At 46.0% G+C, this 72,089-nt stretch overlaps 1 protein-coding gene across 2 annotated transcripts; it reads right to left on the reverse strand.

The window, feature by feature from the left end:
* Nucleotides 1-23,293: 23,293 nt before the first annotated feature.
* Nucleotides 23,294-44,437, reverse strand: LHX8 (LIM homeobox 8; the record flags this gene model as incomplete). Of its 2 annotated transcripts, none has more annotated exons than XM_080916456.1 (9): nucleotides 23,294-23,366; nucleotides 26,968-27,155; nucleotides 31,362-31,457; nucleotides 35,851-35,954; nucleotides 36,421-36,641; nucleotides 38,649-38,770; nucleotides 42,036-42,197; nucleotides 42,425-42,511; nucleotides 44,357-44,437. In XM_080916456.1, 9 exons carry the CDS (start codon nucleotides 44,435-44,437, stop codon nucleotides 23,294-23,296), a joined length of 1,134 nt encoding a protein of 377 aa, XP_080772582.1. The 2 variants fall into 2 exon arrangements, with proteins under 2 accessions (XP_080772582.1, XP_080772583.1); XM_080916457.1 differs by having other exon boundaries at nucleotides 23,320-23,366; nucleotides 26,972-27,155.
* Between the last annotated feature and the right edge of the window lie 27,652 nt (nucleotides 44,438-72,089).

The raw sequence follows: 72,089 nt of genomic DNA on the forward strand, positions 1-72,089 counted from the left end.
GGAGTCTTGCTATGAAGCCCAGGCTGGCTCCAAATCTGAGCTCTCCTCCACCTCCCCAGAGCCGAGACTATGGGCAGGGCCAAAATGCCGGACTTTAATGACCATCTCTCCTGTGCCCTTTGCATCTTGGCATATTTCCCTACAGAAGGCAGGAAAGGACATCGCCGATGCTGTTTCCCAAGGAAAAAGTCTTCCTAACTGGATTTTCTTATAAGGGTTAGAGCTGAGATTTCTGTCCAGTGGAATTGGGTTCATGGCACGACTGTGCCCGGCTCCCAGTCTTCATGCTGGGCACGGCCTGCACTACTGCTCGAGATACACTCCAGCTGTCGTTCCCCAGGAAGGTGCTGGCACGCACCCTCCACAATAACTCCTCTGGGCTGGAGGCAGCAGGCCTTGCAAGGGTGGGGAGAGGGGGCAGGGCTGCAGTATGGAGACCCGTGGGCGGGGCTGCGGTATGGAGACCGCGTGTGGGGACCTGCATTAACGGCCATGCGGACTGCCTTGGTTTTCCACACATCTGACCAAGTCAATTTCCTGTGTTGGACCTCTTTCCATCCTCTGAAATCCAGAATTTTCTGCTCTTCAATCCTGGCCTGGCTCAGTGGGTGATGGATTTTAATTTTTCTGCTTGAAAGGTACCAAGTGTTTGACTGCGGGAAAGAGTCCAGAGCGGTGTCAAGGGAGAGACATAAAGTTTAATTCTTTCCAAATGATAAAATTGGGTCGATTTTTTTTCTTCTCTACCCTCTCTTTTTTTTTCATTCATTTATTAAAACTTTAAATACACGTCACAAAACCAACAGTTTAAACATAAAATTTTATGATGTTTAGCAAATGAAACCACTGCCATAATTAATTCTTGTAATCCCTTTGAATAAAACATTAAACAACTGTGTTAACACTTCCACTAACATCACAGAGCTGCTATTAGCCCAAGATTGGATGATTTTTTTCCTGCTCAGAAAGGATTATGTTACTCATTAAGACATTTTAAACATTGTAATGTTCTGTTTAGACCTAAAAGAAACTTCCAGTTCCTGAATACGCTAATATAAATAAGCAAGATCAACATTTCCACGGTCTAATACAATTGGTCCTACCGACTCCCCCTTTCAAGTCCCCCCAAACGTTTGTCTAGTCCCAGTGATGTTTTCATGGTCTGTTTTAAAGAATCTTGATTTTATTAGTGTATTTGAGTAGTTATTTATTTAGAACAAAATATGTGGTATGTGTTTTAGACACCATGTTTACATTTCAACATGCAGAAAGCAACCTGTGGAAACAAAAGAGAGATGGGTTCGAACGTCATACACAGACACAAGCACATGTATACACACAGAGACACCAGCACATGTATATACACACACGCACACACACAAAAAGACACACAAGCACACACACATGTGTGCATGCGCACATGCTTTAAACACATATGCACACATGTGCACACACATGCATAGGCACACACACATACACACGTGCATATACTCTCTCACACATACACAGATACACACAGATACACACACACACACACAGGCACACACACACAGACAGACAGAGACAGTTTCCAGCCGGAACAGAGAGTGATTACAACATAAGATGAGAGAGGATCTGTCTACACATGGTCATCAAAGCCAGAGCTAGAGGGAGGAAAATAGCCCTGATTAATGAAGCCTAATCTGAATGATTCTGGATCAACCAAACAATCCTCTGCCCCAAGGGAATTTACACAGCTCTGAGCTCAAAGCTCCAAAGAGACTTGGTTTTTAGGACTTGGTAAAGACTTTCCATATTCCATCATTCCCTCAGCCTCTCGTTCTCAGTGACCCAGCTAAAGGGAATCCTTCTCGGAAATGATCTCTTGACTCTCCATGGCAGACTTAGCATTCCCCTTGTCTATCCCTCACGTGGCTTCTAGGGTACTGCACTTTTTGAGCCATGGTCATTGACAACATGGTTACCGCCTGTCTTCCTTCTTGAGCTAAGAGCCACCTGAGGTGGGCTTTGTCTCTTCCACCTGCACACCCTAGCAAAGAAACCATGCGTTAATAAACGAAAAAATTGATGAATAAATATTGTCAAACAGGGCTGGGGAAGTGCTCAGTCATGAGGAGCTCTCTGTGCAAACATGAAGATCTGAGTTAGCATCCCTAGACACAGTACAAACCTAGACACAGCAGAGCGGTGTGCATGTATAATTGGCAGCCATGTCCTAACCAACACCCCTGGTGATGTGGAGGCAAACACAGGCAGGTCATTAGAGCTCAGTAGCCAGACTGGAGAAATTGTGTCCAGGTTCACTGAGTGACCTTGTCCCAAACAAACAACATGAAGAAAATCAAATGAAGACACCTGACATTAGCTTCTGCCTTCTACACACACATACATACACAAGCATCAACACACAAATGCCCATGTGCACATGAAAACATACTACAACATGTGCACAAACAACAGATTAAATAGTGTCCCTATTCATTTGGTTCCCTGTGTAGGTTACAGTGTGGCGTGCAGAGTCCAGGAATAAACAGATGTGGCCTTGTCTTCGGCTTTAAGGGAGAAGATCATGACACATACGTTGGTATTTTAAAGGATATGTTTTTCTTGCCCAACAGAATCCCCTTGAAATCAAGCAAACTCATTTTCCATTGCTGTGATTTTGACATCACCAACATTTGAAGTTACTACGAGAAAGTTACAGTTTTGATGTATTTTAATGTGTATGTACGTGTATGTGTGTGCGCGAGCCCGCAGTGTGTTCAAGTGAGTTTGTGTTCGTGAAAGCCAGAGGTTGATGTGAAGCCAGAGGTTGACATTTCCATCAGGTAGTTTCAAACCAGGTGTCTCCCAAAGCCTGGCACTCCCTGGCTCAGCTAGGCTGGATGGCCAGAGAGCTCTGGGGAGCTGCCTGGGTCTACCCCAACCCTAGATTAAAGGTATGTGTCACCACACCTGACTTTTTACATGGGTGGCAGGGACAAAACTCAAGTCTTCATGCCTTACAGCTGAGCACTTTCCCTCCTTAGCCATCTCCTCAGCCTTAGGACATTTTTGATTTCTGGAGTTTTCTCATTTTGACCACAAAGAAATGAGGCCCTAATGCTGAGCCCGTGTCTTGGGACATATTTTCTGCAGATGACATTTCATTAGTCAGCTGTGCGTGACTGTGTACTGGAGTCAGCAAACTGCACTTCTAATCCTTCCTGGTCACCTTGGGCTTAAATTAGACATCAGATGATACTGTTATGTCATGGACCGGGCCTGGACATGGTGGGCTTTGATCCTAGCACTCAGGAGACAGAAGCAGGAAGATCTCTTCAAGTTCCGGCCCAACTTGCTTTACATAGCAAGTTCCAGGCCATTCAGCTAAATTATAAAATGCCATCTCAAAACAAACAAAATAATTAGTGGTTTGCCTGATTGAATAAGATCCAACTTTCTCTATAGAAACAGGGTTGATTAAATGCAAGGAAAAAAAAGGAAAAAGACACACACACAAACAAAAACAAAAACAACAAAAACCCTTGACTTTCATTTACTTTCTGGTGTCTTGTTTTTCTTTATGCAGCCTGCTTATATTTTGATAATGCTGTCTATCTGTGGACGGTGCAGGCAGGAGCCAGCTGTTTCCCATAAAGCTATCTTGGGAAATCACACCAGAGCTGTCCAGAGAGCACATGCTATCTGATTCCACTACCAGGGGGTAGTTCCTGCTGAAATGTTGTAGGAGGCTTTTCTAGAGAGCAGGCCAAGATGTCAGGAATGGTTACTGCTGACAGATGCCAATGTCGACTTGAAGAAGCAGGAAACTCCTCTCTGCGAGGGAGGAAGGGGATGCTGCAGAAGTTTCAGGCTGAAGCCTTGGTCACCGGTGTTCTGAATGTAACAAGATATTTTGTGACAGAGGTCCTCAGACCTGAGGCTGAGGCTTGGGGGAGAGAGGAGAGCACTGTCTGCTGTTACTTAACTAATTTCCCAACTGAAACTATGAAGGAATCGTCCCTGAAGTCCCTGAGAGAAGTAAAGCATTTTGATGATTAAGATTGGAGGAAACTTGATAGAATCTAGACTTACCTGTGTCTGTGAGGGTCTTTCTACAACGGGTTAGTTGACAGGGGAGCTCTTTCTAAATGTGATGATTCCGTCCCATAGCCTGGGATGTAATTGACCTGCTCAGACCTTAGCAGACAGAACTCTCTACCCTTGAACTATGAGCCACAACGAACCCTCCCTCCCTCCCTCCCTCCCTTCCTTAAGTTGCTTTTGTCAGTATATTTTGTAAGGACAATGAGAAAAGTGCCTAATGCCTGTCTCAAGCAGACACTGGATGACCCAGGGGAGAGGGGCCCACAGAGTGACCACGGACAGCGTATCTCAGGAGAGACTGCCAAGCTTCCTGCAACAGAGAGAAGCTGAAGAAAGATTTTTAGAGGTGGGGAGATATTGTCGGACTGAGTGGAACACACTCAGGATATGGGTGTTATAGACACAAGGCCACTGAGACTAGTAGGGAGCCTGGGGGACACACAAAACAGTCAGGTCAATGCATGAGAAACGGAAGCCAGCGTCAGAGCGGCTACATGGCCTCCTGAGTCGTTTCCCCTTCTCTCTGCCATGTTTAGAAGGCTCAAAACCCCTTTGGGAGCAGTGTGCCTGTGGGCAGTGTGTGCCTGTGGACGGTGTGTGCCTGTGGGCGGTGTGTGCCTGTGGGCGGTGTGTGCCTGTGTGTGGTGTGTGCCTGTGTGTGGTGTGTGCCTGTGTGTGGTGTGTGCCTGTGTGTGGTGTGTGCCTGTGTGTGGTGTGTGCCTGTGTGTGGTGTGTGCCTGTGGACGGTGTGTGCCTGTGTGCCTGTGGATGGTATGTGCCTGTGGGAGGTGTGTGCCTGTGTGCCTGTGGATGGTATGTGCCTGTGGGAGGTGTGTGCCTGTGTGTGGTGTGTGCCTGTGTGCCTGAGGGCAGTGTGTGCCTGTGGGCAGTTGTACCTGTGGGCAGAGTGTGCCTGTGGGCATTGTGTACCTGTGAGAAGAGTGTGCCTGAGGGCGGTGTGTGCCTGTGTGCCTGAGGGTGGTGTGTGCCTGTGTGCCTGAGGGTGGTGTGTGCCTGTGTGCCTGAGGGTGGTGTGTGTGCCTGTGGGTGGTGTGTACCTGTGTGCCTGAGGGTGGTGTGTGACTGTGTGCCTGTGGGTGGTGTGTGACTGTGTGCCTGTGTGCCTGAGGGTGGTGTGTGACTGTGTGCCTGTGGGCGGTGTGTACCTGTGTGCCTGAGGGTGGTGTGTGCCTGTGTGCCTGAGGGCGGTGTGTGACTGTGTGCCTGAGGGTGGTGTGTGCCTGTGTGCCTGAGGGTGGTGTGTGTGCCTATGGGTGGTGTGTACCTGTGTGCCTGAGGGTGGTGTGTGACTGTGTGCCTGTGGGTGGTGTGTGACTGTGTGCCTGTGTGCCTGAGGGTGGTGTGTGACTGTGTGCCTGTGGGTGGTGTGTGACTGTGTGCCTGTGTGCCTGAGGGTGGTGTGTGCCTGTGTGCCTGAGGGTGGTGTGTGCCTGTGTGCCTGAGGGTGGTGTGTGTGCCTGTGGGTGGTGTGTACCTGTGTGCCTGAGGGTGGTGTGTGACTGTGTGCCTGTGGGCGGTGTGTACCTGTGTGCCTGTGGGTGGTGTGTGACTGTGTGCCTGTGGGCGGTGTGTACCTGTGTGCTTGTGGGTGGTGTGTGACTGTGTGCCTGAGGGTGGTGTGTGACTGTGGACTTGGAAGCAGTACTTTAAATATTCCAAGCTTGAAGTCAAGCCTGTTCTCTCCCTAAAAGAGGAAACAGAAAAGACACCACCTCACATTGGAACGTGAGGTGTGTGCTGAGCAGGTGGGAAGATTAGGAGTCAAATGCCAACTCTGATTTTTATTCCCACCCAATACTTCGCTTATTCACCATACTGGTCTTTGCTTACACTTCAGGGGAAGTAGCTCATATGCCTGCTTCATTGAGGAGCTCACAGATTCTCAGTGTAACCAGCGGCTCTTGCAGCATCCGAGAGAAGATCCCCGTGATAAGCACAGTGACCAAAAGTAACGTGGCAGGAGACAGATCACTCTTGTTTTGTTTTACAGTGTACAGTTCACCACTGAGGGCCAGTGTCTCAAGGCTGGGACTTGAAGAAGAAACCAACACAGAAACTGTTCCCTGGCTTACTCCTACGGCCCCCTTAGCTAGCTCTCTTATTCAGCTCCGACCACCTGCTAAAGGGTGGCACCACCTGGTGGGGGGCTCTTGTCCATCAACTGGCAATCAGGAAAATGTCCCAAACATGTAGCAACAGACCTGTCTCATGAGGGCAAATCTTCAGTTGAAGTTTCCTTTTCCCAGGTGTCTCAGTTAAGGGTTTACTGCTGTGAGCAGACACCATGACCAAGGCAACTCTCATAAGGACAACATTTAATTGAGGCTGGCTCACAGGTTCAGAGGGTCAGTCCATTGTCATCAAGGTGGGAGAATGGCAGCACCCAGGCAGGCACAGTGCAGGAGGAGCTAAACATGGAAGTCCTGTGTAAGGATGTTTCTTGGGACCATGTAATCTGATGTTACACTGAACAGCTGGACATCACAGTCTCACCAAGTTAATATATAGAATTGATTTTCACAGGCCCACTTGTCCTCCAACAATTAGGACATTTAAGAAAGGACCAATTGTGGCTGAAGACAGCAGTCATGAAAAGGAAGATAAAGCTATTTTTTTTTTCTAGCTTCAACTATGCCGTAGTCAGGGGTGGGAGCTGTTTTGTCTCTTTTCTTTTTACTTTTTTGTCGTCTACAGAGTGAGTTCCAGGACAGCTAGGGCTACACCGAGAAACCTTGTCTCAACTAAGCAAAACCCCAAAACATATCAGATAACTGCTTTGCAGTGTTGTTTATCAGGTAAACTGTATTAATACATATAAAGTTTTTTTAAAACTCACTAGAGACAAAAAGCAGAGTCATCACAATCCTCTCACACAATCCTCTCAGGCTCACACCACAAGCCCCCACTCAGCATGATAAATAGTGTGCTGCTGTTACAGTGGGGGACTGGAGGTTGATATAGAATTCTTTTTCTTTTTTTATACTGTTGATTGCCAGTAGAGGCCAGGGTCCAGGAGGAATAGTGGGGTAAACCACAATGTTTGAGAAATTGTTACAAAAGCTGCTTGTGACTGAGGGAATATAGGAAGTTTGGAGTTACTGGAGATTGGGGTGAAATTGTGGGGAAAGTTTCAGAGGGTCCCCTCCCCTCCTCTCAATTCGGGGAGTGGGGCTCCCCAGGGGCCACTTGAGGAGTTGAATGCTCATGTCTGTTGGCAGACACTGTGGACCACGGAGATTAGGGAAGCTAACGGTGAGCTGCTTTGTGATAGAGAGGGGCTAGATTTCTAGAAAGAGACAGACAGACTGAGAGAGAGAGACAGAGACACAGAGAGAGACAAGGAGAGGTGCATGTAAGTATGTGAGTGTGTATTCAAGTATGGGCGTGGTCATGTGAAAGCAAGATGACTTTTAAGGCTTTGCTATGTCTCCCTGAAGCTGTGCAGTAGGAACTCATGGCTAGCTTCCTAAAGCACTTCTCAGACTGTGCCCCATCATTCCCCTGGCTTCTCCCATTGTTTCACATTTCCTAGCAGGAAGCCCCTACAGTCATGACAAAGATCTAGCTCATTGTGGATGATTTATGAAGGTTTTTAAACTGTGTGACGGTCAGAAGTTAGTGTGTGGGAGTCAGTCCTCTGCTTCCGCCTTGCGGGTTCCAAGGACCAAACTCAGGTCCTCAGACAGCAAATAGCCACTGAGCCTCAACATCTATATTTTTATTAACTAAGGAAAGGGGAAGAAAATGGCCAACAAGTTCTGAGAATTTACACCCTGGCCTGACAGGTGTGTCCAGCTCTGTGACAGAAAAGTGCATCTACAAACTTCACCCCTGAGAATCTCACAATTGTATTTTAAAATAAAATAAAACAGCCCTCATGGTTTAACTACATTTGTGGTTTTGTGCTGGGCTGCATTTGTAGCTGTCTCTGGTCATATAATTTTGGGCTGCAGAGTGGGCACTGGAAACTTCCTAAGCAGCTGGAGTCTGAAGAACAACTCAGTCTGTCTCGGTCCATGGTTCATTCGTTGGAAGCCTGTTGCTGCTGTCCAGGAAAGCAAACTGCTCCAACGCACAGCGGCAAAGCAGAATGCCTGTCCCCACAGGCTTCCCAAAGATGAGACAGTGGAATGGAACTTCTCAGTGCACCCCCTAAACTCACTGATCCCAGATATTCATTTCTATATGGGGAAGGGGGGCAGCGAGCCAACACTGTTTAGAGAGCATTTCAGGAGCTGCTGTGCACTTTGTGCAGTTCAGTTCTATTTGGAGTAATGAGTTAGGGAGTGGGTAGAATTTCACCAGTGGAAAAGACATTTGCTGTGAAACCAGAAAACAGCATGGTCTGGGGGCAGGGCGAAGAAGCTGCCTGCAGGCTCCAGGCCCTTGCAGATACTCCCTTGGAGAAATGGCTATGATGTCATCAGACCCTCTCCTTAGTGAACGTGGGCTGTTCCAGGGTTCAGTAACAGTGCCACCCAACAGCAAATGAATGGTGCTCAGCAGAACAGAGACTGTCCCCCGTTGAGGACCTTAGGGACAGAGCCTGGCTCTTTGGACCAGAAAGGAGGTGGGATAACCTTGGGTGGTAGGAAGGACACTGTGGCTACAGTGATTCTTCCCAATCCTTAGAAAAGTGTCAGTTCTAACAACCCTCCAAGTTGTTACATTAAGGCTGTTTAGGACCTGTGTGTGGTGGGGGGGGGGGGGTGTGTGTGTGAACAATGACATCACAGTAGCCTCTAGCATCTGTGAAGCCCTGGGTGTGAAGCCCAGCGCTGAAAATAAACGTTTTCTTGGTTACATTTTCCATTTTGGGAGATGAGGCAGCATAGATCGGGAGTGGGATCTTCAGTAGGACTGGGTTGGAAATGCTGACTTGGCAGTTTACACGCCATGCGAGCAGGACTCGTTCTATCGTTCTATCGGGGTGAAGTATGGATGGAGGCAAATGCAGCGGGGATTACTGCTAAGTTAAGCACTTGTCACATTCCCTGGCTCATGCTAAGGGCTCCCCAGATGTCAGTGTTGACGTTGAACTGGCTTGTATTTCTGATGGTTGGGAGTCTGTGGAGTATTTGTTTCTTTTCTTTTTTTGTGGTGCTGGGGATGGAATCCAGGACTTGCAGCATGCCAACCTGATCCCCTGCCTCTTGGCTTCCTCCTAGTCCTATGCCCTGCTGCTGTCTCCATTACAAGTGGATGTGGGCCCAGGCTCAGTCCGAATCTAGTCACCTGCACTTCTCTTCAAATGAAGGAAGCTAGAAAGGGACAGAATACTGGCGTTTGGAGTTTTCCAGAGAGGGTTTCCAGCTATTTTAAGGCACAAGCAGGTATTCTTGTGAAGATTGGAAGAGGTTTGTATCTCAAAAAGGAGCCAAATCCCTGAGGTCGTGCTTCTGCAGCAGAGTCCAGATAGTTTCTCAGAGATACCAAAGCAGGGGGCCCCAACAGGCCTGATCCTGTTCCTGTGCCCTAAGAGAAGCCGTAAAGAAGGACAAGGACTCAGAGAGGAAAATGAGATCAGATGAGTGATTCCTAAAGCATCCAGCATCTGACAGACACTGAGGCCCCAACCATGACGCAAAGAAGTGACATTAATATTCCAGGCAGTAGAGTCCAGGCACTTGCTCAGGAAAATATGTCCCAACTGCATTCCTGTTGAGCCTTGGCGTCTGCTCCAAGAAGTCTCATACCCAAAGCTAGGGAGAAAGAAAGGAAACTGGGAATGCTGGGTGGCAGGGGAGGGGCATGTGAGGTGGCCCGGGTGTGGGGGGAGAGCACAGGAGTGTGTGGGAGGGGCCCGGGTGTGGGGGGAGAGCACAGGAGTGTGTGGGAGGGGCCCAGGTGTGGGGGGAGAGCACAGGGTGTGTGTGGAGGGGCCTGGGTGTGGGGGGAGAGCACAGGAGTGTGTGGGAGGGCCCCGGGTGTGGGGGGAGAGCACAGGGTGTGTGGAGGGGGGTCCTACATTAGCTGCTTCCAGAAGCCTCCTGACTCCTTTCACTGGGGTTGGAAGACAGAGTCTGGCAAAGGAACTTCAGAGAGATTCAGATGGCAATCAGTTCAAGACTTCTTTCACCACGTGAAACCTGGACCTAGCCCAGCTAGCTTTACAAAGAGAACGGGCCATGTTCTCTGCTTACGGCAGGGAATGAAGTCCACTATTGGACAGTCACTCAAGGGCACACAGATGGCACTTAGTGTGGCTGCCGGAGAGCTGTGCTTGTTTCAAGAGACACGGGGAAGGATTGTTTACAAAAGCTGGGGAGAAATCGCTCTGCTTTAAACCTCTGAGGACACCTATCCAGGTCCCCTCCTCCCAGTACCACCAGTCATGATGCTGCGGTGCTGAACCAGAGCACCAACTCTGTCAACATGACTGACCACACGACAACTCTCCCTGCTGCTCAGTCTTTCCGTCCTAGGTCTTGGAGAAAGAAAAGTCATAGAAACTTCAGAAGACACCATCCAGAACCTGAGACTGTCTGCACAGTGACCCCATCTTACCTGAGACTGTCAGAGAACCCCCATCTTTATACTGTAGACTTCAACTGGAACCTGAGACTGTCTGCACAGTGATGCCCCCAACTTTATAGTGTAGGCATCAACTGGAACCTGGAGTTGTCTGTCAGTGAGTCCCCATCTTTCCAGTGCAGTGTAAAGGCTGTGGCTCCCACTTGGGTTCTCTTCTCTTGATACACAGACATACCTATGAGCTACTTTTTTTCATCTTCACTAGCTCCCTGTGAGGATGGGCTCTGGTAACACCACCTAGTCCTCCTCCCCCCATTTTGGAACAAGTGGTTGCCTGGAATGTTCCAAGTATAACTCTGCAAACAAAGAGCAACAAACCATTAGGCTGTGCCTCTAGTTTCTCAATGACTCAGAATTCCTACCTAAAAAATAGAAAATGAAGCTTGAGCCAGTGTCTCTGGGATTGGCCAAAATGTCTGGATATTAGGAAATACTCAGATGCTGGGTACCAAACACACCCATCCTCGCCAAACCACTGACTCAACCTTGGCAGCCTTGAGAGATGCCAAATAGCATTTAGTCAGAGATTTCATGGGATTAAAGGGAGTCTGTGAAAGTAATTTTGCTATAAACAAAGTAAGTCCAGTTGTTTGTTATGATTTTTGAACCCCCAGGGTCAGTTAAGTTCCCAGCATGCCTTTGCTGGTTAGCTACCCACGTCACCTGTCTGCCATTCTTCCGAAGTCTTCAGTGTGACACATGTGCTGGTTCAGGGCTGAAGCGATGAGTCCATGGGTGAGTACGCCTGCTTTGCATTTGAATTTCCAGCACATGGTAAAGGTCAGACATGAATGTACATGCTGGAAACACAGTACTGGGGCAGAGGCCAGCCGACCCAAAGAGCTAACTGGTCCGCCAGCCTGGCTGAAGTGTGAGCTCTGTTTAACTAGGGATCTTTTCTCGAGGCAAGAAAGTGGGGGAGAAATGACAGGAGCCACCCAACACCCTGTTTTGACCTCTGCATACTTATGATTTATGCACGGTCATTCATGTCTACACATACACATGTACAGGCAGCATGTGTTCGAAAGTGTGCACATGCGTGCACACACACACACACACACACACACACACACACACACACACACATAGGTGGAGGGAACCTTGATTCAAATCATTATATCATCTACACATGGAAACAGACAGTAGCTTACTCCCATTAACCTGTGACATTCAATTGTGGTCACTTTAAGTTCCTAGCTCAGCTCCAAGCAGACCCTGACTGAACAGTAGGTTATGGGGGCAGACACCACATGGATTGGATCTCATGAGACAGAGTCAATCAGCATAGACCTGTTCTACCTCCTCCACAGCCTCAGGGTTACTAGGGTGTAACCTGGGAGCTCTGACCACCTGCTGAAGAACCCCTCCTGGGGGGGGGGGGAACTTGATAAGACTTCTAGTCCCCTCCACAGTAACAGAACATTATCATCTCTGGGTACCACTATTTCTAACACTTCTTTCTGTCCCCCTCAATGTTGAATGTCTTAAGATTAATGTTCTCAAGCAGAACATTAGCAAAGATTTACACCCTTTCAGTAACTGTTTCCATTGGTTCGGTAGCATTCTCCGCAGATGCTGGTTGAGAGCATTTACAGAGTCTGCCAGGTGCTCCACAAAGGCCTTCGTCTGAGGGCACGGAGTGGTGGAAACACGATTGTCTAGCATGTGTGAGGCTCTTGGATTCCATTTCTGTCTGCGTGTCTGAGACGGGCTCTCACCATGTAGTCCTGCCTGGTCTAGAATCGGCTATGTAGACCAGGTTGGCAGTGAAGTCACAGAGATCTGCCAGCTCCTGCCTGGTGTCACAGGTATGCTTTGTGGCACCGTACCCAGCCCCGGGTCCGAGATGAACGTGTTTAAAACTCCTAGTTTTGTTTTTAAGATTTTCATTTGGTTTGTTTGGTATTTCACTTGCTGTCCAACTGGGAATTTTGTATTATTACAGTGTTATATAGGCCCCATGTGCAGCTCCTACCTATTTCCCTGGACTATTAACAGAATTTTATTATTAACTCACTTAACTTTAATAAAAGTCCAATTACATTTGAAGGTACCTGGTCTAAAATAGACCCACTCTTAGACTTGATATGCCCACAGGATTCATCAACTCGAGCAGTGAGCAGATGTGACACACTTGGCTCCTGTGGATGCCTGGTAATACAAAGGTAAGGCCCAAGCAGGAAATGGCCATATAGCCTAGTGTTTCTGCTGAAAGGGCAAAAATGGATTTGGCAGAGCTCTCAGGTTCCAAGTGGTCCCCTGAGTTATAGGACCAGGATGTAAGTACACCAGCCCCAGTCTCACTGCCGAAGTCTGGGAGCCCCCAACTACTTACTCACCAGGCCCCACAGCTAAGCAGTGATCTACGGACACCAGAGAGTGACCACAAACGGCAATCAGATCAATTCTGTTTCAGAGGAGCAAATCCTTGTAGAACTGGCTCCTTTGGAGGACAGTAGGCAGAGCTGCCGGTTGGCAAATGTGCCAATTAACACGGGATCGGGATGCCTAACAGGTGGCGGAGACAAGGGATCTCCAATCTGTGTCTCAGAAAGTGACTATACTTCAGTGAAGACCTGGCTGTGAGGGACAGAGTTCACCTCTGCTGGAGTCGAAAGTTGCTTTCCCTCCCAAGGGTCCTCTCCTGCATACTGGGTCCCTTACTCCAGGAGCAACTACTTCTTTATGTAGGGTTGGCGGTGTGTCGGGAGCTTCGCTTGAATGCTTTATTGTGAGCACGTGACATTAACACGACATGTTATACAACGCTGTGGGGTGGTCAGGGGCATGAGCATTTTCAGAAACAGGGTGAGATGAAGCCACAAGTTCCTACAGAAAGGTGACCACAGATCTCAGGGGCTCAACTCTGCTTTTTCTTACTCACTGCAGCCCGCCAGAGCAGGGCTGGAGGCAGATGAGAAATTTCGTGGGCAGGGAGAGGATGAGAGATGAGGCAGAGGGCTCTGGGTGCAGACAAGTATGGATCGTCCAATGGCAAGTGCTCTTTGGGGACAGAGAAGTCCTTGTTTTCTTCCAAGTAAGTAGGAAGCCGTGGGAAGGGGCTCAGCAGAGAAATGCCCATCCATGTTCCATGTATCTTAGAGAAGGATGGAGGGGCGGGAAGAAAGCCTCCACTGCGGTTGCTAAATAGCCCACATGAGAAGGTGGCTTACTCCGAGTCAGGACTGAGATGTGTGTGTATCAGAAGCTCCATCCAAAGTCCCGGCCTATCAGATACATAGTAAGTTGGCCTAAGGCACCTAAGTAGCAAGATGCAGGCTGGAATCTAGACAAAGCTTGTTTTAGTTTGCTTTCTGTTGCTGTTACGAGACTCTGACCAAAAGCAACTAATGGAAATAATGATTTATTGCAGCATATGACTTACCGTCCATTATGAAGAAATGGCAAAAACTCAAGGCAGGAACCTGAAGGCAGGAAGTGGAACAGAGGCAATGCAGAAACACTTTGGTGGCTTGCTCACCACTGCTTACAGAGCACTGGGCCCTCCCTCCCACACCAACAGTAACTAAGGAAAATCCCCCAACACATTTTCCTGCAGACGATTGCAATGAAGGTATCATCTCACTTGAAGTTTTCTCTTCTAAGATAACAAAAACTATCACATATACATGAAAACTAATTTTGTGATTTTCACACTAACTCTAGTGGTCTGTGATCATGGGTAATGAGAAGAATTTCCAATATCTAAACCTGAAGGGAGGGCAGAGAGGAGAGAATATAAATGCACCACCTTTTCTCTCTAAAATTAAAAGTCAGCAGAGATTTTCAGGACGCAGAGAAAGCGGCGAGCATTCCCATGTGAACTTCTTGGTCCCCTCTGAGGACTAACGAACCAACATGAGCTGATAACCCTGCACAGGTGAAGAAACGGGACTCAGCCACATTAGAGAGCCAGTGAGGAGACTGCACACTGTGGCCACATTTACACAAGGAAAGCCAAGTAGATTTGAGCAATTACTCCAGGAACTGCAGGCTGGGGAACCAGCCAACTTGGGCAATGCGGATACAGACGTGTGTGCTGGCCGCTTCCCTCGCCAGAATTACTCCATAATCACCCAACTGTCTGTTTTGCTTAGATAAAGAGAACAAGAAACAGGTCTCCACTTGAGGCAGCGACCTCTCATGGCACGGGGAGTGCGCTGAGAGGTACAGGGAAGGTTGTCCCCAGGAGCCCACCTCCAGCTGCAGGAAGGCGTAAACCACAAAAAAGACAGTGGGTAGGTTCTGGGGTCCCTGATGTGAACAATGCCCTTCCCACATTTCAAAATTAAACTTGACACAAACTTAAGAGGGGAAGCCAGACAAAGTCTTTGAGGGGATAAGGGATGCAGGAGCAGCAATCCACCTGTGTGGGGTGGAGCCGTGTGTGAGCTGGGTTTGAGAAGACAGTAAGGTTATCCAGGAGAGGTCAAATGAGGAAAAGAGAGGAGCCCAGGGAAGGGGACCCTTTTCTTCCTCTATTGTAAGGACTGTTTAACAGAGTACCTACTAAGCACACTTTGAAGTCTATATACACCCTCCCTTGCTACATCCTGACACATATGGGAAGATGTATTACTGTCATCTTTCCATTTGTATGTATAAGAAACATAAGACAGGTTTGGGTGTGCAGCCCAGTGGTTAAACATTTGTCTGGTATACATGAATCCTGGTTTCCATTCCTGCACTATAAAGACAGGGAAAGGAAAGTGGGGAGGGAAAGAGATAAGAGGAGGGAGAGAAGGGGAAGTGAGAGGGAGGGAAGAAAAGATGAGGGAGGTAAGGACACACACTGAGGGAGAGAGAGACAGAGAGACAAAGACAGACAGAGGGAGAAACCTAAGGTACATGGCAGTTGACTAACTTACCCACAGTGACAGTTTTGTGCTGTGGCAAAGCCAGGGCTTAACTTACTGATATCAGTATCCGAGCATCTGCTACTGTCTTCCTGGTCTGGGTTAGTCTCTAACAGAACCTCAATCAACAGCAAGACCTGCTTCTTCACTAAGGCCAGAGCTCCGAAGTGCAGCCCTAACAGAACAAACTCCGTGACACAGCGTTGGTACTGCCTGTGTCCTCGGGCCCAGCACCTCCTGGCTCTTCCTCCTTTGGTGTCCACTTCTACCCTGAGCATGCTCCCGAGAGCCGGGACAACACAGCCTTTTCTCTCCCAGCCTCACAGGTGTGGAGACAGGGGGTCAGTCCGTGTCCCTGTCAGAGTCCTTCTGACCCCTCTCCAAATGTGCTTTCATGACCTCTCAGGCGAGCTAGCTGTGCTGTCTGAGCCATGCGCGCTCCACCCTCGCTCATGCGCGACAGGAGATGAACTGGAAGAGCTGCCCACACTCAGTCTCTCTTGGGGGAGCTTCAACCAAAGACAAAACTTGTGGTTCAAAACCATATTGGCAATAGGACAGACCCTCTCTAGTGTGTCTGAAAGAAATGAGCTAAGACCTAGTCTTGGTTCTGCAAGGACTTCAGCCTGGTTCTTGGAAGTAAATATTTTGAAATGGAATTTGTAACAATGCTTCCATTTTTTCAAACATGGTATCACAATTCCTTGGGGCTTAATTTGTGTGTGTGTGTGTGTGTTTGCAAACATTCAAAGCCCCCCAATAAACAGATTTACAGACTTTTTTTAAAAAACCCAAATCATAGCGGGAGGCGGCACCTCCGCTTGACTGAAAACTCTAAGTTGGAGAAGAGTGTGTGTACAGTGACTCAAAGCTTTAAATCTGAACTGGAGCAAGAGAAGGCCAAGCGTGAGGCGCTCGCTGGCAGCTCCTGTTCCACTGTGGGTTCAGTGAAAAGAAGGCTTCAGCAGGACAGTGGACTGCCGACCGTCCAATGCTCCATCAGCTTGTCTCTTGTCTCTTAGCGCCAGCTCCACTCCCAAACCAAGAGATCAAATTTCTAAACAGTCTTTCCTATTCGCTTCCTTTCCGTAGCTTCATAGAAGCATTTTGCTATTTAAAAACCAGTGTCAAGGGAGGCTGAGTCCTCAGTCACCCAAGTGTCTTACACTCCTTCGAAAGGTATTAAAAGATACCACAACAAGATACAAGTATGCGAGATACTTGCAGAAAGGAGAGAAGCACAGCACGAGAATCTGAACTCAGGGAACGCGGTGCTGTCCCAGGATGCCCAAGCACCGGTCAGTGTGTCGGTTGCTTTCCCAGAATCCTCTACCAAGTAAGTGTTCACCTGAGGGAAGAACCCGCCTCTTCCTTTCTCTAACAGCCTTTCTTCTTCTGCACATGCGCCGCCCCTCACTCGCACACAGACCTGCGGTCCACCCCTCCACTCTGCTCCGCAACCCTAACTCCCATGTTCCGTTCCACTGACAGAGGGTGCAGCCACAATTTAGAGAGAGGAAGTAATTCCCTGCGGTGTCTTTTACAACCTCGCAGCCTGGCAGCCTGCAGTCTGTCTTCCTGGGAATTGCTTATGAAATGCAAACCACTGACAATGCATGAATACACCTTCCTAAGAGCACTGTGCACCTATGAAAACAATCTGCATAATTTTTGCATATAAAACCAAAATGTTAATAATTATGGTAATCAAAACTCGCTACATTTCCATTCCCTCATTAATAAAACAGAAAAGCCTCAGAAAGACCTGGAGACCGAGCGCTGAGGCGCAACCACCAAAGCCCCAGAATCAAGTAGTGCAGAGGGCAGCAGGTAGACGAAAATCGGATTTCAAGTGAATGAGTGCTCTGTGAGTTATTCTAATGCATGAAGAATTACTAAGGTGTGGGGGGCATAGATGAGACTGGCTGTGTTTAATTCTACCACCTTTGCAAGAAACTAGTTCTCTGAAATGCAAATTAATAGTTCACACCGAGTAAAGCCCATAAAATTAGAAAGAATTGTTAAAAAATTCATTTGTCTGGCAGGCAAGAGATCTGGGAAAACCCTCGTGGTGGATACATGAAGGTGGCAGACACAGTTGGTGCATGTCAAGTCTCAAAGCTCTGCTTGAACACTATAGCACTTCTTTTTTTGTAATGATTTGTTTATATTTTATTATTGATTTTTATAGATATTTTTGTGTAAGTGTGTGTGTACATGCATGTGTAAGTGTCCACAGAGTCAAGAAGAGTGTGTTGGGTCTTTTGGTATTAGAGTTTTCAGGCGTTTGTATGTATCCATTATGGAAGCTAAGATTCAAACAATGGTCTACAAGATAGAGAAGCAGATGCTCTTAACCACTGAGACTCTATAAGTGGCAGTTTGAGGGAATGCTGTCCCCAAGAGGTTCCTGTGTTTGCACACTTGGTTCTCAGTCCATGGGGCCACAGCTATATAAACTTCAGAGGGACAACCTCGATAGAGAAAGTAGACACTGGAGTTTCAGCGAGGGGCGGGGTGGGGGAATCTGGGGTTTTATGTCCTAGCCCCACTTCCTGCTTGCTCTCTACTTCCTGCATTGGGGACAACATGAGATCAGCTAACTCCCTGCTCCCATGCGTTCCCTGTCTGGTCCTCTCTCCTCCCCACCATGACAGACCCTCTTAAGTTGTAGGTGAAAATAAACCCTTTCTCCCTAAAGTTGCTTTTTGTTGGGTGTATTTTTATCACAGCAGAGAAATAACTAATATGCCAAAGAAACATGATGGTTACATTTTATCCACAATAGGGTAGGTATACCAAACCCTAGACACAAGATGGCCTTGGTAAAAATCGATGAGTTACAAAACGAACAATTAGGAGCTTGGAAGATGTGTGGGCAGGTGGGGACTGGACAGAGACTGAAGGGAGACGGAAGGAAGGTTTGAGGTGGGGGTGGTTGGCAGGCACTGTTTTGCTTTCGGTTGCCCTGACACAGGGGGTCACAGACCTTTCACTTTCCACACTTCAGAGCAAGAGGCTAAGGACTGATCCCGTGTTTAACAAATGCATAGGAAGCAGTCTGTGTGCTTCCAGGACTTGCTGTCAGATTACACTCACATGCAAATGTGAGAGGCTGTTAGCAGCTCTAAACTTTCTATGCTGCAGGTCTCTGTACACTGGGGGTGCCATGACAAAGTGCCTCAGACGGAATGACTCCTAAGCACCAAGAAGACATTCACAGTTTGAGAGGCTGGGATGTTCAAGATCAAAACTCTAGCACTTTTGGGGTCTACTTGGGGCCCACTCTTCATAGACAGCACTGCTACACATCCTCCAAGAGGAAAGGCAAAGGGGTAAACAAGCTTCCTGAGGCTTCTTTATGAGGCCATTCACCCTGTTTGAAATGGCTTCCAACCCTACCCACAAGTGCCTGTTTTTGAAACAATGTTTCCTTGTATAGCTCTCTGGCTGACCTGGAACCCACTCTTTAGACCAGGTTGGTCCCAAATTTAGAGACTCCCCTGCCTCTGCCTCCTGAGTACTGGGATTAAAAGGCATGTACTACCATGCACATATATTTTTAAATCATATATATATACACACATACAAATACAAAAATATATATATATATATATATATTTGTATTTTTATATATAGTGGGGTGGGGAAATAACATTAATATAATTTACAATGCAACATAAATTTTAAGAATTAGTTTTTTGTTAAATTCTTTTAAAATATTTTCATACTATATATGATTTTTGTATATAAACTTGGGAAAGATAACAGACCATAATCTATTAAAATACTACAGATAAGTATTTTACTTAAAAGACATTTATATACATCTTAGTAATTCATCTCTAGATTGTTAACAATCAGTGGGTATTTAATCTTGCTACTAATATTCAGACTTATTGGGGCTTAGACCAGTCCAGCTGTGTCACTTAGGAGGTCGTGTAGATGCCGGCATTAGGAAGTTGCTTTAATTAGTGCTGCCCTCAGCTCTGGTCAAAGAAGCTTCTCTGTGGTTGGCAGTTAATGCAGAGCCATAACCAGCTCAAGTGCTACAAACAGTCACTAAGAAATGATCATCCCTAAATGAAACCTTTGTGTCCACTGCCTCCTCCGCCAATTAGGAAACCTCTAGGAAGGAGATGCAGAGACTGAAGAAGGGGGAGGGTGGGGAGGGGGGCTGTGGGAGGCCATCTTCTGGCATTAAGTGGCCGATGCACCCATGAAATCACCACAGCTATAGTCACTTGACAGGCAACATTCCAACAGGCAGCCCTAACTGGACTCAGTGCCTCATGTATAAAAACAGGGGACATTAAAGGGGGAGAGGAACATCAGTGGGGTGGGGAGGGGACAGCTTGGTGGGGGTATTTTGGGAGGAGTGGAGAGGGAAAGTTGAAGATGGGTGTGATCAAGACACATTGTTTACACGTAATTATCAAATGAAGGCACTCTATATTTAAGAAAACTCTATAAAATGGGAAAATCAGGTTATAAAATAGGATTTACAGTGTGTGAATATAGCACATAATTTTCTTATATGTTATCCAGTGTACCTAAACTTTGCTATTGTTCTTAGTGTGAGTGCATGTGTGTGTGTATAGGCAAGGACAGAATGTCTTCTATTGCTCTCCACCTTAGTTTTTTATTATATTGTTGTTTTAAGACTTATTTTATGTATATGAGCACACTGTCACTGTCTTCAGACACAGCAGAACAAGGTATCGGATCCCATTACAGATGGTTGTGAGCCACCATGTGGTTGCTGGGAATTGAATTCAGGGCTTTTGGAAGGACAGCAAGCCATCTCTCCAGGCCACCTTAGTTTGAGACAATGTCTCTGATTGAACCTGATACCTGCAGTCTGAGCTGAGATGGAGGACCAGCCAGCTTCCAGGAGCCACATGCTTTGTCCCCTCCCAGTGCTGGTGTTAGGGACATGTCTGACCATGCACAGCTTTTTCATGGTAGATAGGGATTTGAACTCGGATCTTCTTGCTTCAACAGGAAGCACCCTTACGCACTGAACCATCTCTTCAGCCATCTAGCTGCTGCTGACTTTGAAATTCGTTTTCTAGACTCCATCTCTGGAGTGACAGGGTACAGGCGTGTGCCACGGCACCTGGGTTTTAGAGTGCTGAAGACAGAGCCCAGGACTTTGTGCGGAGTAGACAGTCTACAACTGAACGCAATTTCAGCTCCTATGCCTAACCTCTGGACTCAGATTCAGATCCATTTTTTTTCTGAAACTTTAGTCATAAAATTTCAGCTTCTTTTACCTCTTGTGGTGAGCACGTTGAGAACTTTTTCTTTGCTAATACACATTCAGGAGAGTATTGCCGTCTGAGAGACCTCAAGTGACACAGAAGTGCTTCTTTCCCAACTGGCAAGGCCCCCACACCATAGCAAACATCATGAGACCCTCATCTAATCTTATAATTCTATGCCGGTAATTATATACGCTGTGTGCCAGGAAATGCTATAGCTATCCGCTTTCAAAAGCCTATAACAATTTCTTAAAGTATGAACTACGATTCTACCTTACAGTATTTATTATGGGATACTCTACTAAGTGTGCTTATAATTTATAATAATATGGATTTTAAGAAAGGCATTTTTGAAATGTAAGATTACTATTGTTAATGGCACCTTGTCCTACTAACAAAAAGGCTTAAGAGCCCTGAGTCGGGGTTTCTCTGTTCCAGTCGGAAGCTTGATTCTCAAGGCAAAAGTTATTTGACCCCGCACTCCCAGCCTCGTGGTTTCAAGGGTATTAAAATGCTTTAACTGCCTTAGTGTTGTATGTCTCCACCAGCGGGGTTTGAGGTCTTTCTAGAACCCTTGTTTGCCTCTTCTCTGTTACCAGGACCCTTCTCACCCAACAACAGAAAGCCCCACCCACCCACCCACCAGAGCTCCTTCAGCGCCTCCAGTTCTAATCTCGGATGTATTGCGCACACAGTGGGAATGGCAGCTCAGACACAGCCACAGGCTCCTGGCGTCCCCTCACACGGTAAGTTCTGTATCCATCCCCTGTCCTTAATAATGTAAACCTCATCCCTTCTTACAGCTTTGAATCTGCTGAAGAACCGGGACTCCAGATTTGAGACTTACCCTCAGGGGTTTTACAAACTCTTACAGATTCAGAGAGAAAGGGCAGTGGAGAGAAAAGTCTTGCCTCTGAGCCCCTCCCAGGCTAACAGCTGAGGATGCCAATCACACACAGCTGGGGAGTGGCTGAGCCACAGGAGCTCAGACATCTGGGAAAGGTAAAGCTGACATCACCACCATCCCTGCCTATGTCAGCTAGTGAGACCCGAGGAGATCCACATCAATCTCCCAATAGCTGAGAGAGACTTTGAGCTCTGCTATTTGGACTTTGGTCAAAGGGATTACAACCAGAACAGCAGGTTGAAAAGAAAAATTGCTCCTCCTTTCTTCCACCGGGGCTTTGCAGCTTCTTGCGTGAGGCAGACTGTCCATCCAGTTACTCGTGACCATGTGACTGCGTTCTGGCTGCATTTATGATGAGTAGGCTTGGAATTACAAATACTTCATTCACTATTACTTCCAGTCCCCAGCCAGATGTGCAACCGCTCTGCTAAGCAAACACGCAAGCCCCAGAGTCACACTCTCCCTACGTGGCAGTGCACACCTTTGTAATCAGAGAGAAGCATCTATTGCCTAAGCACAGGGTAAAGTCCTGGGGTTACAATTTAGAACCAAGAGGTTTGTTAGGGGAAAAGCAGTTACTTGGAAAGCAAAGCAGAACAAACGAAGAGCCCTTTTTTCTAGGATCTCCACTCAAACTCAAATACTTCTGGTTCCTTTAAAACTCTGAAGAAATATATGGTTTGGCTGTATTCCATGTTTAGAGCAGGATGCTCTAACAGTCAGTCTAAATAGCATTCTGTCTTTAAGTTTGCATTAATTTGACAAGTTAGTTTAAAAGTTAAACTAGAGGCCAAATGAGATGTTTTCATGTGGACTTGTTTTTGTTGTTAAGAATGGTCATCTACGAATAGGTTTCCCAATAAAACATACCCATAACCCAGCTCAAAAGAAAAGAGTTTTGTAAAAAAAAAAAAAAGAAGAAGAAGAAGAAGAACAATTTCCTGGTGACATACACACAGAAGAGAATCGGGCTGCAGCTTTCACAAGGGTGCAAAGTGTTTAATGAACGTAGGATGGTAGGCTTCGTAAACTAGAGTGTTATTTACAGCTGGAACTCCCCAGGTGCAGACACCGCTGTGGGTGTGCGCGGCATGCTACAATGGACGGGCCTGCAGCTCGTCCAGAAAACACTGGCGAAATAAATTTCAGTTGCAGATTCACAGATACAAGCTTCAAGGTATAAAGTTGTATATGACAAAAAATACAGATAATATTTATAACAATAACTTACAGGCACAAACTAACAATAAACTACAGTTCCACAAAGGATTGTAAACGTTTGGCACACGATCAGTCCTGCCTCTTAGGCAAAGTGCTCTTTTGGTGACAAATAAGTTAATAGACATACACTCGAGCCAACTATTTCCAGACAATACAAAAAAAAATGTTTTGACTTGTTTTCTTCTTGTAAACATACGTTTTACAAAAAAAAACAAAATGAAGAGTTAATAAAAGTGTCTTGCAGGCCAACTCTAGGTACATACATGGTGGCGAAAGGATGTTTGAAATGCTTTGAGTGTTAAATAAAAAAATTAACATTAATATCTTCTCAATGGTATTTTATACATAATAAATGACAAGTTTATATCCTCCATCATTTCTATCCCTGAAAGAAGGAATTAGGTATGACTTATTGGCAGCTGGGTCATTGTATGGGGTAGCAAGGGCTGGAGTCCAGGAGTTGTTGGTGAGCTAAAAAACAGAAAGAGACGTAGGCATCAGTTCTTTAGGGTGACTGAGACTGACGAAAACATACAAGAGCATGTCAAGGTCATGGTCTCCAGTGTGGGTGATAGTTTTACCTGATAGCTGGGTATCACAGCCACTCTCCCATCTCAACTGCAGAACTCATTCATGCAGAGAGTGTACTAAGCACCCAGTTGATCCTTAACCACCAAATCTTTAGCAGGGGGAGGTACACACTTGGCATGGCGGTCTGCTCCATCCCTGTCCCATTTACCGACCCTCACCCTTCAGTAAAAAAGGTTCATGAGCTGTGTGAAGATGTTGCCTGTCTTTGTGTGCAGGTATCCGGTGTGGGGGACACATGGGTTCCCCTTAGGAGGACTTAACTGCATTCTTCCCAAATTATAACTTATGGTCCTTCTCAGCCTCAGTGTCCAGGGTCCTGGGGTTACAGGTGAGAAACCCCATGTTCTGCTGTCATGTAAACATGTTTGTCTCAAGTAGCATTTCGGCCGTTCAAATGACATACACAGTTCCAACAGCAGCGTGACCTCATGGCACAGTGCTGTTTCGGGCTGTTTGTTTCTAACAAAAACCTTACAGTGAACATCTGCTGTCAGCCAGGGCCCTGCTGCTTCAAACCAAGCCTCCCTTTGAGAGCACCGAGAGGTGAGGCAGACAGCGAGTGGACTGTGAGCCGGGAGGTGCCCCGGGAGTCCAAGCCAGAGAGAAGAGAAGGGGAGGGGGTTTATTCCTGACAGAGACGTTCACAAATGGGACTCATGAGGAATGTCTCTTGGGCTGGGACGCTGGCAGGACAGTGGAAGAACAAAGTCACACACTCACAGCCCTTCATGAGTCAAGAGTAGTGAAAGCTGAAGCAGGCTGGCTTCACCTGGCTTGGACCACAGGAAGCCCATTCAGAGCCTCAGGTTATTTCTTCTTTCCTAACAACTGAAGTAAAGTGCTCTTCTGTTTCTTGGTTTTTGTATGTTTGCTTTGTTTTGTTTTGGCTAGTGAGATTTGGCTCGACTGACAATAGAGGAGAAAGATCAGAGAAGATGCGGCAAAAGCCCAGACACTGGAGCTTTCAAACCTGAGCCTCCATGTGAGCGGGCAATCCAGCTGCTCACATAAGGACTAAGGCATCAAGGGGACGTGTCAGCACGGATGAGAGCCTCAAGCTGGGGACAGCAACTGAGCAAGAAGCCAGTGGATGAGCTTGAAACTCATAGATACAGGGAATTTGTGAACTCCATGAACTGGAAGAAAATATACTAAAAACAAAAGGTCAAAAAGCTAGAATGTAAAAAATCTTCATCGTTGACCTAAAATAAGTTTTTGAGACAGAGTCTCACTATGTAACCTTAGCTGGTCCAGACTGCTCTATGTAGATCAGGCTATCCTCATAGAGGGAAGTGGGAGGGGAAGGGGGAGGGGAAGGGAAGTCAGTGTGTGGTTCACAGAATGGCTTAGCAGGTAAGAGAACCTGCTGCCTAGCCTGACAGAGTTCAATCCCAGGATCCCTAGGAGTAAAGCTGTTTTCTGACCTCTCTCCCCCTCGTGCATGCACTTGCATACACATGTAAATAAATAAATGTTAAAGAGTTGTAGAGAGAAATAATTAAGCAGGCTTTTAAAGTCGGGGTGAACTTTGGCAGAAGAGAATACAGACTGAAGGGGCTTCAGGCTGCTGCTCTCCTTCCTCTGAGCACCATTTACAGAGGGTGCTCACGGTGGCAAGTCACCATGCCCAGCCCTTGTGTGTGCTTTATACATGTCTGACTTACTTCAGCTAGACAACATAAAACAAAAACCTCCAGTCCAGAAAGATATCAATCTTTCTGAGCAGAGAAAAGTAAATTATTTAAATATTGATTCAGTTAAAAACAAAGCAAAGGGGGCTAGGGAGATGGCTCAGCAGTTAAGTGCACTGGCTGCTCTTCCAGAGAATCCAGGTTCAATTCCCAGCATCCACATGGTGGCTCACATTCATCTGTAACGACAGTTCCAGGGGGGAATGCCCTCTTCTGTACTCTAATGTCCCTTTCATGCATGTGGTGCAGATGTGCGAGCAACACCCACACACATAAAAACAAAGGAAATCTTTCAAAAACAAAATGAAAGGAACAAAATACGTTGCCAGCAAAACCCATGGATGGATCTCAAGAATGCCATCCTGAGTGAAGTAACCCAGTCCCAAAAGGACATGCACGGTGTGCATTCACTTACGAGTGGATATTAGCCACACAATACAGGATGCCCATGCTATACTCCACAGACCCAGGGAGGCTGGAGCAAGGATGCCCGAGTCTAACTTGGAAGGGGGAATGTAGTGGTCATGGGGGGCAGATGTGGGGAGGGAACTGGGTGGGAAAGCATATGGGAGGGGAGGGGGGAGTCTGCGGCCAAGTGTGGAGAGGGGTGGTGTGATGACCAGATGGCCTTGAGAACCGAAATCAGCAACTGACAGGGAAGGGAGGTGGACGCCTCTCCAGGAAGGGACAGAGACCTGGGATAAGGGAGGTTCCAAAAAACCAATGGGGGTGCCCTCAGCTGTGACTCACAGAATTAAAGATATGGAGCCTAAGGAGGCTGCCTTCTGTGGCCAGGTAGGACCCCCAGAGGAGTTATAGGGACACCAACCCACCCACAAAACTTTCAACTCAAAACGCACCCTGTCTACCAGAAAAGCAGGGGTGGGCGATGGAGCAGAGACTCAGGGAACAGGCAACCAATAACCCGCCTTCCTGTCTCCCCCCCCTCCCCAGTCTTCCCCTCTCCTAACTTGAGACCCATCCTGTGGACAAGCACCGGTCCCTAACACTATAAAAGATTCTCTGTTATGCTTGCAGACAGGAGCACGTCCTCTGAGAGGCTGCACCCAGCAGCTGACTCAGATGCGGACACCCACAGCCGAACAGTGGACAGTGCTTAGTGATTCTTATAGAAGAATAAGAGGAATGACTACAGACCCCAACGGGGACAGGAACTCCACAGGAAGACCAACAGAGTCAACTGACCTTGACCCCTGCGGCTCTCAGAGTCTGAACTACCAACCAAAGTCTCTCCGCACTTATGCTGCAGATGTGCACCTCAGTCTTCACGTGGGTCCCAAACAGCTGGAATGGGGTCTGTCCCAAAAGCTGTTGCCTGTATGTGGGATGTGTTCTAGCTGGGCTGCCTTGTCTGGCCTCAGTGGGAGAGGAAGCTCCTAGCCTCAGCGACTTGAAGTGTGGGAGGGGGGATATACCGAGAGGGGCTCCCACCCACTCAGAGGGGAAGGGGAGATGTGGGAGGGGTGATCAGGATGTGGGGCAGTGAGCAGGATATAAAGTGAAAATAAAACAAGAACCACAAACAGCCAACCCAGGTTTGATGGCCCTTGTTACGGTGCAGGTGCCGCAAAAGCAGAGATAGACAGAAAACAGAACACTGAAGAGCCGACTTATCACTTCTCCATTCACAGTGGAGTGTTAAACTGAGAGCTGGAATCTTTACTGTTGGCTGTACCTACTCCCTGCAATGCTTGTCAGCCATGACGGAGATCATCTTTCACAATGTGAATGAGACCAATAATCGGGTTAGAAGTTACCAGCCGCACTACCTACCATCCATGTACGAGTGCAGCGCGGTCAGCATCGTCCCGTCCTGGGGCACGTAGGCAGAATAAGCCATTTCTTCCAACATGGGTGGAGACAGCCTGGATGAGGGGACTGCTGTGACCGGGGCGGAGGAGGAGTGGTTTGGACTGACATGTTTCTTGTGGCGGGCCCTGCAGTTCTGAAACCACACCTGCCAGGGAGAAGGGTAGATGGTGAGATCTCACAGCAGCTTCTGACCAGCGGCAGCCTGACTCACACATCCTGCCATCCTTCCTCAGAGCAAGCTTGCCGAAAGGCTGGAGACGGGGCTGGGAGGCCCAAAGCCATGGGGTTGGTTCATCCCCGGCCTCACTGAAGCTGGGTGTGGTGATGCCTGTAATCCCAGCGTCTGGGAGCAGGAGGCAGGCAGAGCATGGACTCCAGGTCATTTCTGGCTGTGTGAGAAGCTAGAAGCCAGCTTGGGATATACAAGGATCCCGCCTCAAAATCTTCTGAGAAGTCCACAGACTGGATAAGCAGTTTAGCACAAGTATTATTACAAGCCCCCTCCCCAGCTAAAAGTCTCTGGTGATTTCAAGGTTTATCCTATGCTAAAGAAGCACCCCTTAAAAGTGGTAAAGCCTTGAGAATTCCAGAAACATGTCTCTAGTTTTACTATTGACATTTGGAAGAAGCAGAAAACAGGAAAGATCTTTTAATCAGAACCTAAAAAGAAAGTACTGTTGTTTTCTTAGACACCTGCTGGACGCATTTCAAATCCTCTGTTCACATGATTAAAGTCCCTACTGGGAACTCGCAGCTTTCTACAAAGTTCTTGATTGGACCATCCAGTCCCGTTTCTAACCTGCTGAGTTCAGGCTCTCTGGGTGAATACACGGAGTATTCTCTTAGAAGAAAGCTAAGGTCAATTCTGTAACAAGAGCACACTAGTCACATTTAAGAAGAATAAACTACAAACACACCGACTGGTAAGGCCTCACAAAAAGCAAAGTACCAACCTCTCTGGTGTCCCCTCTATTGTAGAAATAAAGCAATTCCAGACTGGTGAGTCCAGATCTGTGTATATGAGGCCCGAGTTCAGTGCCAGACCATATCCAGAAACTAATCTGCATCCGAGTGGATGGTCTGTCATGAGAAGCAACTTCAGCATACAGAGTTATTCTATTAGACAATGTACCACAGGCTAGGGTGTAGCTTGAATGTGGGATGCTTGCCTGGCATGTGCAAGACCCTGGATATAATCTAAAACATACACACACACACACACACATACACACACACACACACACACACACACACACACACACACATATGCACGATTACCATCATTCCAAACAAATAAAGGAAAAGGAAGTTAGAATAGAACATTTTGGCATCTGGGTGGAACAGGCCAGGGAAAGACCATGGTGTCATCTGTGCCTAGGTCTGGTAAGTAGGAACTTTGTGGCATGCGACAAGAGGAAGAAGCTGCAAAGAATTTAAAAGGGAACAAAGCTTGGCCTGACTTCAAAGACATTCACTGTCCCTTAGGACTAAAGACTGAGTGCTTAGCCAGCCATAAATTCAAATCAGGGAGTTATCACTCTCATGGGGTGTGTAGGTGACTAGAGAAAGTGCAGGAGATGTTTCTAGGTGGAGACCTAGGTGATACCAAAGTCACGTGTTACCTGTGATAGCAGGACCCACCGGCTATCTCACCAAAGACATCTAAAATTCAAGGTACACATATTAAAAGTTCTGACCCCAAAATATAATCTTTAAGTGCTAACGCTGGAGAACTCAATCTGACTTGCACACGGTGACCTAAATAAATGGCCCGAGACAGCCTCGCAGATATCTTTCTCTCTCTCATCCTTACTCCTTCAACAAGAACCACCACTCTAGGAAGACTGTCCCATCTCCTTTGCCAGATTCACAACAGTCACAAGTCTGAACTTCTTGCTTCCATCCCACCATGAATATACAGAGCCTGGAATATATACAGGCTTTGGGGTCCGAGCAACGCACAGAAAACATGACTGGCTGCAGTAGCGTCAGCAGTGTAGATTCAGCTTGACGTGAAGAAACTTCACAGGGGTTGGGCCAGCCCTTCTGTCCACTCTTTCACAGGACGCCATGCATACAAGCCTGAAGGTGCTGACTCCTCACGACTCCCTCCTCGTCCTGACCTTCGCACGGTCATATAGCCCTTCATGCTACACCACTTCCAGATCTTCTAAGCACTCTGCGGATTGAGCCCTTGCTAGTTCTTTTGTAAAAGTAAACGGCATTCTGAATGTGTGAGCTGTACAGAGGGTAGGGACCTGCCTCCCAAGGGAGCCTCAGAGTATCACAGTCACCAGAGGGCCTGAAGTCACCAGAGAGCCTGAAGTCTTTAGAGAAGCTGATGGCATTGGGGAGGACAGGCAAATCCAGGATTACTTGTTCATCTGAAATACTTTCTGCTCCCTGGAGACTAAGTACCTAAGGGGCAAGGACAAGCCTCACAAACAACACACAGTCCCCCCATTCCTGGCCAGATTTTTTTCCTGCTGGTTATGATTAGTGCCTTTGGTTTTTAAAAGAAACTCAGCAATTCTTTTAAGTTATGTTGCATGTCCCCGGTCTCTCTATGCGGTCTTGGCTCATGTAGTCTCTTCTTTGATGTCATCCTTCTTCAGGTCCTCTGTGGTGCAGACACACCTGTGTCTCGAGTTTGTTAAAGACCAACTCATTGTCAAGGTATTAGGGTTTTGGCGTGAGCCCTGTTTCTCTCTCAAGTGATGTTCTCACAGCCATTGCCCTGGCATCAGGGAGCTGTCACCCCCACACTGCAGGTTAGCACAATTAAAAGTGACTGCATTTCCCTCACAATAGCCAACTGAGCTTTGGTTTCTAATTTAGCAAGGATCTTCCCTCTGCTTCTCTGTTGGCATCTCTAGGCTGTTTTCTTGTCTTGCTGGCAGCCAGTACCTGCTATCCCTGTGCAATTAGTGAAAATGTGTCTGGACTTCATAGGCCCACACTGCAGTCCAACCTCCTAAAACCAAGAAGGGACAAACTGAGCAAGAATCAAGCAAGCAAACCAACCATCCACTTCACTGGCTTTCTGGTCACCACAACCAAAGCTCTGGGCTCCACTTCTTCCCATGTTATACCAACGTGTCCTTTCTCCCCCAATCTCCTATATCATGGCTTCCTTCTGCAAAGAGGCTTTTGCAATCTTGATCCCAGAATTTCCATATATGAACTCTACAGTATAGTATGTTTGCTACACCTCATCCTTCCCTTTTGGTCACGTCACCTTTTCTCCCTGGATCTTTAGTGACAACAGCTCACACCCTGGAGTTGAGGAGGGGGGAGAAAGAGGGGTATTAGGGGAGGGCAGGAGAAAGGAGGAGAGCAGAGCTTAGAACCAGATTTGTCATCAGTATTTCTCAGCCTAAAGATCCAAAACTTCTGTGACTAGAAGAAAGATGAACAAAGAGTCATCTGACAAATGGCGGCGGCCTAGTCCAGAAAAGCATATGAAAGGCTTCTGTTTAACAGTTTCCTCTGAGCTTGAAACACCCAGTCCTGTAGGAAGTCCCTTAAGAAGGAAGGCAAATGGCTCAGAATAACTTCAGGAAGTCCCTGAAACTGACCAGATTCACTATCCCCCCTCCCCTCCACCACTTCCTGTCAGAGTAAACAATAAAAGCTTAGAGTCACTTTCAGAAGCAAAGCTGCAAAGATGATTCTGAGGCCAGAGCAGCAGCCAGGAAGAAGCAGAGAGCAGCTGACCCAGTTTCCTGGAAAAGGTTTAGACCACATGAGGCACTGGAAAGGACGTTCTCCAGCCTACTGAGCTGCCTACAGGCTGCACAGTGCGCTCCAGGTCCCAAGCTCTGTGAGCTGGTACCTATGCTGGGGTGGACTCTGATAATGCAGCTGTCCTGAGTCAGTTCTGTTTCTGCAAGTAACGCCCCTCCCGAAACCTCACTAGTTCACTAAGTTAGACTTGGTGGCGTCCATACTTTGGTGTCTTAGAGGATCCTTACCTGGAGTGAGAAGACAAGCGTGCTGTATCTCCCCAGAAAGTTTTGCCACATAAGCTTTAAAAAAAAAAAAAAAAAAAAAAAAGACTCGGGTTCAAGAGATGGTTCAGTGGTTAAGAGCACTGACTGCTCTTCCAGAGGTCCTGAGTTCAGTTCCCAGCAACCACATGGTGGCTCACAACCATCTGTAATGGGATCCAATGCCCTCTTCTGGTGTGTGTGAAGACAGCTACAGTGCACTCACATATGTAACATAAACAATTGTTTTGTAAAAATTGACTCAGAGTGAAAGTAGGAGCTGGCATTCTGAAGTTTTGTCACAAGAGAACAGCGTACGCACCGAAAGCACCAGATGCAGAGCTCGCCTACGGGGTTCTCACCTGGATGACACGTCGACTTAAACCGGTCCTTTCTGCCAGTTTCTGGAGGGTCTGGGCATCTGGGTTATTGTCCTGAGCAAACTGTGCTTGCATAACCTGTGGCAGTTTTTACAGATAGGTTTTCGGAAAAGACAGTTAAAAGCTTGATCTTTTGCATCTTGATGGTAGAACAGATCAGGCATGCAGAGAAGACAGTGATGTGTATTTTGCTACTTGAAAATGAATGCAGCCAACACAAGTAAAAAAGGCATACTTTGTAATTACACAAACAGATCTTTAAAAATTAACCCATTAGAACGTAAAACTCTGCCCCTCAGCTACATTGATAGAGATGTTAGAGATGCTACCCTTTCTCCATTAAGTCTCAGGACTCCCAAAACACAGATTCTGACTCTCCCTCCCTTGGCTTCCCATTTGTAAAATATGCCTGCACTGGAACTCAACAAAGTACTCAAATCTCACCACAGTTATCTCTAGCCTCCTCGGGGCTCTCATATTAGTTTTTGTTGATTTACAAACAGTACTGAGCTGCAGAGATGGGTCACAATGTACTGCAATGATGTCACTGGTGTGAGTGTGTGTTTTCGGTCGTGTTTACTCCAAATGACACAACCTCTTGAGATCTTAAAAGGAGACATATCCTTTAGTTCCATTCAACAAGACCTTAGCAGAGTCTATGGATTCAGAGGTGACATTCTGCATTGATAGCATTATGCCAAGTGCTATGGAATGTATACATTCATATATGGTGAGGGTTGGGAGTCTCTGATCTTAATTTCCTAGACAAAAAATATAGAAATGCCTGTAATCATTTCTAATTGAAGATAACGGGAAAAGAAAAACAAAAGCAACGGTCAAGGCTTTTGGATTCTTGGAAGAGGGACTCATGAGAATTGAGTAATTTTGAATTTTATGATCTAAAGTCAATCAGCTGAGGAGAGTATGAGATAAAGATAATTCACAGAGAACAGGGGTGTGCAGCAGGCTGTGCTGGTCTGTGAGCACACACTGGGCCCTGCCCTAAACGGTGTGAACTGGTGGGAAGTGAGCATCTACTTCCTCACCCTGCTGGCAGTGGGAACTGCTCCTGCTGGTCTTTCTGCCTCTTGTCAGAAGGAACCCTACAGCTTACTTTGCAAAGTCCCTCACTCTGGACTAGCAAAAGCTCCAGGGGACTGGGGGGAAGCACCCTTTTGCATTACTCTCCCTGGGAGGAGGAAGACTGCATTCTCTGCTGTGATACAATGTGTACTCCAGAGTTGCTGACAGAGGAACCTTGACAATATGAGCAAAGTGTGGAGAAGACCAGAAAGAGGCTGCAAATAGCCCTTTCAGTTTTCCTGGTTAGGACTCTTCTAGAATCAAGTGCTATCTAATACTGCAGGGATGGATTCGTTGTAAAGGAAGAGAGACTTGGTCTTGTTTTAAAATGTGGCAAAATGGGCTCCATGACCGCTTTAATACAAGAGACTTTAATACAAGGGACTGATTTTCTATTGAGTTGAGTTGTGAGTGTGTGGGGGTTGAGGACTAACTTGGGGGTAACATCCCAAAGACAAATGGCAAGTGAATTAATCATGTCTTTAATTTCTCACAAAGATAAAGCAGAACTGGCATTTGGGGATTTGCTCCTAAGGTCATTTCTGATGAGCTGGTTTTAAAAGAAAAGAAAAAGAAAAGAAGTACCTCTAAAAGTAAAAGTTTAATAATAGAGCCAACATATGTTTAATAAAGGTAGTTCATCAAGGAAGGGAACGAAACTTAAGTTCACTTTGGCCATTCAAACATAGAATAGTCTATGGAAAATAGGGCACTAGCTATTCTTTTAGTTAGTACAAGTATTCAGTCAAAGAAAGGAAGGAAGAAGGGAGAGGGGGGAGGGAAGGAGGGAGGGGAAGAGAGAAGGAGAAAGGGAGGGAGGACAAAAAAAGAGGACAGAAAAGATGACAAGATCTTTAAATTCTACATAGCTTCCCTATCTGGCAAATGTTCAAACTACTGCGAACCATTCCCTGTCCTATTGAGAGCTCTTTGGGGATGATCAAGGCAAAGTTCTATGACGTCATCACTTTAATGCCAAGATCTAGAACAGCCGGAAATGTGTATATCAGCATCTGAACACTGGTATCAAAAGCAGAACTGAGTAGGAGCCAGCCTTGGCATGTTTGCGGACATGGCTGGCTGTTGGGAGTCAACCCTGGCACAATCTAAGTGTCATCCTTATGTTTGAGATACATCTGTAGCCCATGTTTGAGATATATCTGTAGCCATTCCCTTCTAGTCTGGAAACCTCTTTTCTTGTGAGACTCTGAAATGGAGTTTTGGGGATTTCTTTAGTTACCCCAAGTTAACACTCCTCTGTCCAAAGCAAGGATCTCATGGACAGTCTCAGCTCAGTTTTCACTGGTGATTTTTTTTTTTTTTTTTTTTTTTTGTTAGTTTGTTGAAGTTAATACTTGAATACATTCCGTATCCTCCAAATTGACACAATTTGTCAAGGTGATTATCATACTTGTTTATCAGATAATCTGGTGAAAGTAAATGATTTGAGTTTTGTTTCTGTTGTTTTGGTTTTTGTTTTTTTTAATCTGTGGCTATTCTAGCTTTCTTGTTCTTTAGAACAGCCAAGGCTTGCACCGAGTTTGTTTGGACAGTCTCGGGTGTAGGATCTACGATAGCGAATACTGACTGCACAGTGCTTTCACTTTTAGAACTCACTCTGATCAGTTTTTTAAGCTTATGATTGGAGTCATGTTCTTATGTAGCAATGCACGGCTTAAGTATTTTGTGAACGATGCAAGCTGTTATTGTAAGCCTGTCTACAAAATTCAGGATTTCTCTTCTCTGTGTTGCTGGGTTCTGGTGAAGCACATGGTCTCCTGGGAGGCAAAACCACATAAAAAGGACAGAGGTTGGGCAAGACTGTCTGAGTCTTTTCTCTGCTATTCCCTCGAGTGGCTGATTACCTCATGGGCCATTCCTGTGTCCTTGGAGAGGCTGACTACACTGAGGACTTGTTGGAATGGGTGAGGAGTTGAAGATATGAACAGGGTTTGGCCTGCATGAACCTCCACAAATAATCATCATATTTTTTTCTGTAATTATCTTCCCACAGGAGATTGTATAGATACCTACCATGACTTAAACTTTCACAGTTATAATTTAAATAAGGAATTTTCACATCCAAATTATGAAGCCTATAACTGTCAAAGTCACAGCCAAGTCTCTGAGGAACTTTCAGTCCGATAGTTGTCTGTTAGCGAGTATGTCTGACCCAGCCCACCTGCCCAGACTGAGTGTTCCTGCAAAGCTTGGGTAAGAATTCACATCAAACCAGGATGTGTGGGATTTTCCTCAGCTCTCTGGGGAACATCAGAGCAGCAAAGCTCCAGCAAAACCAAACCTCTCAATTCTCTTATTTTTCCCATATTACTCATTGGTCAAGGACTCAATATCTAATTAATAAAAGCAATTGTGTTCTTGGAGAGTTTTTTCCCTTAATGGATCTAGATTTTAATACTCTGAATCTGACTCACTGCCAAATTCTCTCAGAACACTGGTCACATCCAGGTTACCCCTCTAACCACTGTTTTAAATTCCACTCCTGAAGCATCTTTTACTGTAGAGGTCTGAAGTGCTGGCCACTCTCTGACTACTAGAAGCAGTTTTTCCTTTATTTGTTAACAAGACATGAGTCCTTCAGTCCTGAGCTGAAGCTGATGCTAAATATACAACACGCTCAGCAGCTCTTGGAAGAGGTGCAGTAAATTATTTATCTTAACACAAAACAAAGACCTCAGACACACTGATCATCTAGAAAATATGATTTTTAAAAAGCCAGAAAGAGGCATCACACATAGACTTAATTTCAAAGCAAGGGGTACTTTTCTTGATAGTTTTCACAAATGAGTCAATGCTCACACCCAGGACAGCCAGGATAAGAAAGTACTTTTATTTTCAAGGGCACAGAGAATGGAATTGCTGTCCCAATCCCTTTAGGATTGGAGCCAGTCACAGATTCCTGTCTGTGCTGGGCAGATTCTGTTCTTCCCTAGACAAAATTCACACAATTCTATACAGTAAACAACACATCATTTACTTAAATGACAACACATCAGAGTCCCACAGCCCTGAGTGCTGCCTTTTTCAGCTGAGTCTCCACACAGTCACCTTCTGTTACCACTGCAGGCAACAAACATGTCTGCCTTAGACTGATGCTCACGGAAGCCAGAGCAGACCAACATCGTTTCCCAGTTTGACGTTAATATCAAAAGACACCAACTACTGACAAGACTGCATACCAAGACCTCTAAAGGCAGTAAGTATACATTAACACTCTCACGGAGTTAGATTTTAAAAATGTCTCGGACAGCCATTTAGAAAACAATATTCTGGGGCAGCATAGAGGTTACTTTTTAATTTTTCTTTAGGTTTGTTTTCCTCTGTGGAGAAAAGGCTTCAAAACTCACAAATGCATTGTCACATCTACCTGGAGCTGATCGGCTGTGAAGCTGGTCCGAGCTCTTTTGGCTGGCTTCGGATGATTGACATCTTGCTCTGTGAGAAGGGCTCCTTCCACACTAATCCCGTTACCTGCATTGTGAAAACAAACGATCCAGTTGGCAACTCAGATGGGTCTACACTTCTGGACAGTCAGTTTCCTCACACACCTTAGCTTTTTGCAATGTGTGTTGTGTCTTCTAAATTGGTCAAGTTGCTTTTTTTTTAAAGTTTGTTGCAAATAGCCTGTAAGAGACAGTATGGTACCCTTGCGCACTCTGTCCAGAATGCAGTGAAAGTACATATCTAAGGCTCATCTTACAGAGGCAAATGCACAGAAAATAAAGGCTAAACCCAAAGTCCAGGCTCCTGCCTCAGGCTAAAGTGAGGAACTAACCTAGAAGCCACTCTTTGGCTAAAGCAAATCAGCAGCTGCGGTCCTTTACTGGCAACAATGTTAACTAGTTTCTTGTATAAATAGTGCCTTAGAAGGGCCCTGGAGTGAAGTCAGTTTCCTCTCAGCTCCATCCTGAAAGACTGAATTTGTGTTCCCACTCACCATTCTCCACTTCTCGTTTCAGATTGTCCAGCATGCAGTCAAAGTGCACTCTACAGAGGACCTTCTCCTCCACCAAGGCGAACTCCTCTCCCGTGGACAGCTGCCTCTTGCAAGAAAAGCAGGCAAAGCAGGCCAAGTGATACACGTTGCCCTTGGCCCTGCGGACCCAGTCAGTAGAGTGGATGTGCCTCCCACATCGGGAGCAGCGTGTCCCATACCGTCTGTACACAGGAAGGAGGCACGGTGAGGAATGTATCGGGCTGACCTCAAATGAACACATCTTCATGCTCTATTGGAATTATCTAAGTAGTTAAGTATTTTGAAAGTGAAACAGGAATTAATTCTTAATGTCAGTGTGGGAAGCTGTTGAGACATGGCCCCAATTCAAATCTTTCTTGAAAACAAAACTTCCAAAAGTTTTCTTTTTGGATTTTTTAAATACATGAAGTAGTAGTTCCAATCGCCCTTTTATTGTGTCAAGTATTAGGGCATTTATAGGATTTCTAGAGACTCCAGATTCACAAGCACATAACACATCCACACTCCAGGTTGAAAACCTCAAAGGGTAAAAATATGCTAACCCAACATAGAAACACTGACCGACAAAAATCCAGTTGAGGGTCTAGCTCATGGTCCAGTGTGTACTTAATGCACACTGGGCTTAGTCTCCAGTGCCAGAAACAAAACAGACACAAAACCAACCCGAGATGACTAGGGCAGTAAGTAGTGCTCACATATTTAAATTGGAAACCAGACAATGTATAGACTTGCACTCCTGACCTTCCAGGGTAAGGGGGAGACTTTCCAGCCACGGCAAATGGCCACATCGCCTGACACAGGAGGGTGGAAATGGTGTCTAAAACTTCCAGAAACATCTGTAGGCATTCTTAGCAGAGGGACTTTTCCCACTCCGATCTTAGTGACCTCTTAGTGACCGGATACCCTGTTCTGTCTCCTAACTCAGTCACTGGTGGACAAGGTTAGCACATCCGCCTGTGTCCACTCAGGAACCATTTTCAAAGTATTGCCAATTTAATTGGAGCAATGAATTCTAAAAATGAACTTCAGAACATATACCAAAATACAAAAACAAACAAAAAACCCTAAAGAAAAGGATTTTTTAATGACCTTTTTAAAAGAAAACCAAAAATTTTAAAAGGTGTTTATTTAACATAGAAAGTAAAATCAATACACTGTAAGTTGAAGAGGGACCAATTGTTACTAATGCTAAACAAATGGAGGGTAACTCTGGGGAGAACTGTACATTTTTGGTAATTTTAAAAACTGCTCAATTTTATAAGACAGACTGAGTATACCAACGCTGCCCTCTGGCCTGCATACAATCATATTCAGTGTAAATCGCTGAGCTCCCATAGAACTTTCTAAAACCCCAACAACACTGTAGTTAGTGGACTGTCTAGAAAAGTCTGCCAGACAGAATTTTACAGTGAACTTTTTCTCCTTTAGGAATACAGATAGAGAAGAGATGGGACCACATTTAAAGCAATGCTTACAATCATTTTCAGACAACTCTCCACAAAGAGGTACAACCTGGAGACACCTGACACTTAAAAACAGCCTCGAGAGAGAACTGCCACATTTCAAACCTTGTGCAAATATGGTCTCATAAGCCAAAGAACAGACCACAACATAAAGGCATGAGCTCTGGCAGAGTAATTCGGTTTGTTGTGTTTACGACAGCTAGTTTGTTCTTCAAATAATGGTGTAGCCGACTACAGTATCCAAACGCCTGGCACCTTAGAGGTTTGTTACCAGGGGTCATTTCTCACAGGATGATTTTATTCCACTTCACCACTGACTTTAAGCAAGAGGCACTGCCACCAAAAAGTGTCTCATCCTTTATTTCGTATTCCAAGAGTCTCATACCCCAAACTTTCCTCCTCTAGTTTGGGAAAACAATCCAATAATGAAGCTTTATTTAGCCAATTTCTAAAGGAAGCAAACTAACACTGATTTGGTTTTGGAACAGATTATACACCCCTGCCCTCCAGATTAAGAGGCTGCTCCTGGTGCTTGAAAGCTCCAATCTCAGCACCGGAGAGGAGAAGCTGCAGCCAAGCTAGGTCCTGACCTAGAAAGACATGTTTTGAAACATATAATAATTGCCCCTGAGTAATCAAACTATATGCAAAAGGCTCTGCGCTTCAAAAGTCTTTTTAAACAACTTCTTGGGGTGTGTTTATTAAAGCGAGAACTTGGCGGTATACCTGAAGTAATCGAGTTTGCAGAAAATGTCTTTATCCTTAATGTAGCAGCTGGTGTGCCTTCCCAGAGCCGTTCTGCAGACGCTGCAGGAAAGACAGCGGACATGCCAGCATAAGTCATTCACCTGCAAGGGGAAAGCGAGGGTGAGCAGCCAGTCCACAGCAACTTCCAAGCCCCAGCCACCGAGTCTGGGTGGGAGGCAAGCAAAGGGTCAGCCCTGCCACACCGCGGCACACACTCTGAACGCTCCTTTCCGCCAAGCCCCTGGGACATAAGCATGCACCTGGCCATAGCCTTTTCCTGACTCCTCTAGGCCAGGACTCACGCTTGGTTTAGGTTTTCTATTCTTTTCAGTGATTGGGGTTTTCTTTCATATTCCTTTTCTCTCTCCCCTCCTCTCTAGGAAGACCTTGAGAGAAAAACATTTATTCTAGGGCCATATACACAGGTTGTGTTTTTGTCCCTGTTCTAATCCTTCCTGTAACCTGGCAGTTTATGGAAGTCTAGACAAACCTTTTGGCCTACAGTTTGGGCAAACCTGTGTGCCCATCAGTAAGAACAACAAAGACAAAAGATTTGTAAAACGCTCACCCTGATAGAGAAAGCAGGTAATGAATACACTTGCCTTACAGGTCAGAAATTCCCAAGGTAAGAGCATAAGGATGCAATGCCTCCCCCCTCCCCTCCCCTGACATACACAGCTACAGAGAACAAAGTGCCCAGGAGGAGGATGTTGGTGCTCTAAGGAATGATAAAGCCTCTGGAGAAAGGAAGATACCAAATTATAGGTGGTTTTAGATGCACCCAGGAAATATGTTTATTTGTACTTCAAGTAGTAAGACAGGATAGTCTCTAATAAAGCCGGGCACCCTAGTCTTTGATATAGGGACAAAACAAATGACCACTGAGGTTACCTGAAGCTGGTGCTCCCCCCCCCTAACACTTCAGTCATTCCCCCAAATGGAGATAGATGTGTGTCCAGCTGTGCTGGTCTGCAGTGCAGCTCCTGAACCGTGTTGATCAGCAGAAGGGCTAACTAGGTTTGTGCTTCCAAACTACTAGTCAGGGTATTTTACTGACAGGAGAAAGATACATACACACTGAAGGAAACAATGGGTTTTCTAATGAGTTGTGAGCCTCTTCCCAAAGCAATGTTTATTTTCTAATGAAAATTTTAAGTTTGGATCTTCCTTCAAAAGAACTACCTATTTACTATATAAATATAGTTAATTGGATTAAAATAGAATAAAAAGACATTAACCAAATAGAATAAATATGTCCTGGAAGGAGAGATGTATTTTCTTCACTTTCCCCTAAGTTGTATCCAGTTAATATGGAAGTCCAAGGGGCTCGGGCTTCCACCACTTGAGGCCTTATTTCAGTCACACCAGGCTTTTGTTTTGCTTTCTAAAGCAAGGCTTTGTGACAGAGACTGGGGCCTCTCTCTAACTCTACAAAAGCCACGCCTGGCTTGACACCTTTCCTCAAAGTTTCTTTCAGAAAAACAGAAGAGAGCTGAGAGGAAGTAAGGGAGGTAGAAGAGATTCTGGAAAGGTTCTGGAAACCTTCCCTGAGCTAGCATTCATCCAATATGGCTCCACACCAGGCTAGGTCAGGGCAGGACTATAAAGGGCAGCAGCCATAGCTGAGTCTTTTGTGGGACACTGCCTGACCTTCCCCACAGGACGGTGTTTTTTCATAGCCTCCAAAGCTACACTGGATTAAAGATTTCTTACTAGTGAGAAGTTTAGATTCAAACTTAAGAGTAAGGAGTTAGTACTTGAGACATGGGAGAGGGATGCTGAGAATTCAGAGTGCTTACATGATCCTATGGTATGAAATTTTACTTAGCTTATAAATCCGAGCAGAATATGATTGTGTGTAGAAGACTTTCCTAGGTAGACTCCTGTCCAGTTACAAAAGGGAACTTTGCAGAACCACTGAGACACACTCTTTGTACACAGTACAAAGACACGCGTGAGCAATGTGTAAAATCATACAAGGTCAGCACTAGTGTCTGTGGCTGAATTCAGACAGTGCATTTACCGTGTAACTGTGTTCTACATCTTTGCTGTGAAATGTTAAAGTTTTCTTAAGTCCGGTTCAGAGACACTGCTGCAGATTCTGGTAGTCACTGGGAACCTTGTTCAAAACAGGAAACTACTTTGACTCAGTGGATGGTTTGTGCTTGTTTTCTCTACAGAGCCAAACCAGGAAGTGGGATTTAAAGAGAAAGCCGGGTTAGGTCCAGAATCAGATATAAACGTTAGAAAATGTTTTCACCAGACACAGCCTCGATTTGGGCTTTATCTGGGCTCCAGGAAGTGATATTCCCAATTCCACCCAGAAAGCAGCTTCGAATGTTGACATTAAGTTAAAGAAACCCACTAATTCGCGTTTTGATCTTTTATTCTCTGTAATTAATCCTTCTGAAAACCGAAGCTTGGGGAGGGGGTACAGAAAGTGAACTGGTTTGCAACTAATTTGGTATATTGGAAAGCAGTGTTTTACAGAGTGGTTTTCAAAAGCTATTGAAGTTGGAAGCCCAATGTGTTCAGATTAAGACACAGGGGACCAAGATCCTGCCTGACACAGCAAACTGCAGTCTTCCAGAATCTCAACTTCAAAATCCCCCACCCCCGTGTGAAATATTCTGAGAGAAAGTTAAGCCAAATTAAGACAGTCAACTCTGAACCCACCACGTGAAACACTTCAGCTGAGGGTCTTATATGTGCAACTAACTTTACAGCTAGATTGTTTACTCCCCCAAGCCCTGGCAAGGACAGACCACCGCTGTGCTTAGCAAAATCTGGGACATACCGAAATGGTTTCTAAGGCTTTATATAAACTTTTGCCTTGGGAGGATTCCAGGTACCAGTAAATAAACCTCTGACTGCAGTGATAACACTCCAAAACTAAAGGCACTTTACAGTGATTTTAGTTACAGAAGGAGCCACTTCGAGGGGGAAGGACACACGGACCCTGACTAGTCTATGCTGACAACAGCACGGGTGTCTTGGAGAGGAGAGACCAGTTTTCAGAATACGGGATTTTAAACTAAAAGTCTAGGCTTGAAAAACAAATCTGGTAGCTGTTTCAGAATGGGTGGCACATCCCCAAACCCCTCTTGCTGCTGGTTACAGAGTCCTCCGCACAGCCCAGGGGAACCCTCGATGACACTGCAGACGCTCCCTAGACTGGTTCACAGGGAAATATCCTAGGATTCCTTATCACACTTCTCACTCGCTGTGGGCCTTAGAGTGGTGGACTAATCCGCTCAGAGGGTCCACAGAGCCTTGGTTGACACGAAGAGGCGCGCGTGTACACACACACACACACACCGACCCTCACTTGGCTCCATCGGGGCTCGCCTGGTTCCCCCATCCTACCTTGAGGAGGTATTTGTCCACAATCTCCAGGCCGCAGCTGCTGCACACACACTTGCCTGGCGGGCACACGGAGCCCGAGGCCATGGACTGGGGCGAGGACGATGGGGAAAGCGGGGCCGAGGAGGAGCAGGAGTCCTCGTCCCCGGCTCCCTCGGGATTCACCTGCAGGAACAGCCGAGCGAGCACTTGACCTTTCTCGTCCCACCTCCCCACCGGGGCACCTCAAAGACTGTCCTCTGTCCCCAGCCTCCCCCATGCGCTCTGCGGGATTCCCAGACCTGTAGGACCCCTGGAGCCCGGGAGCCCCCACCACCCCGCAGCCCCTCAGCCCCGCAGCCTGCCCTGCCCAGGGAGCTGGGGGTCCCCCCTCGGGCCGGCGCCCCACTCACCAGTCCTTCTTCCCCAGCGCCTTTGCGGGTCCTCCCGGCCGCCAGGGCTGCAGGCCGCCCGCACTCCTCCGACATGAGCCCGGGGCACTGCGCCGCGAGAGCGGGAGGGCAGGGAGACGCGGGTCAGGAGCCCGTGGCGAGCACGAGGCGTCCCGCAGCCCCGGCCCCACCGGGCTCTTGAAGGGCGCGCACGAGGGCGGCGCGTGCAACCGCGGCCACCTGAGCCCAGGCGCAGCTGGCGGGCCAGCGCGCAGCCTCCCCGGGCCGCCGCCGCCACGGGCCACTCGACGACTGCGTGGCCCCGGTTCCGGGCTCGAGCCCCGCGCTCACCCCGGCGCGCCGGCCCCCGCCCCCCCACCGGGGGGACCCAGCTAATAACCGGCCTCGGTGCACAAAGCCATTGCTTTCTAGACGTCAATCACCCGGGAGCGGGGGAACACCCGGCTAAAGGGGGCACGGGGCGGGGGTGGGGTGGGGGGAGGTGGAGTGAGAGAGAAGAAAAGATGACTTAGGAGGGGGTGGGGAGAGAAACTTGATTTCTTTAATAACCGCAATTAAAAGAGCAAGACACACATATATTTTTTAAAGGGGGGCATTTTGAATAGGATAGCCCGAAAGGTGAAGAGGTTTAATCGGATACTTGAAAGCTAATTACAGTGGGATTTAAGAAGCCTGGTGTTTGTTCCGACAATTTGAATGAAAATGCTTCAGATTAAGCGGAGCCAGCAGCTCTTTGGTAAACTTGAAGCAATTAGAACCGTAAGCGATTTACACTGGTTTCTTTAAGGTGTGAATTGCCACTTAGTGCTCAGTAAGTCAACATTTTAGCTACTAAAGGATTATTTTTAACCAGTGCAAAAGCGGGCTGCATAATGGAAATATCCAGCTGAATTTAATTTGTTCCATTAAAAAAAAAAAAAAAAAAAAAAAAAAAAAAAAAAAACCAAACCCCTCACCCAATGCTGGTCAGAATGTTTTAGAGCACACGGACTGGTCGCTCAAGTGTCCCCCAAGCCCTGGCCGCAGTTTCAGTTTTGTTCTGTAAACGAATGCATTCTCTCTGAGAAGTCTAGTTTAGAGCTAGTGTGTCCGCGGATTCCAGCAGCCCACACCGCTCGCGTTTCCGTCCCTTTGTCTCCTTTCCCTCTGTCATCAGGAAGCCCCAGGTGAACCAGCGACCGCGCGCCTGGGTATTCCCAACGCAGCAGCTTCCGAGCCGCGTCCTCGCGGACACAAAGCATCCGGGCAGAAACTCTATCCGTGCCACCAACACGAAGCCAGCAGTACCCTGCCCACGTCGGCGATGCAGACCCCTACTCCCCAACAGTCTAGGAACCGGGTTCCACCACAAAATAGAGCACCCACGGGTCTTGCCTCCCGAGTAGGTGACAGCTTGCCAGGTTCCCCCCTTAGGCTCGCCTCCTGCTGCACAGTTTGCCCCTTTGGTATTTCCAACGAAATTGTCCTTGTGGCCCTTTCTAAGGGCGGGCAGGCTCTGGAGGACCAAGGTCCTCAGGTCTGTCGCCGGTTCTCAAGCCCCACGTGCGCTGGCAAAAGCCAGCGTTCAGCGATGCGCAGCCATTAGTGTCTGGTACCAGGCGACAAACCCCTGGACTCCCGACCCCTGCCCCAGACGGCCGCGAACAGCGAGCGGGTCACGTAGAATAAAAGCAGGACTCACATTGCCCCATGAGCGTCTTAGGACCCAGGCTTCGTCTCCCAAATTAGAGTGTCCTTGCCTCAGGTTAAATGAGCCCACGGGGAGGGGACGCAGTCATTACTACCTAACGCTACTACGTAATAAAAAAAAAATCGTCAGGTCTGGAGACGAGGCAGTGACAGGTAGTTCCCTAACCTGGCTTAGGAGTCGGACAACTCTGGTTTCTCACGGAAACTTAGTCAACGGATCCCGCCCGGCGTGGGCTGGCTCACCTTCTCGCGGGGAACAGCCAGCTCCGGCACGTCCTTTCCCTCCAGTTTACACACAAACATCTGATCGCTCTTCCAATACATGGCCCCGCAGGCGCTGCTCGTCACATACCAGAGGGTCAGAGGCTGTGGGTGTCCGCAGTGTCCCCTCCTCCGCCCCAAACGCCGAGGAAAGCTAACAGGCAGGACAGCGATGCCACCGGTGCGTCTCGGTCCAAAGAGGACACAGCGGGGCCGTACCACACTCTGACCCCACTGTTCTTAAGGTTCCTCTCTCAGCCACACTGAGGCCTGTCCCTCCAGGAAAAGAGGGAAAGTTGTGTTTTCCAGAGGGTGGAACCTCGCAGAGAGGAGGGGGTGTGGGGGAAAGTCTTTTCCTGGAGGGACAGCCTCACCTCCTTGTGAAAAACCCGCCTTCTCTACATGTTAAGATCTTTATCTACACCAGACAACTTACTTCAAGTTCAATGTTGGGGGGGGGGGTGCGGATGCCTCCTTAACTTGACTTTTTTTTTTTTTAATATGCTTTTTGCCTCCGACTTGTCTTTTAAATTCTCGCTCCGCAGCCAAAACCTAAACAAAGATTCGGGTTACATCTCTTCAGCGGCGCGCGGAGGGCGAGCGGAGGTCTCTTTCCCAGGTCTTGGTTCTCCCTGAATGCGCAGTAACGGTTCTCCCTCCATTTGTAAACTTTTCCCGTTAAGCTAATGAAGGGCCAGCCGAGCAACTAGATTTGCGCCTAGATTTGAAATCAAGGATACGAGAAAGACGAAAGTATGTTACGATTTTTGATTTTATTTAGTCCTAGACAAACGATATGCCAACGGATAGGGGGTCCAGGGCCGCTGCGTGCTCCGCATTCCCGTGTTAAAGTGTGGACGTGGGCACGAGGGCGAGTGGGGGAAGGGGTGGTTTTGATCTGGATTGGGAAGTGTGGGTTTTATTTGTTTGTTTGTTTATAAGGTCTCACTCACTTCGTTTATAGAAGGAGAAACATTTTGTAAGAAGTTATTTTTTTAAAGGTGACTTTTATTTCTTATTTGTCCTTTCAGATAAGCGAAAGAGAAACTTTTGGAGCTTAAGTGATATAAATACACTTTGAGTCAGTTTCTCAAGCCTTGGGACAAAAAAAAATACTTTGTTACTTTAGTTAGACGTGTGTGTGTGTGTGTGTGTGTGTGTGTGTGTGTGTGTGTGTGTGTATCAAAACACAAGGACTTGCAATCTTACTCCTCTATCTTATTTTAGTGGAAGAGGAAGATTAGAACGAAGGCGCAGACCAGCCCTCGGCGGCTAGAGGAGGGGCGGACAGCAACTCATGCTGGACTCGCTTTCTTCGGAAGAAATGAGCCTGGGGCAGGGTTCAGATTAAGAGATTGGGTTTTCTTTGATTGCCCCTTTCCTCCTTAAACGCTGGGGACTTTTGAACACACACTGTCTCTGCTCTCTTTTTCGGCCATTATATCCAGTTCATATCAGCACGCTCTGGCCGATGCCCGTCAGGAGATCGTCATTAAATTTGGCGTGGAATAAGAGGGGCCTGAGACTTAAGAATAGACTGTGTTTTGGTAAAGCACAGAAGGGTGTAGGTTTGGACCAACTGCCCGAAAAGCTAAATAGTTGTTGCTGCTGCTGCTTTTCGTCAAAAGCGAAAATCGGGAGTGAGTGAAGGAATCCACATAATAATGCAAATAATGTATAATATAGTGCTCAGAGATGTGTGTGTGAGAAATAGAGAGAGAGAGAGAGAGAGAGAGAGAGAGAGAGAGAGAGAGAGAGAGAGAGAGAGAGAGAGAGAGAGAGAGAGACTGCGGAATTTTGGCTCCATCAGGCCTGGCGTTGGACAGATTCCCTGGATGAGGAATTAAAACTAGAGTCTAGCTTGGAGAATTACTTACAGTCCTTTGTGTTAAGGATTGCAATGTGACTCTGAAGTTCCCTGTGCCGGTCATCTGGAGAGCCCAAAGCTCTAGAGCGTTTGGGGGAAATAGGGAGGGGGCTCTGTCATCTACGCCGCTTTTCCACCCACCCTCGCCTAATCAGGCGGCTCTCAATCAGGTTTTCAACATACTAATCTTGATCTAAGAGCTCCTATCTCTGCATAAGTGGAGGAAATCATTCGTTTTTAGAGGCTTCCGGGCTTAGAGAAGGAGGACATCAGACTGGAGTCTGAAGGGCTGGTCTGGCGGCCGCCCTGCTCCGGGCGCCCGGTGGGACTGCGACCTCACCGGCAGCATAATTGCCTGTGTCCAGCGCGCTCCGGGGATCCCCGTGGTAAGTGCGCTCCCTGACCTGGCGACTTAGGCTTTGGCTTGGGGTTTGGGCTGGAGATGGGCAGAGCGGGAAAATGAAGGTTTTCACTTGGAAAGTCAAGGCTAAGTTACTGCCCGGTCTTGGGCCCAATGGCCTTCTGACTCAAGTGCACACAGCTAAAATGTTGCCTAAAATGTTTAGCTTCTCCTTGCCCGCAGGCAAACTAGAGTTCGCTGATCCTCGAATCAGACAGAGAACGAAGTTCACCTTCTGTTCTTTCCATGTAAAGTGTGTGAGGTAATATTTACAAAGCAGTTTTCTTTTAAAAACAAGAACAGAATGAGAGTTTTTAGCTCACCATTTCAATTGAGATAAATTTTGAAAGAAACACAGTAAAAAAATATATATATATTATACATACATACATACACATACATATATATCTTATCTTGCTTGTCTGTAGGTGAGAAAATAAATTGGCCTTGCCTTGTTGATGCCTTCCTGTTGGACTGAAATTTCTAGATGCCACTGCTCATCAAATGAAAACCAGAAAGAAAGGCCCACTAGGAGGTCGGCCGACACCCTGGATTCCCCGGCTCGGTCCACGGAATGGATGGAATAGGAAAGAAAACTACGTCTAATCCGGGTCTGTGCGGCTCGCACGCGTGTTCAGAGGCACTGAGTGTGACTTGGGTAGGGTGCAGGAAAGGGTCTGAATCCGTTTGCGCCAGGTCTTGGGTTCAGGATTGGAGAAAGAGAACAGAAATCTACCTGACACCCAGAGCTACCACCTTGGTGAAGAGCTGCCTAATTGGACAGCGAGCTGCTGCAAATTTGCGGTCTTCTAATAACCGCTCTCCTCCTTCTTGGTGATTCCTATCGATGGCATAAAACTGATAGTTTTACACCAGGCTGACACGGCAGGAGCCATTTCTGAACATCCTGCGTCAGTGGGATGGGAAAAGGCTGTATTGATAAAGATATCTGAAGCTCGATATTTAAATGCAATAGATCCGAATTAGAAAATTATTACTTGAAGTAGTGAAATCCCCGCCAATTTAAATACTGAATTCTGCGCATCTGAGCTACTTGTGCTAACTACACTTTTGAAGGAACTTATCCTGGAACTGGCTCCCAGCTTCTAATGTTGCCATCTCTGGGGCTGCCATCCTCCAGGACTCCAGAAGTCCTTTGTGGCAAGGGCTCACAAAATCCTAGGTAAGCTAGATGAGGCTGGGACCTGGGGAGAAGCCTAAGTATCTAGGTGGCCTGACCAAAGTCTAGCTTGGCTGTGCAGCGCTTTCTCCAATCTAAGGCTGGAGAGGTTCACTTCCCAGTACTATACCGTGGTACTGTTGACTCAAGGATTATCTGTTGTGCTAGGGGAGTGTGTGACCTTGGCTCCCAAGAAGAAACTGTCAATGTCCCTGATGTGAATTCAGTTATGATCACCCTAAAACTCCATGTGAGACACTTGGTTGCTGAAAGGTGTCTTTGGATTGTTGTCCACCTCCTGTGTCCATTGGAGTCTGAAAGAACACTGGAGAAAAGAGAATGTCCAGAGGTTGTTTAGTTGCTAAAAGTGTGAAGCTGGGAATCCTCACCCAGTGGCATAGAGCCTGGTACTTGCTCATCTTGGGATTTAAACTGGGGCCTGTCTCAGGGGGAAAAACAGAGGTGAGATTATTCTCATCAAGAAGGTGAACTCCTGAATTCTGGGATCTGCAATTTTCTGGTAGATGAGGCCCAAAGCCTGGAGGTGTTTGTGAGTAACTTTCTTTCAAGGGCTCACGGGCAGAACACTTCAGGCACCTTGGTGTGCAGAACAAAGGCTGCTCTCCTTGGCCCCAAGGGAAGCCACCACATCTTGAGAGGACAAACTCTGGAGATCCTAGGTGGGAGAGCCAGGTTCTGCTGGACCAGAGCCTACGCTGGAGTGAAGGTTGTTGGCAGAGAACCAGAAAACCACTACCTAATAAATGAACAGAGAAATGAATTGAGAAAAGAACTTGGGGGCTGTCATCGGGAGCCTGAAATTAGTGGAGGGAGTGGCCTGGACAACCCCTAAAAGATAATATGATAGTATGTGACACCATTTGCCCAGGGTGACTTTCTCAAGCCCACAGTCTCACCTAAAGCAAGCCTGTGGTTTGGAGATGGGTGTTTTGTGCCTTTTGTGGTGACCAATAAACCAGGAACGGCAGAAACTTGTCTGTTGTTTCTATAGAACCCTGCGTGGGGGATGGGGGATGAGAAAAATCCAACCAATAGTCGCCACCCCACCCCCTTTGAGTTTTCTTACAGGTTCTAGGCATCCCCTCTTCAAGCAAATCTTCAAGCTTCTTGGTCTGGGAGGGTGGAGACCAATCCTGAAGGTGCCCCACACACCCATCCTCCCACCCAGGCTATCCTACCCATCCCACCAGGCTAGCCTATTCCTCTCAGATCCATAATTAGACTCAACCCTCAGCCAGGCGGCAAGAGAGTCACACTGAGTCTCAAAGCAAAAGCACAGCCTCCAAAGGAGTTTCTGTAGCCTGGAGTCAGGTGCAGAGAGGGAGAGGGGAAAGGAGGGAGAGAGGGAGAGGGAGAGGGAGAGGGAGAGAGAGAGAGAGAGAGAGAGAGAGAGAGAGAGAGAGAGAGCAGCAGGACATCCATAACTTTGGTGTCTTTCTCCCTCACAGCACTCCTCTGTCAGGTTCTGCCATCCCTTATCTTAACAGATTGTATAAAAGGATGCGTTTGCCATGAATAGCTGCAGAAAAAAAAATCAAAACCATATTTTTTAAAGTTAAGAACTTTATATATGGATTTCAAGTACAGGAGACTTGGCTCTTATAACCAAGGCAATATTTCCCTCCAGTCCCTTACCTCTTCCTTTCTCCTCTCTCCCTTCTTGCTTTCCTTGGGGTAGGGGTTGGGGTAGGGGGTGTTAAAGACCTAGGTGATGTGCTGTCTGTTCATTTGAGGTTTGAAGGTAGTCAACTTATAGTCCAGTATTGAGAAATTTACTTTAAGACCTCAGTTTTATCATCTACAGGGTCTTCATCTAAGGGTACCGGTAAGAAGTTGTTATGAACGTAAGTAACACAGTAGGTCCAAGGTGGATGCAATTCTCACCTTCTCTGCCTATTCTCCCACACCTTCCTAGAGAGGCCAGGAAGTAGAAGCATCACCAAAACCTCATGCCAAGAGGTAGGAACAGGCCAAGTTCTTGATTGTCTGGTGTGATGCATTTGGCCCTGTTATGGCTCCAGATAGATCCATTGTTTGAGGGTGGTGTGTGGCTCCAGGACCTTCTGAGACTCCAGGAGAGAACAATCAGCCTGGAGCTCCTTCTACCGGGGCTTTAGCTCCACTTCTCCCCTCTGTGTTTCAGCTTCCCCAAACTTCTCTTTTCTCCCAGGTTTATTGTGAGGCTGATCTTATGCATTTGAAAAGCAGGCACCTGGGTTTCTGTGAATGAGCGCTAGCATCTGAGTTCCATGAGCATGAACATAGATGTGGTAGGTATGCGATCACCTGCCCCACCAGTGCTCAGAAGCACAGTCCCATTTTAACTTGTTCCACAATGCTACACGGTCAAATCTAGACACACAATGTGGAAGCTGTATTTTTAATTTTTCAGCCATATGGCCCTTTTGGGTGAGCTCAGAAAGGCACATTTTGGTATGTGTGTTTGTGACATAATTCCTTTTAGAGTCCAGGAGAATTGGTTATGTCCCTCTCCATCCCTTTCCTTCTGGGAGTTCTGTCTGCCTCCATACCTGTAGGAAAACAGAGGTTCTGGCCTCCAGTGATAAAGTGTGCTCTCACCTACTTCCACTGACACCTAACAGTAATAGCATGGAACAAGCTACTGAATAAAAATGCCACAAGAAGGGAAAACGAAGTCAGGTCTTAAAACCCACAATGAAGTCTTTGTTCTTTCCCTCACAGCTGGTGTTTATGTTCACCAAATGGATTCATCTAGGATGAATCCAACAATAAGTGAATCTTTATACTGATTGTGGTGCAGAAGGTAAGCCCTCCTCTGGAACTTCCCCTTTAGGCTTGCCTACAACTGGCTCTGTAACTATAGACTGTAACTATGAAGAGCCAGAGGCTGCCTCTGGCCGTGCGAAACCACACCCCATTTATAGGAAAGTCTTCAGAAATAGTCTCCTAACAGGAACTCAAGATGACCCCAGCAGGTACATTCCATGGAGCAGGAGTTGTGTGGTCTCCTGACTTAGCCTCGTTTAGTGCCTGGTGCTGGACAGTAAAAGTTTTGGCCAACAGGAGGCTTACTCCCTTCTCTGCCTGTTTCCTTCCAACATATTCTCTGTTGTTCTGGCACCTTCTAGTCCAGGAACTACAGTTGATTTCCCCTTCTCCTCCTCCCTCCTCCCCCTCCCTCTTCCCCTCTTTCTCTTCCTCCCTGGAAGAGCTTAGGCAAGGAAGGGAGTAGACAATTTGACCAAATAATTGAGGGAACTTGGGTTTTACTCTTTATTTATCATGAGTGAACTCTTCAGAGTTTAGTGTGTGTAATGGAGCTGAACACCTGCCTTGTATTCCTGACAAGCCACAGGAAGAGTACCTTCTGAACCTGGACATATTACAGTGAATCATTAAGGGACACCTGGGACTATTATAGTATATCATTGTAGGGACACCTGGGGCTACTACAGTGTATCATTGTTGGGATACCCAGAGATACTACAGTATAATCATTGTAGAAACACTTGGGGATAGGCAGTGTATCATTGTAGGAACTCCTGGGGCTACTACAATGTATCATTGTAGGGACACCTGAGGATACTACAATGTATCATTGCAGGGACACCTGGGGCTGCTACAGTGTTTCATTTCAGGAACATCTTGGATAGAGAATATGTGTGTTCAGGGACATATAAGCTTCTTTGGTCTCTGCACACACAGAACTCCTGTACATATTATCAGATGCTGACACAGGTTTTGCTCCAGGAAAAGAATGTGGTCCCGAGTAGTAGTGAAGTTTGGAGCTGAAGTCATGGCAAGCCAGGTGTTGTTGCTGTTGTGTAAGGTCTAACCCAAGCTCAGCTCACCTCCACCCTGACTGTACATTTGTCCAGGACCCCCCAGGAAGCCTGATGTCTGGGATTCCAATTCTTGAAAAGGACTGGAAAAGCCTCTCATCCTATGATGAGGGTACCATCAGCTCTGATCATGATTAAGTCACCCACCTCTGGGGCTGAGTGGTAAGAAGGCTTCATCCTGTTCACGAGTCTCTCGAATGTACCAGTAACACCTGCAAACTCAGGAGCTGCTATGGGAATTCTGTAAATGTGGCAAAACCCCAACTTTTATAGAGCAGTCAATCCCATGAATTTCAACCAGACTCTTTTCAGAAGGGACTCCAGTACACTCACTCTAATCCCCCAAAGTGTGCGTAACTCTGGACATCAGTGGGTAAAGACACTCAAGTCTCACCTCTGGAAACCTATGCATAGAAAGGAGATGCAACTCCTGTGAGCTGTTCTTTGACATAGGCTAGCTGTGGCATATATGTGCCTTAGAGTCAGTAGGCAGTGGTTTCTTCTGAATATTTAAGAGTAGACACGTACCTTTAATACAGCATATAGTAAACTTTTCAATGATTCTTCCACTTCTTTCTCTTTGGAATATTTTCACCTTGCACCAGCAGTTTTAAAGCTGCAATGGGGTGGAAGAAACTTCTTTTAATGAAATCTGAATCAGAGGCTGATGGTGCGTGCCACTCAGTATTAGAAGGTTTGGCTAGTGCGTGCAGAATCCTGAGTTCGATCTTGAGTTGGCGTGAGGTTGAGTCGAGCTATGAAAGTCTGTTTTTATGGCAGTCAGGATGGAGGGTAAGTTCAGGGAAAACTCCCTTGTCTTTGCTTCTGAATGCATGGTAATTGCTTTCTTCAACCACTTTCTTGAGGTGCCTGGGCACCATTATAAGCAGCTGTTGAGTGAGCGCCACACAGCTTTGTCTAATGTGTCACCTGCTCCCAGCCTCTGCGACACCCACTTTACAGACCAGAACCCAAAAGCTCTGAGAGTCGCCTCACAGAAGCTGGGCATAAACACAGGACAAGGTCTCAATCATTGTGTTACCCGGGAACTGGCTTCCCCAGCCCCCTTGGAATAGTAGAAGTGAAGATTATCATTTGGTTTTGGTGGTGAAAGCGGAGAGGTTGGAGGGTCCTGAGCCTCAATTTCAAGACTTATGCTTTGTGCAAAGGAGCCTGTCCTGGCATCAGACTGGCAAGAGATATGGTAGATGGCCTGCCGGACGCGCACTTCCTCATAGACGGGCGTCATAAATACTGTTGTGTCCTTGGTAACTCACACATCCCGGACTAGCAGGCCACCTCCCCTCCAGGCCCTTCCTGGTTGTTGCCCCCTCTGTAGGCAGCCTCCTTTGGATTGCCCTAGGTCACCAAGCCCCAGAGCATCCAGGCAGTGGACTGAATCCCCTTGGCCTTTGACCCAGCAGGGAAGCTGATTTAGGTATGCTGCAAGCATGCCAAAACTCGGGATGTCCAGGAAGACTGCTGTGTCTGGTCATTACACCACTCCTAGTCACTGCGAAGGGACAGAGTAGGGATCCTGCTAGGTTGGTCCTGGAACGCAGGCTGCTGTCCAGCCCGTTCACCCTTGGCGGTGGGCGAGTCCAGGGCTCAGGGCTGGATTTCCCCAAAAATGTTCCTGGTTTGAAATCGGATTCAGCATCTAGAGCGCCTTAAAACTTTTCTCTATGAGAAAGTCAGCGCCCTCCAGTAGGACACCCCAGGAACCAATCCTTGGTTACCCTCAACCCCAAGCTTGTGAATACACAGGGTACTTCTTGCTCTGGCTTTCAAAAGCCCCAGAAGGGTACAGAAAGCTTTGAAAAGTGGAACAAGGCTCCAGGGGACTGCCTGGGACAGGACACTGTAGCAAGGCTGGATTAGGACAAGCCTCTGGGGAGTAGGGGAAGGGGTGGGGGCCTTAAATTTCAGGCACCCGCAAAGTTCTCCTATCTTCCAACTCTATCCTAGGTGGCTCAGGAGGAATAATGCTCTCTAAGGATGTGGCCTGGCTATCCTGGAATGGCTCAATCTCAGGCTCCGAGGAGGGTTTCCCTGGGGATTGCCTATTTGGCCTTAGCCCTCTTGCCAATCACAGCTGCTTGGCCTTTGGTACTTTTTAAATAAAGCCATTCAATGCTGAGGCGAATGCTTGTAACATGATTAGACACGCGTGTACAGCCCTAAAGGGGGTGTGGCATGAGTGTTCTTCTAGGCTAATGAGAACATGTTTCGTGCCAAAGATGGACAGGGTCCTTAGGGTGCTGAATTTCTTAAGCTAAATCAAGAAGTTACTTTCCTTCATTGGATTATCTTTTTAATAGATTTAAAAATCATGTTCTTAACTTTGGCCACCTTGATAGAAATGTAGCGCTAATGTATGAGCAGAGGCCACAGGGAAGATATTTGCATGCCACCTTTAAATCTGCAAAAAGATTTCAGTAGCGCTTGGCGTTTGACAAGGACATGCTTTGCTCACTGCTTGTTTTTTCCCTGGCTGGTGAGGGCATCGTTTCTAATGCATATCTCTGTTCATTGTTTCTGCTTGGTACGGTGGTCATTTGGAACACATCTGTTCCTGATCGCTTTCCTGTGTCGAGCACACACTATCCTGTTAGCAAGATTTTGCACCATCTGTTTAAAAACATTCTTGCCAGTGCTATTTGATGCCCGGTTGAACTTTAGCCAAACTCCATTTTATACTATTCGCTCGGTCCAGAGCATATAAAATAGACTTTAATGAAATTATGCTTTTATACTTGCTGACAGGCATCAGAAACACATTTCCCTGGTCAACAGCAGTTGTGTTAAGTGTTACAATGGAGGGACAGCACCAAAGCACTACAGTAGTAACGATGCTGGAGAGACAGAGATTTGGAAACAAAGCAATAAAATTAAGACAAAACCATAACCCAACTAAACAGAGCACACATGCGAGGGCGGGGGCAGGATATTAGGGGACAGACTATTTGGACCTGTTGGGAGCTAGTCTATATTTGTGACGATTTATGTACTTCTTCATTATAGGCATTAAACTTAGGAGTTTTATTCTTTTGACGTTGTTCCAAGGCTGTAATAACTGGTTCACTAAATAATAAAAGCCCAATGGCTCTGTAATATGATTATATTAAATTTATTTTGAACGGAATGTGGAGGCTATTGATCTTATCTAACCAGGTATTTATTTTTTATCTTGAGGTCACAAAGGTTTGAGCACTTCAACGAAGACCTAATGTGACTTTTAAAAACCAATTCAGAAACATGTATTGTTTGATGGCTGAGTCTTGTGTCTGGTCGTGGAGTAATTGCAAGGCAGTAATGGAGAGTGTGGGTACAGGGAACATGCCTTCAAATAGCCTTCCTAGAAGGCAGCAGTTGTGTGCGTTAGCAGGTCTGCATACACCGGGGTAAAGCTTTAAAATGATCATTTCTGATAGCGTCTCAGTTATGGTGCAGACAGCAGCTCTGAGAACCAAATGAGAAAGCGTTTGACCCGGGTGAACGAAGATCAGGGTTCTCCTGACAGAAGCATTTCCTTGATGGACATCTGCTGAGAGGTTGCTTGGTTGCTTGGCTCCCTTGTTACCTGGACAACAGACTGCTGTGACTTAAAGGTGTCCACAAAACACCTACTCTCGCCCAGTTTGTTTACTCATGAAAATACTTTTTGCCTTGATGTACATAATTTCTAATGTACAACGTAGCTATGATAATGTAGGTGGCTGGCATTTATACAACACATATGAAGTTGAGTGCATTGTTACTGTGAGAAGGATTTGGTTATAAAAGGAAAGAAGTCTTATAACATCCCTGCCTATGTGTACTTTTAAAAAATTATTAATCAAGATCTCAATTTCCATTAAGCAGTTAGTTTGAATGTGTTGAAATGTAACTTACAGATTTTTTTTTTTTTGTAAAATAACCAATGTTAGTAAAATGCAAATCCCATGAATCTTCACATGTCTGGTTCCAATTAATCTGCTTAGACTATTTAATGGATAAAATAACAAACCTGATTTAGCCAATCTGGAGTTCTGCACCAATTTTCCATGGGCCTCTTTAAGGTCTAATGCTTTTTCTTACACACAGTAATTCGCGGCTCTGTTCTGAGAGCACCAGGATTGGAAAAGTAAATCACTATCTGCATTTTATCTCTAAACGTCAGTTGGATGGGGAGTCCAGAGAGAGCCGTTGATGGTTCCTCAGAGTGAGGGCAAGCTGTACACATATTTATATTTGGGTTCAGTTAACTGACTTTGTGTGAGAGCCTACAAGGTGCCAGGTGGTCCAGATAGAAGAGTAACACATGGGTGGTCCTTGTACTCTGGAAATTCCCTGTCCAGAGGGAGGCCAGATGAAGTTATAATCTATTGATACTTTTGATTCCATAATGTTTCAGTCTACACCTTGGTTCTTAAATTAATAAAATTATCTGATGACCTCATGTAATTTCCTCTATACATACATACACACATACACACATACACATATACACATATATCCACACACTGTGAAAGCTGTAATGTGTGTGAATGAAAAATAAAAGAAACTGTCCCCCCAAGCCACAGATCATTAACAAGTTGGAGATAACATATAGGGTCTGAACCTTCCATGGTAAGGAAGCCACGGAGGCTTCCTGAAATACCTGAAATTATTTTCATTCTTGTGTCTCAGTCAGTGCCATGGTCACAGTCACTACTGTAGGGTCTGAGCCACAGTCAGTGCTGTGATCTACTGTAGGGTCTGAGCCACAGTCAGTGCTGTGATCTACTGTAGGGTCTGAGCCACAGTCAGTGCCGTGATCTACTCTATGGTCTGAGCCACAGTCAGTGCTGTGATCTACTATAGGGTCTGAGCCACAGTCAGTGCTGTGATCTACTGTAGGGTCTGAGCCACAGTCAGTGCTGTGATCTACTGTAGGGTCTGAGCCACAGTCAGTGCTGTATCCCTGTCTCTTCCCATCTCTCTCTGTCTCTCTGTCTCTTCCCATCTCTCTGTCTCTCCCCATCTCTTTCTGTCTCTAAAGCTTTAGAGATCCATTTATTTGAAACTTACATTTAATTCAAGTCAGCATTCTTGCTGAAATAGTTCTACTATAAAATTAACTCTGCTTGACTTTTTCTCCTTATGAGAAATATAAAAGCTATGAAGAGCAACCTAGAGGGAGTTTTAAAAGTTCACACAACTTCCTCCTCTATGAATCCTTTAGGTAGTTAGGATGAAATCACTTCTATATATTTTTTAATTTGGTATTTTGGTCCAAAGTTTTATGGATTTCTAGGATTTTTATAAGACTGTCTCCCTCCACTGTTACCACATTTGCTGCTCTTTGGCTTGCATGGCTGTAGGGTTTATGCGAAGGGAGGCTCCTTGTTCTTCTATGCCAAGGAAACTGTGTAATTGTGACATCTTGAGTAAAGATGGGTTTTGTCCTCCACCTTATCTGTCACAGTTATTACCACGGTGGTTGCTTCCACTCGGAAAGAGTGGGACTCTGCCTGTGGAACATTGGCCCAGGTAACATTCTTCTCATACCTTCTGTAGTAAACTCCATTGGATGATATAGATCATCACTATTCCAACCGTAACCTCTTGATGGACAGTCCTCACAGAGGATGAAGAATCACAGTATAATCTCTTGTGGCAGTGTACAATCTCCTGTATCATAAGAACTTGATTGATCTCTCATTGAGTAGCTATTGTTAGTAGACCATCATTATCTGGCAATAAACAAACTTCTCTAAATACAGTGGGTTATTTCTTTGAAGCTCATTCTGGCTTGAGCTCAGAGTAAGGACCTGGGTCCACCACAGTGGGAAATTTAACCAATGCTGGTCTTCAAAGTTTGGGGAAAAAAGAGCCATGGACTTCATCACCGGAAGCCGGACAGTTTCACAAACTCATCAAAACGACAAAGACTGTATGTTCTGCTTTGAACTCTTGTCATTCTGAAGTTTTCATTTTTTTAAATAATTGTCTGATTACACTGTTGATAACTGGCATTTCCCATCCAATCAAAATATTTATAAATTCTAAACAAGTGTTCTTTATTCTTATAAAGTGCACATGGCCTTTGATTTCTAAAGTACAGTTTAAATGCTGCCCTTTCCTTGAACATTTTCATTAGGTTCTTCTTTTTAAAAGAATACTTTTAATTTTTCTATGACAAGTCTATACTGTTATGTAATGCACCTTGAGCACATCCAATCAGAATCTTCCTTCCTCCCTTCCTTTTATGCCCCCAGAAATTTCACCTTGAACCTTCATAGACTTCCCCTCCACCTTCCCTCCCTCTTTCTTTCTTTCTTTTTCTCTTCTCTTCTCTCCTCTCCTCTCTTCTCCTCTCCTCTCCTCTCCCTCTCCTCTTCTCTCTCCCTTCTCTTCCTAACACAATGTTGGGTAAGTTTCCCCCAAGACTGAAACATTCTTTACTGCAAGGACACTGTAAGTAGGAAGGTAAACACTCAGATAGCTTCAGGAAGTCCCTGAAACTGACCAAATTCACTTAGCCCCTCATTTCCAGAGCGTGCAATGAAAGGTGACAGAGTCAAGATGAGTTGGGTAGGAGTGTGTACCTGTTCTGAGATCTTGATAGCAAGGCAAGCCACTGTCGTTGAGAAGCCTGAGGGAAAAGGATGAGGGAGAAACAACACCCACCTCCTGTTAACCTGCACTTATGTATTACTTCTTGGTGGAAATGCCAAATAATCCATAGAAAATGTATTTCTTAACATATGAGTGCAATTGCCAACAGAGGCCAGAAGAGGGCCTCTGTGTCTCCTCCTCTGAAGCCGCAAGTGTGACCAGCACCAATGTGAGTGCTGGAAACTGAACTCGGATCCTCTGTAAGAGCACTTAACCACCCAACTATCTCTCCAGACATTGAAGTGTTATATTTTAAAACATGCATTTATTGATTGATTGTATAACAGTTTCTCCCAAGTTTGAAACATTTTATCCTGCAAGGAAGTTCTGTAAGCATGAAGGTGAACTATTTAAAGTAGCACATACGTGTGACCGTCATATGTGCTCAGGTATCTGTGTGTGCAGGCATGCACAACTATATAGACAAGAGGAAGACAGAGCCCCAGGTGTCCTCCTCTGTCCTCTATTTTCTGCCATTGAGACGTTTCTCTCTGAACCCAGAGCTTGTGTTTATCCAGCCAGGCTGTAAGAGTTTTGGCCACACTGTCTGTGCTCTCCTCAGTGCTGGGGTCACAGGCAGGCACAAGAGCAGGCCTAGATAGTGCCAGGGACCCCATGCCTGGGCAGTGAACACTCTTAATAACTGAGCTGTCTATGGACCCACAATATGTTGTTCTAAGGTAAATGTTGATTTTGTGACTTCTCAATTTCCCCGAGTTTAGACTAAGAGCACACACATTTAGAACAGTGATACATGCTCGATGTTAAACACAGCAATTGAATTTTGGCCAGAATCTACCGATAACACAGAACTTATGTTTGTTTGTTGATTAGAAATCAGCTAATTTTTTTGGTCTATTTTTGTGATGTGTTGAAGTCTTTTCTGAAAGTTTCTTAAGGGACTGGAGAGATGGGTCAGCAGTTAAGGAAGTATATGACACAGTTCTTGCAGAGGATCTCATACCTAGGTGTGGTGGCTCACAACCACCTATAAGTCTAGCTACAGGGAATCTGAACTACTTCTAGCCTCTGTGGGCAACTGACCTTATTGCACAAACCCACTTCCAGACTCACAAATGTACACACAGTTTTAAAAATAAAACAAATCTAAGTCTTGGTGGAATTGTCATTTGCATTCTCTCCCCAGACATCATGTCTCAAACACAAATCTGTAAGGAAGCAATCTCACAGATAAATCTGTAGCTATACAGTTCCATCTGTGTGCTGAATAGGGACCTAGTATTTAAACTCAGAAGCTGCATGGTGCTATGCATGCCATGAGAAAACAAACCGGAGAAGGACAAGAAAGAGGTCTCCGAGTCCCGCCTCCTGCCAATTGGCCTGGGGCTTGCCTCTTCTGTCTGCCACTATGCAGTCTAGGTTGCATTTTCTCATCTCTTTGATAGTCTAAGCATCCCTGGAGAGCAGAAAGCGTGTTTTATGGAACTTCAGATTCCTAGTGCCTCAAATAGGGAATATGTCATAATTGGTGAGCTGACAGAGGAACTGACAAATGATTGGCGGCGTTTCTGGTTGATGGGCAGGGGTGGCTCTGCAGGAAGGGAGCTACAGGTCTGTGGGCACATGCTTATGCACACTGAGGTTAATGTCAACAGGACCAGGAACGTGATTGGCGTATTAGTTCACTGGTGCTTAAACAAAGAAACAAACAACCGCTCTTCTTAGAACTAAAAGGGTCTGTGTTGCTATTTATGAGTTCTTGTTTGAAAAAATGTAGACACTAAGAACTTGTCCTTATTCCTGTTTTGTTTTGTCTTTAAAATTGGAATGCCAGGATGAGTTCCTTTACTCTATAGGGATATTATGATATCAAGTCAGATAATATCTCAGGTGTGTGTTTTCTAGGTTTGAATTCTAGGTCTTGTCTACATTTCCTTCCTTTCTCTTTTCTTCCCTCCCTCTTTTCCTCCCTCCCTCCTTCACTCCTCCCTTCCCTATTTCTTCGTTATGTTTTGTTTTGTTGATTTTGATACAAAGTTTCACTGTGTAGCCCTGGCTGGCCTGGAACATGCTACTTACACTGGGCTGGCTTCCCCCTCACAGAGATCAGTCTCTGTGTGCTGATACCACAAGGCCTCCTTCCAGTTGTTTTTAAAATGTAAGAGAATAACCTAAGGTAGGTGACCAAGGTTTCAATACAAAGGAGATTTATTTGCCCCAGAGGGACAGAGGGCAGGGAATAAGAGACAAAGACAGGAGACAGAGGAAGAGGGAGAACATGAACTGAAAGGAACAAGGAGAGGGGGAAGGTATGTGTGTCATTCTGGTGTCAGGAAGACTGCCTATGGATAGAGAGGAGACAGATTTGGCAAATGGGTAAAAGTCAATTTATAAACGCAAAATGGAAGCTCCACGTTAGGTGTCCTCATAGTGTTTAATTTTAATTGGGCATGTTAATTAGGTGAGCCAAAGAGGGCCTTTGTAGTCAGCCTCAGGAGGAGGGATTGGCCAAATAAGAGACTGGACCTCGGTGGCTAGCTTTAGGAATGCAATCTAACCGTTTTGTTTCTTTCTTTGCTTAGTTATTTTTTTTTTTTAACAAGGTGGAGGGAATGAGGAAGAAGGGCAAAGCCTGCCAGAGCCATGTTTGCCATGCTGGCTAGAATCACTTCGGGAGGTACTCTATGAATTTCTGGAGTGTGAGTTGGGAGCTAACCTCAGTTCAAACAAGCCATCAAACAATAGCTCATTAGTATTTGGTGGCAAGGGAGGAACCTGATAGTGGTGTCTGTGGTAACTCTTAGTTAAATCCAAGCCCCATGATTTGAGCAGAGTGTGGAGTCTGAGGAGTACAGCTTAATCCTTGAAAAGGGATGGGGCAAAACACTTTCTAGGCCCAGACACTACAGGGAAGAAGGTCAGGAGGGGTGGAAAAATCTTGAATAATAAAGTTCATAGAACAACAAGAGGTGAGCTATGTTTCTTGTGATAATTTTGTGTAGGCAGCTTCATAAGGAAACCCTTGGGCAGGAGGATGGGGCACTTTTCTCCAGGGACAGGAGGTGCATAGAGACTGTCTTAGGGTTTTATTGCTGTCAACAGGCACCATGACCGAGACAAGTCTTACAAAAGACACCATTGAATTTGGGCTGGCTTACAGGTTCAGAAGTTTAGTCCAGTATCATCAAGGCAGATCCAGGCAGGCCTGGTGTAGGAGAAGCTGAGAGTTCTACATCTTCATCTGAAGGCTGCTAGTGGAAGACTGAATTTCAGGAAGCTAGGGTGAGGGTCTTATAGCCCACACCCACAGGGACACACCTACACACCTCCTAACAGTGCCACTCCCTGGGCCAAGCATGTACAAACCATCACAGAGCTCCAGTTTTTTAAAGCTACAGAATGCTGCCAACTGAGAGGTGAGTTCAGCGGGGGTGGGGGGCTTCTTCCTTCCAGCGGTAAGAGAACAGAAGGATCAGCGTGTTGATGACAGTTAACACCTGCCTCCTGCCAGCTGCTTCCGGGGCCTCAGGTGGACAGAACACAGCCCAGCCCTTCTCTTCCCGGACACGTGCAAGACACGGAGCCAAGGCACACGGAACAGACCTCTCTAAACTGAGTTTCCAAGCAGATGCGGCGAGCAGGCCACCAAGAGGAGTCACGGATGAGTGCTCTCAAGTGCGGAAGTATGATTTCATAACCTTTCCTTCCAAATTCGTTTCTTATTATTCAAAAATCTTTAAAATAATGCCTCTTTGCTCCCCTTCCTTAACATCACCGCTAAGTTTGACAGTTCAAGGTTGTAGAGTTGAACATAACTCTGAGAACAGGCATAGGGAAGCTTCCAGAACGGCAGAGTGATTCTTACCTTGCTGTAGAGCTCAACAATATTTGCTGTACAAGAGAAGTTAACTGTCAGACCCTGGAGGGTATGAAAATAAAGTGGGGCAGAAAAGAGTCTTATTTTAATTGTGTGTGTCTGTGTGAGAGCATCTATACATGTGTGATCTGTGTGCATGTTTGTCTTTGTGTGTGTGCATGTATCTCCATGTGTATGTGTGTATATGTAAATGTATACATGTGTGATCTGTGTGTGCATGTCTGTCTGTGTGTGTGTGTGTGCATGTATCTCTGTGTGTATGTGTGTATATGTAAATGTATACATGTGTGATCTGTGTGTGCATGTTTCTCTCTGTGTGTGTGTGCATGTATTTCTGTGTGTATGTGTGTATATGTAAATGTATACATGTGTGATCTGTGTGTGCATGTCTGTGTGTATGTCTATGTGTCTGTGTGTCTTCATGTGGCTGTGGGTGTCTGTGTGTAGGTTTCTGTGTGTGTGTGTGTGTGTGTGTGTGTATCTGTGTGTAAGTCTCTGTGTGTGGAAATCACTGTGTGTGGAAATCTGTGTGTGTGTGTGTGTGTGTGTGTGTTTGTACATGTATGATCTGTGTGTGCATGTTTGCCTGTGTGTATCTGTATATGGGTGTTTGTGTGTGGATATCTCTGTGTATGTGTTTGTATATGAATGTATACATGTGTGATCTGTGAGTGCATGTCTCTGTGTGTGTGTGTATGTGTCTAGGTCTCTGTGTATCTTCAAGTGGGTGTGGGTATCTGTGTGTGGGTTTCGGTGTGTGTGTGTATCTCTGTGTAAGTCTCCATGTGTAAAAATTTCTGTGTGTATGTGTTTGTATGTGTGTGCGTTCTGTGTGTCTATGTTTGTCTATCTCGCTCTGTGTGTGTCTGTGTGTCTGTGTATCTTCATGTGGATGTGGGTGTCTGTGTGTGGGTATCTCTGTATGTGTGCAAATGTTTACATCTGTGATCTGTGTGTGCATGTCTGTCTCTCTGTGTGCATATATGTCTGTGTGTCTTCATATGAGTGTGGGTGTCTGTGTGTAGGTTTCCGTGTGTGTGTGTGTGTGTGTGTGTGTGTGTGTGTGTGTGTATCTGTGTGTGTGAATCTCTGTGTGTATGTGTTTGTATATGTGTGATCTGTGTTTGGGTGTCTGTGTGTGTGTTGGTGGTGCTTGCAGAGGACAGAGGTGCTGAGCCTCTCTGGAACCGGTGGTCCAGGTGGTTGTGAATGGCTTCGTGTGGGAGCTGGAAGCAGAGCTCGCCCTCCGGAGAAGCTCTTACCCTCTTAACTGCTGAGCCGCCTCTCTCCAGATTGCTGCTTTCTTCAATGTTTCCTTTAATACTTTCAGATCCACTGTAGCTATAAGCAGAGAAAGCAAAACCATGGATAAAGGGGAAACTACTGTGTTTATAAAACTGCCTTTCAAAGACATATGCACATCTGTCATTGAGGTCCTGCTACTACTAACCAACCTGACAGTTTAGGACAGACTAAAAAACAAATCATCACATGGACTAGGCGGTCAGGAGCGAGCCGGTGCTTCCCGTTTTCAGTAAGGTGTTGTGTACTTCCAGGTCCTACCAAACTCCAAAAATACTTTGGGGATGTTACTTATCAAAGTGTTCCAGCTTCATTATTTTTAATTATACTTTAAATTGCTAAATGTTCCTGAGAATTTGCTTTGGAGTCGGACTTTGTTTCTCTATATGAAGTTGCTGTTCATGTATTTTGCTTATTTTGTAAACCCCCATTAGTTTATTTACTTTTGAGAGAGCTTCTCACTCTAGAGCCTATCCTGGAACTCACAGTCCTCCTGCCTCAGTGTCTCCAGTGCTGAGGTGGTAGGTGACAGCCCTTCCACATGCTCAGTGGCTTCCATCTTCCTGAGACAGAGACACCTCATTGTTTACATTACCCCTGGCTCCTAAGAAATCAATGTTTTAAAATAACTCGATGTGCTAGCAAGTTCTAATACTGTTAAGAGAGCAAGATCACGGAAATTTGTAGTGAAAATAGAGTTAGCTCCCGCTTTTGGGAGCTTTAGAATGTTCATTTGTCCTGGAAGGAGGAGGTCCAGCCTGGGCCTGGGGAGATGGTTCAGTGGCTGAGAGCACTTATTGCTCTTTCAGAGGATTTCTGTTCCAAGGAGCTGAATGGGGTGGCTCATGGCCACCAGCTCCTGGGGATCTAATGTTCCTTTTTATCTCCTCAAACCCCCACACATTCACAGAGACACTTAAAAATAAAAATCCAATCTTAAAAAAAAAAAAAAAAAAGACTTCAACTTGAGCTTCAAGCCTGGTGAAATCCAGGGGTTGGAGACATTTGCCAGCCAGTAGCTATACGGGGCGGGCATCTGTTCTGCAGGTCGCACGCACTGAAAGGCCTTACAATGAGTTTGCTGTATTCTAGGTGTTGTCTTCCCTTTGTTAGACTCTGAGGGCGAGATTTCGTCAATGCAGAATAGTGGGAAAGTCTATGACCACCTCTAGCATGGAGAGTGAGTTCTTGGGCAGCTGGTTAGCGCGAATGACTATCCTAGACTTGGCCTTTCTAGTTTATGAAAGGTGTGCTAGCTGGCAAATGTGTTCTAGTCATTTGGAGGCTTTGCAGAATACGGGGGAGTCTGGGCCAGTAACAGAGGTTTGTTTGTCCTTGCAGGGTAGAGCCCTGTTTCACAGTATGTCTTTTTCCTCAAGAACAGTAAATATAGAAAAAGTACTTTACTTTATTTTCTATTTATATATTTTTATTTGCTCATTCTGTATATGCAAGTGTGTGTCTGTGTCAGTATATGCCACATGTGTGCATATGGAGGTCAGAAGAGTCTGTCATATCTTTTGAAGATGGAGTTTAGGTTATGAACCCTGCAATATGGGTGCTAGGAACTGAAATCAGGCACTTGGAAAGAGCAGCCAACACACTTGGAGTTATCTCTCCTCTCCTCTCAATGCATCATTTTGAATTAAGAAATTTAAATGGGTGCATACATGTATGTTCATGTGTGTGGAGGTACATATGTGCGGGTAATTCCAGGATTTGTTAGTAGTGAGGTGTTTGGAGCAAACCAAGTGTGCAGGAAAACCATGAAGACATGGTGTATTTCTAGAACAGAGCACTGTATAGTTATTAAAATGATCCTCCTGCCGAGAGAATCCTGACATTAGGAGCATGCCTGTGTAAAGTAAGACATCCTTGTGTGCGAGACGGCAAGTGTAAGCAGAGACAATGAGAACAGGAAGACGTGTGTCAAGATGGTCTCCATGGGGAGGTTTAATTATCTCTACATGCTTCGGAATCTTCTAATTATCTTTCAGAGCCTACATCATTACTTTCATAATTGGAAAAGCAAAGACACTGGACTTTTTTATAAACAATATTTCCAAAGGTTCCACTTTTTAAAAAATAAAAGTGGCTCTCTTAAATGCAATAACTTAAATAACATAATATATATTTCTTATAAGTTAATAATTTCAAGAGTAATAACAGCTTTTCAGCTTCGAGCCAGAATTTTACCGGTAGACATTGCTTTTCCTCGGAACTTAAATCAGGGGTTTTATAGAAACATATAATCTTGTTAGTAAAAAGTAATTGATGATTGTTACCAACTCAACACTGGTTCCCATTGTTCGATAACATGCTCACAGGAGAGCGTGGTGAATCAAGAAGGCAAGTGGGTGTGGCTGCTGGATCAAGAAGACAAGTGGGCGTGGCTGCCGAATCAAGAAGACAAGTGGGCGTGGCTGCCGAATCAAGAAGACAAGTGGGCGTGGCTGCCGAATCAAGAAGGCAAGTGGGCGTGGCTGCCGAATCAAGAAGACAAGTGGGCGTGGCTGCCGAATCAAGAAGACAAGTGGGCGTGGCTGCCGAATCAAGAAGGCAAGTGGGTGTGGCTGCCGAATGGCTCCATGCCTCTCATGGCAAACGTCTGGTGGACTCAGTCTGTAACCAACACAGACCTCTCTGAACCTGAAGGAGGGCTTGCAGAACTTGGCTGCAGTCTCCAGGACCCAGGAGGTCACCCCTAGCAAGGAGGCACCTACAGGGGTGTCAGGGCTGCCAAAAGCTCAGTCAAGCCCTTCGGTTTTATTGTGAGACCCACCCTGGTAAACCGGGCCACAGACTCTCATAACTAGTTACTGTAGGTAGATTCCCTAAGAAAGATCAGTTCTGACTCAGAACCCGTGAGGGGTGTCTGAGAAGATCAGTGGTCAGAGAGCTGTATGTCAGCAAAGGCATTATCACAAACTGTCAGGTTCCTTCCACGGATGTAAGTGCTTGGGATAAGCTGGCTCATGAATCTGGAGGGCTCCTTAGGGAGAACCATAACACTCTTGCTTTTTTAAATAGGCGACTAAAGGAGGTGTCAGGGCAAAGCAGAGAATAAAAACATTTGCAACACAGGATGACTTCTTTTTTTATGCTGAAAACCCTTCCTAAATAAAAATATACTTACAGTAGCGTGGTAGGTCCTTACTTCTTTCTCTACCGTGTATTCACTTAGCGAGGCAGGAGTACTTTCCCGCCTCAGCTGATACCCATGTCATGGGGTTAAAAATAACACTCAAGTTGGCGTGATCGTCCTTTTGAATGGAATAGCTGCTATTCCTTCTGGAAGGGGAATAGTTTCAGGTTGTGGAGGCCCACACATTCTGCATTTATAACTGTCTAATGGGAGGCATGCATAAAAGACTTACCTGTTAATTGTATAACTCAGAGTTTTCCTCAAATCTGGTTTCTGCTACAAAGAGTAGCCCAAATTAATTTAAAAAAATCTCATGTACAACCCCTTCTCTCCCAACCCCCAACAACCTTCCTCAAACCCCCTCAGCCAATTTTGTGCATACGATATTTCCCTTGAGGCCTTAATCGGTTTAGTCTGTAGGATTTCCTCCTCGGTGACATTATCAGAAGAAATTACCCTGTTTCATTACCTACGGTCAATGAGGTCTGACGGGTTTTCCTTCTTTCTGGTCTGCAGTGAGCGGAGGTCGTGAGCGGCTCTCTGGGACAGGAAGGTGTTGTCTAGACGAGACCCTTTGAAGTTTCCTTCACTTCCATCTTCAGCTGACTGAGATTTCTTGTTGGGGGGTCACCTACGTTAAACCCTCAGAGCCTGTGCGTGATGCTGCATGCTTACCCATTTGCTGTGCTGCCCTGTGGTGGAATTTGCCTGGAACTCATTCACTGTCGGTCTTGGGTGGCCCTTACCCAGCAGGAGGGGAAGCTGGAACAGCCTAGGAGAAGGACCACAGGAAGGGTTGGATCCACCCCGCAACAGTAAGTGACCCTACTGTCCTGAGAACATACATTCTGAGCTTGCGGTTTACGTCAGAAAATTGTCCATCCTGGTGGAAAAGAGTGACCTTCCAGGAGCTTTTAAAGAGATTTTTAAAAGCCTGCTTTGTTTTATTTTATACTTCCAAGCAGTGCAGTTTAGTAAAAGTTTGTCCCTTTAGATTAAGTGTCCACATCCCCATGATGCACTGCATACCCCACCCCACCCCCAGAAGAGCAGCCAGGACACGCTGGTACCTAAGTGTTAGCACAGGTCTAGGCTTGCTGGTGGTGAATTTGCTATCCAGGAAGCAACCTTGGACTGGAGAGATGGTTGGTGGGTAAGGTGTTCTCTGAACAGTAACAGGGACCCCGGGGTCTGAATAAAACATCGGCGTGATCTCTAACTCTAGCACAGGGTCTGTGTGTGCGCGCATGCACAGAGACAAGCAAAGCCCAGGGGCTCACGTAGTCAGGAATCTGCATAGGTAAGCACACCTGCACGTAATCTCAGTACACACGCATACAGCATACCCACATGAGGGAGTATTGGAAATAACCTGGTACTGTTTCAGATTTTACCAGAAAATAAACAAACTTCCAGAGTCTGTCATTGGCAGACAGTACTCCGCCGACGTGAGGGAGAGGAATTTTAGATCTTTTTCTCCTATTAATGAAAAGCTAACCGTTAACTTCCTTGTCTCATCCTCTGATCCCCCCCCCCCCCGCCATTATCAGCGATTCCCATCACAAGCTGGATTTACAACTGTCTTTTTCTGAGATTCAGGGACAGCATGAATGGGTATGGTGATCTCAGACAGGATCCTTGGAAAGCCAGAGTTGCCCTTCCAGATTCCCTTGGGAGAATTTACCAATAAGTCAGATCTTCTGTGGGACAATGTGCTTTTAGCCTGAGCTTTCAGTCTGACTTGGCCAAGAGGAAAGGGCAGTGAAGATCTGCATTGACAGCGCTGGCCACAGGGGGCGCTGCTGAGAGAAACCTGTCCTGCCCTTGACATGCACCGGTTTAGAAAGGCATTTCACGTGCACATCTAAAAGTTAGATAGTTTGGGCTCTCATTTTCCAGACTGACCCTTCTTGTACAACCACCATCAGATAGCTTATCCCGTCTCTGTTTCTCAAGATGGGAAATCGGTATTGTGTTTTCAGCTCGCTCACATCCGAACAGTTACTACACAGGGTTTGGGGCCAGGCCGGGCACATGTGTAATGGCAGCGCGTTGGAGACTCAGGCTAGGGCATCCCAAGTTCAAGGCCAGCTTGGGCTGCACAGAGTTCTATGCCAGCCTCCAGAACAACCATGGGTTTTGAAATGATGAACGCTTGCTACCACAGCTGACTTTAATAGAAATACCTTGGTGGGAAGGGACTCATGGAGAAATCTGTCTCCCTGAGCTTTGCCGCGGAACAACTGTGTAAGCACCACCCTGAACCACGGGAATAAATCAAATCCACAAAACACAGGGCGAGCTCGCTTTGTTTTAAACACTCACATATTGATTTATAGCATTTTAACATTCTTTTGTAAAGCGTTTTACAGATGTTCCCTTTTAATTTCTCTACTATTTCCACTTGTATACACAACCAGTCAATATATCACCAACAGTCACCCCGAGTTATACTTATTTAGAAGGTGCTTTTCCAACAGTGTTCCAGATAAAGTCAGATTTTAATCTGACATTTGCATCTAGGGGCTGAAAAAAGTCAGTTTGACACCTGAGTGAAAATATATAGTCACTCACATAATTAAAAATATTTTTATCGTGGACTTAGTAATAGAAATAAACTTTCTATTTCTAGTCTATTTTTGGTTAATTAGATTCTAGAAAAATTATCTTACCCAGATTATTAAAACTTACCTAGCAAAAACAGCAATGTTTTTAAAATGGACACTTATTTTTGTTGATAAAAAATCATACTGAATGCTTTAGAATAAGAAGTAATAAAAATAAAAGAAAACATTTTAAAGAAAAGATAAAATAAAACATTTAAGTAGGATTTTTAAAAATTTCTCAGGAAGTATGATTTTGTTTTTTATTTCTATTTATTTATTGTTTGGTTTGGTTTTTCAAGACAAAGTTTTCTCTGTGTATCCCTGACTTACCTGGAACTTGCTCTGTAGACCAGGCTGTCCTTAAAGTCACAGATACTCTACCCTCTAGATTAAGGAGTGTACCACCACTGCCTGGCTAAGAAGGCTCATCCAATATTAGAATTAAAATTATTTGTAACCACATAAAATTTTAAGTTAAAAAATGTTACTGAGAAAATAACTTTATGGTTTATCTTGTTTTAAATTTATTCACTTTACATCCCAATCATTGTTCCCCCTCTCTTCTGAGAGAGAGAGAGAGAGAGAGAGAGAGAGAGAGAGAGAGAGAGGGGCGCCCCTCCCCCATGCAGTCTCCTACTCTGGCCCAGTCTCTGCAGGGCTAGGGACATTCTCTCCCACTGAGTCCAGACAGGACAGGAGTTTGGGAACCGGATTGCACAGACAGGCAATAGCCTCTGTTCCTGTTGTTCAGGACCCACATGGAGTCCAGGCTGCACATCTGTTGCATGTGTGTGGGGCCTAGGTTCAGCCCCGGCCTGCTCTTTGGTTGGTGGTTCAGTCTCTGGGAGCTCCTAGAGTTCTGGGGTAGTTGATTCTTTGGGTCTTCCTGTGGAGTTCTTACCTCCTTCAGGGCTTCGATCCTTCCCCCAGCTGTTCCACAAGGGTTCCTAAGCTCCATCCAGTGGCTGTGGGACCCTGCATCTGTCTGAGGCAGCTGCTGAGTGGAGGCTCTCAGCCATGTTAGGCTCCCCAAGCGTAACACGGTGTCATCAATGGTGTAGGGATTGGTGCTTGTCTTCGGGAAGTGTCCCTGGCTGGCTGGTTATTGCTTGGCCGTTCCCTCCGTCTCTGCTCTATCCCCTGTCCCCGCATTTCTTGTAGGTAGGATAGGTTTGGGTCAAAGGTTTTGTAGGCAGGTTGGTGTTCCTATCACTCCGCTGGGGTTCCTGTCTGGCCACAGGAATTGGCCTCTTAAAAGGAGAGAATTGTAACTTATTTCATAACTGCTTCTTGTCACTACTAAACTTTTTTCCTGGATCATTATAATTTATTTCTTATTTTCTGATTTTAAAGATTAATAGGGCACTTCATTAATGCTTTTATCATCTAGTGACATACATGTATGTGGGTGATGACACATATACAGACACACATGCACACTCAGACTGATAATGGCACATACATGGTCATAGACACACACTATACATACACACAAGCGTCCTCTCTCTCTCTCTCTCTCTCTCTCTCTCTCACACACACACACACACACACACACACACACATACACACACACACACGAACCTTAAACACCCCAGTGATGTCACCTAGCTCCACAGTGTTCTGAGCCTGGAGGAAGTGCTCTTTGTAAAACTCGTGGCTTCATATGGTAGTAATTTGTAATTTACCATGTTTTGGGCTCACAGCCAGGTCAGCTATTGCCAAGAGAAGGCAGACGGGAATACAACTATTATCAAGAGAGGACTTGGAATGTAGTGGATGAAGCAAACGGAGACAAACCAAAACAAAATCTAGGGAGTAATGGACTCCCCTCAAATAACTTTTAGGGAAGTACAAAGGAAGACGACCCAGGAGACCCAGGAGCTCTAGTGGAGCCCCAGCTCTGTTCTGGGCATACACGGGAAATATCAATCGCTCTTTAGGTCTGTTAATTAGCTGGTCAACAAGGAGTAGATTTCCTCAAACATTTTAGGCAACGGAGTTTCTGACTGGGAAATCCGCTGCTGGTGGTAGAGTTAGTTCTTCCCTGTGTTTTAGCACTTTGGGATTTAGTCTCTCATAAACTCATCCCATGGGCACATGCCTCAGACTCAACACAACACATAAAGCTGTAAAGAAAAGCCTTTAAGATCTGTAAGCCTGATAAGAAGTTACAGCATTTAACTATGAGATGAGAATTCAGGCGTCCCCGAAGGGTAAATGTATTTAAGTTGCTGAGATTTGAAAAGATCTCAAATAAAGATAAAAAAGGTGTGCAGAGAAAGCCCTGACATATGAACTCAGAAATTTTTATAAAACACTTCTGAAGTTAAGGGTCCTAAACCTTCAGGTCTGAAACAGTTTTCTGTATGAATTCAGCAAATTTGTTAATTCTTTGGGTTCCTTCTGTTGCGGTGTTTCTAACAATCCTGGATGTTTATCGAGCAGTCTAAGTTAGCACCACTTCTGGTGCGAATTATATAAATAACCCACCATCCAGAGCCTTCTCATTAAAGTTCTGATGATAATCAAGCCGTATCGATGAGGTATCATACAGAGAATGCTTCTAAAGCCTGTTTATAAATTGTCTGAGGGGGCTGGAGAGAAGGCACAATGGTTAGGATATATGCTTTTTTGCAGAGGACCTGAAACTCTGCAAATTGGCCTGCATATGCAGAAGTGCAAGAAGCCACCAGCACACCACAAGAAGTTTTTTGGTGCATTTCTATCTATGAAGTCCCAACAAATGGAGCTCAACTCTGAAAGGTAAGGTAGACCAATCCATGCATGTTGTTAGCGAATCTCTTAATTAGGGTTTTACTGCTGTGAACAGACACCATGACCAAGGCAACTATTACAAGGACAACATTTAATTGGGACTAACTTACCGGTT

This window comes from Micromys minutus (assembly GCF_963924665.1).
Source record: "Micromys minutus genome assembly, chromosome: 4".
In the NCBI taxonomy this organism is placed as follows: Eukaryota; Metazoa; Chordata; class Mammalia; order Rodentia; family Muridae; genus Micromys; species Micromys minutus.